General features: G+C 32.2%; 1 protein-coding gene across 3 annotated transcripts; it reads right to left on the minus strand.

Annotated features, from left to right (window-relative positions):
• Positions 1–12,736: 12,736 nt before the first annotated feature.
• On the minus strand, positions 12,737–42,579 carry LOC127719515 (metalloreductase STEAP4-like). 3 transcript variants are annotated; one of them, XM_052225668.1, is made up of 4 exons: positions 42,548–42,579; positions 30,403–30,503; positions 23,290–23,332; positions 12,737–14,364 (listed from the first exon to the last, which is right to left on the minus strand). In XM_052225668.1, the coding sequence occupies exon 4, from the start codon at positions 14,356–14,358 to the stop codon at positions 12,844–12,846; it is 1,515 nt and encodes a 504-aa protein (XP_052081628.1). In that variant the 5' UTR covers positions 14,359–14,364; positions 23,290–23,332; positions 30,403–30,503; positions 42,548–42,579; the 3' UTR covers positions 12,737–12,843. The 3 variants fall into 3 exon arrangements, with proteins under 3 accessions (XP_052081628.1, XP_052081629.1, XP_052081627.1); XM_052225669.1 differs by lacking the exon at positions 23,290–23,332 and having other exon boundaries at positions 42,548–42,575; XM_052225667.1 differs by lacking the exons at positions 23,290–23,332; positions 30,403–30,503; positions 42,548–42,579 and adding an exon at positions 17,685–17,989.
• Positions 42,580–60,050: the final 17,471 nt, after the last annotated feature.

Consider the following 60,050-nt stretch of genomic DNA (forward strand, 5'->3'; position numbering starts at 1 on the left):
CATCCTATTTCGACTCTTTCAAAATTCAAGAGTCTATCCTAAATTAAGGTAAATTATATGGCCTTACAAATACCGTTTCGATTCCTAACATCACTGAAGAGACATTAATTGTCGAAATCCGGATATGGTGTACAAATTTTTGCACCTCATGTTTGTGGTATACCATCTTTTCCGCAAGTTTATTGTTTTCTGTTTGGTAAAACATTAAGTATAAGATCCATTTTGTTACATATTGTGATCCGTTTATTTGGCAATCGCCAATGGCAGTCAGCAGGGTTTAAGAACATTAGTTGTTCAACCTGCTAGTCAAATGCGTTTTGTTAAAATATACTTTTTCACTTTTTTGGTCTTTCGGAAAATGTTGTTTGTGCTGTATTTAGACCCCTCTACCAAGAAATTTGTTTTGCATGCACACGTATAAAAATTGCGGTTTTTATCCAACGCAATCATAGGTTTGAACGTTGTTTTCAATTTAGACTTTCTTATATTTTTTCGTTTGAGCTTGTATTTATTTGCCTTCGGGTTTATATAATCCGTTTATCCTATTTCGACTCTTTCAAAATTCAAGAGTCTATCCTAAATTAAGGTAAATTATATGGCCTTCCAAATACCGTTTCGATTCCTAACCGAGATCACTGAAGAGACATTAATTGTCGAAATCCGGATATGGTGTACAAATTTTTGCACCTCATGTTTGCGGTATACCATCTTTTCCGCAAGTTTATTGTTTTCTGTTTGGTAATACATTAAGTATAAGATCCATTTTGTTACATATTGTGATCCGTTTATTTGGCAATCGCCAATGACAGTCAGCAGGGTTTAAGAACATCAGTTGTTCAACCTGCTAGTCAAATACGTTTTGTTAAAATATACTTTTTCACTTTTTTGGCATTTCGGAAAATGTTGTTTGTGCTGTATTTAGACCCCTCTACCAAGAAATTTGTTGTGCATGCACACGTATAAAAATTGCGGTTTTTATCCAACGCAATCATAGGTTTGAACGTTGTTTTCAATTTAGACTTTTTTATATTTTTTCGTTTGAGCTTGTATCATATTTGCCTTCGGATTTATATGATCCGTTCATCCTATTTCGACTTTTTCAAAATTAAAGAGTCTATCCTAAATTAAGGTAAATTATATGGCCTCCCAAATACCGTTTCGATTCCTAACATCACTGAAGAGACATTAATTGTAGCAATCCGGATATGGTGTACAAATTTTTGCACCTCATGTTTGCGGTATACCATCTTTTCCGCGAGTTGATTGTTTTCTGTTTGGTACGTAATACATTAAGTATAAGATCCATTTTGTTACATATTGTGATCCGTTTATTTGGCAATCGCCAATGGCAGTCAGCAGGGTTTAAGAACATCAGTTGTTCAACCTGCTAGTCAAATGCGTTTTGTTAAAATATACTTTTTCACTTTTTTGGTCTTTCGGAAAATGTTGTTTGTGCTGTATTTAGACCCCTCTACCAAGAGATTTGTTTTGCATGCACACGTATAAAAATTGCGGTTTTTATCCAACGCAATCATAGGTTTGAACGTTGTTTTCAATTTAGACTTTCTTATATTTTTTCGTTTGAGCTTGTTTTATATTTGCCTTCGGGTTTATACGATCCGTTCATCCTATTTCGACTCTTTTAAAATTCAAGAGTCTATCCTAAATTAAGGTAAATTATATGGCCTTCCAAATACCGTTTCGATTCCTAACATCACTGAAGAGACATTAATTGTCGAAATCCGGATATGGTGTACAAATTTTTGCACCTCATGTTTGTGGTATACCATCTTTTCCGCAAGTTTATTGTTTTCTGTTTGGTAATACATTAAGTATAAGATCCATTTTGTTACATATTGTGATCCGTTTATTTGGCAATCGCCAATGGCAGTCAGCAGGGTTTAAGAACATTAGTTGTTCAACCTGCTAGTCAAATGCGTTTTGTTAAAATATACTTTTTCACTTTTTTGGTCTTTCGGAAAATGTTGTTTGTGCTGTATTTAGACCCCTCTACCAAGAAATTTGTTTTGCATGCACACGTATAAAAATTGCGGTTTTTATCCAACGCAATCATAGGTTTGAACGTTGTTTTCAATTTAGACTTTCTTATATTTTTTCGTTTGAGCTTGTTTTATATTTGCCTTCGGGAAAAATTTATACGATCCGTTCATCCTATTTCGACTCTTTTAAAATTCAAGAGTCTATCCTAAATTAAGGTAAATTATATGGCCTTCCAAATACCGTTTCGATTCCTAACATCACTGAAGAGACATTAATTGTCGAAATCCGGATATGGTGTACAAATTTTTGCACCTCATGTTTGTGGTATACCATCTTTTCCGCAAGTTTATTGTTTTCTGTTTGGTAATACATTAAGTATAAGATCCATTTTGTTAAATATTGTGATCCGTTTATTTGGCAATCGCCAATGACAGTCAGCAGGGTTTAAGAACATTAGTTGTTCAACCTGCTAGTCAAATGCGTTTTGTTAAAATATACTTTTTCACTTTTTTGGTCTTTCGGAAAATGTTGTTTGTGCTGTATTTAGACCCCTCTACCAAGAAATTTGTTTTGCATGCACACGTTTAATTCTTCGCTATTATACTGTTAGCTCTGCAACTCATTTTTAATTAGTTTATTATTATACTGCGTTCCATATTTATTTATTAACTCAAATGTTTAGCTTAAATAAATTGCTTCTTTTTTTTAAATCTAGCGCTTATTAACCGCTGCTGACTTGCTGTCAGATGACTACTAGAGGCGCTTGCCACATGAGCTGCTGATATTTTTTTTGTCAAACAGTACTAGTTCTATTTAATTTTTTTATATAAGATTGCTAGAAATCTGAAATTTTGATTGTTGCTTGGCTTTATTCTATTGTATGCTTTATATGTGCCTGATGCTTTGTTTTATTTGTTTTGTATACGTTTTATATTCGGTGAAAAGCTTACCAGACCTTATTTTTGTATGTTTTATGCTATGCCGAATCAAAATAAAGATTTCTATTCTATATATTCTATTCTAAAGGGGATAGCTCCTAAGTAATTTATTCATTAGTCCATCTCTTTCTTGGGGAATGCAGTAGCTTCGACAATTTGTGGAATAAAAATATGATATATCTGTGTCTTCATTGCTTAAACACGTTAAAAGCCTTTTTTTCATCTGAAAGTTTACTTCAATTCTTCTTCTTATCATTTATTTGGTCAAAGTATGGTTTCATACTGATTGGACGTTGAATAAAAAAATGGATTTCATATTCAAAATAGAATTCCTACATATTCTAGCTTCTCAGACAGATTGCAAGTACCATACTCAATCCAAATATTATATTAACATATTTTTAAAGCAAACTTGATAATCTGATGGATAAACTAGACATATGTATAAGCATTATTGGTTATATCAGAAGTCCATTACTAGAGCCCTAGTAATGGACTTCTGGTTATATTGAATGAACTCGCCCCTTTATCTTTGAGAAACTGATGTAGACAATGAAATTAAAGCTTTCTGTTTACCATCACGTACAACTTATTGGACACAGCCGTAATATTGTATTAAATTTGGTCAACTGAAAAAAGCTTACAACAAATCTAACACAAAATTCAGGAAGACATGCTTTAAAAAATGAATATTATATACATCATAAGTTATTTCAGAGCTACAGAAATATATCCTTTTTATCCTAATGCTATTCGAAAAGAAGCTTATGGTCCATCAAAAACATCTGAATGTGCAGAGGATGATAACACATCGTCTTAGTGCGAAGAGAATTAAACTGAATCTGAAGACGTCAAATAAACGATTGACGGGAAGGAGTGCAACATTCAAGAACACAGCTGTTGAGCTGCTGCAGCATTTACAGGAATTAGTTAAGGTCTGTAAGCGAAGCGTGGACACATAATCTGTAATTTGATCAGATTGCCCAAAGTGAATATTATTGTTCAGACTATGATGACGATTTTAGTGATTATGAATCTGATAATGAGGACTGGATCAAGTGCATAAAATATGGTTATTGGTACCATGAATCATGTACTTGAAATTTTGACGTAAACAAGGAAATAAAAAGAAGAAAATGCATACGTATATGTCGTATATATAAAAACTATATATATATATATGTTTTATCCAACGCAACCATAGGTTTGAACGTTGTTTTCAATTTAGACTTTTATATATTTTTTCGTTTGGGCTTGTATTATATTTTCCTTCGGGTTTATATGATCCGTTCATCCTATTTCGACTCTTTAAAATTCAAGAGTCTTTCCTAAATTGAGGTAAATTATATGGCCTTCCGTTTCTATCCCTAACATCACTGAAGAGACATTAATTGTCGAAATCCGGATATGGTGTACAAATTTTTGCACCTCATGTTTGTGGTATACCATCTTTTCCACAAGTTTATTGTTTTCTGTTTGGTATTAAATTACTATTAAGATCCATTTTGTTAGATCTGGTGATCAATTTATTTGGCAATCGCCAATGGCAGTCAGCAGGGTTTAAGAACATCAGTTGTTCGACCTGTTAGTCAAATGCGTTTTGTTAAAATAGACTTTTTCACTTTTTTGGTCTTTTGGAAATTGTTGTTTGTGCTGTATTTAGACCCCTCTACCAATTAATTTGTTTTGCATGCACACGTATAAAAATTGCGGTTTTTATCCAACGCAACCATAGGTTTGAACGTTGTTTTCAATTTAGACTTTTATATATTTTTTCGTTTGGGCTTGTATTATATTTTCCTTCGGGTTTATATGATCCGTTCATCCTATTTCGACTCATTAAAATTCAAGAGTCTTTCCTAAATTGAGGTAAATTATATGGCCTTCCAAATACCGTTTCGATCCCTAACATCACTGAAGAGACATTAATTGTCGAAATCCGGATATGGTGTACAAATTTTTGCACCTCATGTTTGTGGTAAACCATCTTTTCCACAAGTTTATTGTTTTCTGTTTGGTATTAAATTACTATTAAGATCCATTTTGTTAGATCTGGTGATCAATTTATTTGGCAATCGCCAATGGCAGTCAGCAGGGTTCAAGAACATCAGTTGTTCGACCTGTTAGTCAAATGCGTTTTGTTAAAATAGACTTTTTCACTTTTTTGGTCTTTTGGAAATTGTTGTTTGTGCTGTATTTAGACCCCTCTACCAATTAATTTGTTTTACATGCACACGTATACAAATTGCGGTTTTTATCCAACGCAACCATAGGTTTGAACGTTGTTTTCAATTTAGACTTTTATATATATATATATATATATATATATAGAGAGAGAGAGAGAGAGAGAGAGAGATTTCTTTTGTGACAAGCATGCACATACGGAAAATTCATTTTGTATTTCTTATTTTTAATCTGTTCTGTATTAAATATAATTAAAGTACTGAAGTAATGAACATATCGGATGACTGCAAGTTCTTGTGGATGGTCACAAGCACTTGTCTCAGAAAAAAAAATCATATCTCTATACCTGAAAGTGAGGTTAATGTACAGATATAATTTTTTTTCTAAGACAAGTTCGTGCGTGGATGATAAATAAATGACAGGGAATTCAATCTCACCGTAATAAATATGATATTGAAGTGATACAAATCAGTAGACTCTGATTTGTTGTTATATATTATATTGATATTTGTAGATTACAGTTACATGTATATATAATTTTCATCCATTTGTATATCATTCTATTCTACTATATTAAAAATAGTGCAGCGCAAGTGCATGGTGTACACTCTTCTGTAATAATTCGATTTTTCTAATAAATTTGATTTGAGTAGGCATTCATATTTTCCCGCCAAACTTTCAATCTCCCATGCAGAGTTATCGGTCCTTGAGAGAGAGCGAGGACCGGTAACTCTGGATGGGAGATTGCAAACGTTCTTGAGATATTCTTCCGCATGCGTTAACACACATTTTATTTTTAGGAGTATCCCATTGAAAAAATGAATTTATAACAAGCGATAAGGAATGTTATTTTGCACTCGATAATGTCCGCGTATTTATCATATTGATAGATCGGTTATAATCCCAACACGAAAGTTACGTAATGGAAATCTAGGCGACAGCAATACAACAGAATGCCCTCACGGTCGTCCGATGTAAAAATAAGATGATGTGTTATAATTGCCAATGAGACAGACCAAATGACATAGAAGTTAAATGTATGGTTGATTCAAATTGTCATTAATATTTTATATTCCTCCTAATCACTTCATTGCAAATATAGTCAGAAAGTATAAAATTTACTAAACAAATTTAATTGAATAGATGTTGTGCTAGTTAATGAAAATTGGTTTTAGTAAATTAAATCATCAAAAAAAATAATATGTATAATAAAACCTTGAAAGTTTTAAGGTAAACATATTTTGTACTTCAAAGTTTTTGTTTTCCCAACAAGAAGTCCATGTGTGCAGACGAACTAAGACTTGTACTTTAGGCTGTCAATGCACTAATCGTTTAAGAAGTTGCTTTTTTATTAAGATTTGTCATTTAAAAAGCTTTAAGTGAGCGATTAGTTCTGAAATAAAATTAAAATAAAAAATATATGAATTGCATTAGTTTAAAAAAAAATGGAAACACGTCACAACATATCTAATCAACCCACTCGAACTCATGAAATATAAGATAAAATAAATGTCCCTTTATTTGTAAGATATATTATAGTATGAATAAATTTGTTTGTTTGGAGTGCTAAAAAAACATTTATTCTGAAAAAAAGGTAGAAAAATAAATTTTAATGGTTGTTTAAAAATGAACCATAAAATAGAAATCACAAAATATCTTCCCACTCATATCTATAAAATGTCTTATGAACTTTTAAAGTACAACGAAGTCCCTTGTACTTTAAAATGACATATATAGGATTCCTCCTAAATGTACATACATAGGGAGCATGGATTGCTGAAAATTATTGGTGATATATATAATTACCTATTTTTGATGTCAGACAAGATTCAAGATTTCAAGATTTTATTGTACACTCTGACAGTTTACACTGTTATAAGAGGCAGATATACATGATAATATACAGCTTGGCAGAAGTGGTATAATAACAGAACACAATTGAAATAAACATATATATATAGGTCAATTTAATATAAGCCATCAAACACACCGTATCAATTTAATATAAGCCATCAAACACACCGTATCAATTTAGTATAAGCCATCAAACACGCCGTCACATGATTATTTTGTGTTCTTATTCCGTATTGTATTGTTCATGAAAACTTAGCGGTAGCAATGTCTTTTGGTGCTAATGTTAATATTAAACATGCATACGAAATAAACAAACTGTCAAAGAGAGAGAGAGAGAGAGAGAGAGAGAGAGAGAGAGAGAGAGAGAGAGAAATTCTACACCACGACCAAACAGGAAACAAAACACTACAAGACATACAAGAATAACTTAACTACACAGAAAACTAAAGATTAAGACCCACGTGTTGCTCATTGCAATTAAAAAAAAAACGATGATAAGTCGAGTTCAATAATGTTATTATATGGGAGAAAAGGCAACTATTTTCTTCCATTCTTCTTCAGTGAAAAGATAGAAATAAATTGATTTTTCCTAAAGAAAAAGATACAAAAAGGTTAGAAGCTATTTTATACAAGTGTGATCATAATCATATTGTCTGGATGTATTATTCACGAAGCATAGTAACAAAGTGCATCAAGGAATGCCCATATACAATAATTCATGTAAATAGCTCATTTCAAATACATGTTGTACTCCGACCAATGATATCTCCTTGTTTTATTAGCTTTAATTGTTGTAACCACAACCCCGTCCTCTATTCCAAGAATGTGACTTAACGAATTAGACTTATCACCGGGTTTATACTTACATGAGCAACACGACGGGTGCCACATGTGGAGCAGGATCTGCTTAACCTTCCGACAACCTGATATCACCACCCGGTCAGTCTTTAGTTTTCCATGTTGTGTTTTGTATGCTGTTGTTTGTCTCTTCGTGTTTTTGTCATGGCGTTGTCAGTTTGTTTTCAACTTATGAGTTTGGATATCCCTTTGGTATCTTCCGCCTCTATTTTACAAATTTTTGACCCAAGATATATTCCACGTATTTTCCGTAAAAGCTACCTTCTCACAGTGACTGGAAATCATTCAATATGTGTTGCTCAATAATAAATAAAATATATTTCTTTGAATTAATAATTAGATATAAGAAGATGTGCCAATGAGACAACTCTCCATCCAAGTCACAATTTGTAAAAGTAAACCATTAATAGGTCAAAGTACGGCCTTCAACACGAAGCCTTGGCTCACACCGAACAAGCAAGATATAAAGGCCCCAAAAATGGCTAGTGTAAAACCATCCAAACAAGAAACTCTACAAACTAAAAGAATAAAACTGAACACTTGTCACGGGTAGATCATCTCTATCTATGATTTATAAATGACCTTTACTTTTTATAAATACCAATGCTATGGGTAAAGATATAATTGGTTCCCTAAAATAATTGGCATTTATTAATAATTCTAACTAATTTGCAAAAAGATGTTCAGTTCATACATTCATTTATTAATTTGGCGAATAAATATTTACATGCGCCTAGACTCGGTAATTCGGTTTTCATACATATATATCTTTCGATTTCCCGCCTTTTCTCTTGTCGAGAAAAATTCACTGATCAGATCGACACGTATATTTTGCATTCATGATATGTTATTAAATAGAGTTATCTCTTTTTCTGATTGAACATTTTTGTATTTGTAGATTTCCTACCATTTATTCGGAGATTTAGAGACCATGATGTACAGAATTGTCACAATTTATTATTAAACTGATCAGTTCAATTTCTCATCCCACATTGCTTTTTGTTTTATTTACGCATTATTAAGACACTATTTATGTTCGTATGAGCATAGCGAAGGAGAACATAAAGACTGTTGCTCTTCATATGATCTTGAAAATTTGCTGAAAGTGGCGTTAAACACCAAAATCAACCAACCAATTAATCAAAGGCATCATTGAAAGTTGCAATATATATCTAACAAATATATGACAATTTTTCGGAAAAAAGACAAGGAAAATATAAAAAGAATGTCTATAAATAGATAAAAAAATTAAACAAAAAATACAGGATCTATGCTCTGTACAGTTGTGTTTGACATAATGTACAATTGTTATGTTGCATTAAATAAACAAATAACTAATCAATTTTGACTTTGTTAAAATGTATTGCATTTCGTGTTCCTGCTGGAAATTATTGTCATCAGATTTCAAAAGACGTTTCATGTTATTGCAAGTCTTCGGTTTTCAGTCATGATGAGTTTGGCGCGTTTTTCTTATTGTTCGCTAGCTCGATACATCTTACTGTTCGCTAGCTTGATACATTTTCAACCAATAAATAAATTACCAAGACACTAAAAAATATACAGGTTTCATGTATATTAATTATGAAATTTCACTTGCTGAAGAATACTTTTCAATTCATATTATGAAACTTTAATATATCAATAGTAGTAGTACAGAGACAGTGACCAGATGGGGAGAAATTTGTATTTTAGAAGTCAAAATTACGTACAATGAGTATACTAATAACTAATTACACAACTATGTTTTAAACACAGTTTAATCTATTTTGAAAGAAAGGAAACATTTCCTTGTATTGATATTTGTACAATAGCACTTGTATTCCAATCATTTAAGTTGACTCTGGCCATTCAATGGTGTTTATCACGGCCCTAGAAATTTATGAATTGTTTATGTAAAACTACCAATACCAATTATTTGTCATCAGTATTTTAACCCATATACGTGTATTCATACTGTAAAACTGAGAACTCATTCAATGTGTTTACATGTAACACCTGTGGTATGCAGTACGTGGGAGAAACAAGGGGCAAATTTAACATTCGGTTGATTAACCATAATGATCGATCATGGTACAAATAAAATTTTCCCTTCACAAGACATCTTCGCTTAAAGAAACATGATGATTTGTGAATATTTTATATATTTGTATACCAAATAGAGTTCTACACAACAATAATAAAATTGAGAATGGAAACTGGGATTGTGTCAAAGAGACAACAACCCGACCAAATAGCAGAAAACAGCCCAATGCCACCAATGGGTCTTCATCACAGCGAGAAAATTTCGCACACGGAGGCGGGCTTCAGCTGGCCCTAAGCAAACATGTCACACTAAACTCCGAAACATATAAATGAGCCAATATTAAAAAAATATTAAAAAAATACTAGACTAACAAAGGCCAGAGGTTCATGGCTTGGGACAGGCGCAAAATGCGGCGGGGTTAAATATGTTTTGTGAGATCTCAACCCTATCAAAAAGATGATTTCAATGAAAGGAGAATACGTTAATTTAACTTATATTATGGTTGTGTTGCGGTCTCTTTGGCGTATATCTAAAATCTAAAAATGCATAGATTATATCCATTTGTATAATATTTTGAAGGTCTTCAATTAACCCTTACGATGATCGTTTATATCAAGACTGGTTAATTCATTCAAACTGAAATTCAGTAAAACAAAAGCTTGACATCCATATTTCTTCAACAACAAGCAACCTCGTCTCCATAATTGTGATGTCGTCGTACTCTAAATCTTAATATGCGCGCTTGCGTCAGTTACTTTCTAGTATTTTCAATTTTTGCATACTAAATACTGTGTTGAAATTGCATTGTTGTAGGCAATAAATGTTTCTATAACTGCTCCCCTATCTCTCTCTCTCTCTATTTAATATATTTCAAATAGATCTATATCATTTTACCGTAAAGCCAGGACATAAGGTAGATTGTAGGAAAGTCAACAAAAGTCAAATGCGTCTATTGTGCTATCTCATGGCTGACATCTCAAATCGATAAATATAACCCAAAGAATAATATATTTTTAGATATCAGAAGACCATCTTGTTTTTTGAAATCGTTCACCTTCAAAAAAGATATTATCTCAATACTACAATTTCACTAAAGAGGCTCCTCATGGGGGTGTCCAAGTAATCACATAATCACATTTTTTTTTGCCAATATACTCACATAATCATTAATTATTTTTTTAAACAAGATAATCAAATAATCAAAAATACAGTCCAAGATTATCAAATAGTCAAATAATCATGAAATATTTAGTCTGATAATCAAATAATCACTATAAAAACGGCCAAGTAATTACATAGTAAAAAAACCCATGAGGAGGCTCACTAAAACAGAAAATACAGTAACCATTTATAAAAGAACTACATCTAACCAATAGTAATAAAGTAAATTAAGCTATGTGTATAAAAATGAGGCGTACGGTATATCCAAAAGAAGATTTATAACTCACAAGTCGAAGAGAAACCGACAAAATCATAGAAAAACGAAAAAACGTCGAAAAGACAAACAGCAGTATACAAAATACGTCACAAAAACTAAGGACAGAGCAACACACGAACCCCACCAAAACAGGTTAAGTAAATCCTGTTCTACATGTGGCACCTGTCGTTTTACTCATGGTAGTACAAATTCGAAGTTTAGTCTCATTTGGCTACGGCAGTTGAGATATATCCGTGTTCATCAGTGACACAGACATTCCATAAAATCTACGACAGGCAAATAACGGATAACACTATGGCAGTATACAATGAGAGTACAACACTTTAATCCCAACCATTTAAAAAAAATAAGGTTTAAATAATATTTTAGAAACACGAAGCTAATATCGAAAAAAGTAGCACATTATATCAGTGGAGTGAGTTATAGATTAAAAAAAAAACTGTCTCAACATTTTCATCTTTTTAATTCATTTCGTTAACCATGATATTTTACCTAGACGTTTTACCATGAAATTTTGAAGAACAAAATATTTTCAAGCAGACTATAATTGGAATAAATAGATATAAGAAGATGTGGTATGAGTGCCAATGAGACAACTCTCCATCCAAGTAAAGTTTATTTAGATTACCGATATATATTCCCAACATAAAACCAAATCCCCCTCTCCAAACTGCAAAACTAAATGTTAAGTACAGAAGGAAATTAAGTATCCGGTAGCTTTTATGTAGAAATAAAATATTGTATTTTTTCGATATACATTTACCATATTGTTTCGTAAATTATTTTTATTGTGTAATCATTATTATTTGGTTTTTCATTTCAATGCCGCTGTCAATTTTAAAACCATGCAATAAAGCTACCGGATGATGTATTTAACTACTAGTACATCGTTATTTTGTTAAGTTGAATTTCGGGTATATACTCACTTTCATAAGCTATGGCTCTAGGATATTATTTCTTAATAGTCGAATGGCCGGTCATGGGGGTCAGCGGTCTTACCTAATACAATTTCTTCACATTTTAAAGTTCGAAATTAACCAGACCAAATTGAACTGGTTGTGTGCCCTGTTTGGGTGCTTCCAATATATAACTATTCATTTAGCTATGCAAAGTTCCTTCAATAAGAGTAATAAAGGGTGCTTCATATATATATGATTAACCCACATCTCCATTTATATATATATACGTCCATTATCACTGAACTAGTATACATATTTGTTTAGGGGCCAGCTGAAGGACGCCTCCGGGTGCGGGAGTTTCTCGCTGCATTGAAGACCCATTGGTGGCCTTCGGTTGTTGTCTGCTCTATGGTCGGGTTGTTGTCTCTTTGACACATTCCCCATTTCCATTCTCAATTTTAACTTTATATATATAAATGGAGATGTGGGGTAATCGTCAATGAGTCGGAAACCTAACAACACAAAAAGACACCAACAGACATAGGATCCAATTATTTAATTAAGTAGATAATTGAAAGAATGAGATTTACAATATTTAGTTAGCGAAAGGATGTACGATTTAGAACTGTCTTATATTTATTGTCATCTTCAAACGAAATTGGTAGCATCATTACATTGACAATTGTCGATGTCAGTATCTTCCAATGAAGCTTCGAAAGTTCGGAAATCACTTAGTTCTTTCTTTCCGTTTACGATCGGTCGGTATTTAGTACCAAGTACTGTTCCTTCAAATCCAGAACATTTAGCTTTACATCTTTTACTTTTTCGCTCCCATCCATGTCGTATTCTTTTCACATAACCACTTAAAATAGGCAAACTAAAACACAGTTTTAGAAATAAAGTTATTATAGGTAAAACTGAACTGAGAAATGTTATTGAGCGAACAGTTTTAAGTGGGCCAGCTTTCATCCAGTAGGGAGATCCCATGACAATCACATGACAAAGTGACAATAAAAGTACAACATGACCTAGTTTCGATTGAATGCATCTCCATTCTCTCCAATTTAACTGGTCACCTACTGATTTAATGGATGTTACGGCTAAAATGCAAAGTCCCAAAAAAGCGATAATTCCAGTTAAACAAGCGGCTTCTCCTTTCCACGTCATCCATGTCCTAAGGGGAAAATGTAGTTCAGCCGTAATATTTTTCGGAATAACTATCTCTGTTTCATGATACCAAGACTTCAAATATGTTGGGCTCATGATAAGAACGGACATGATAACGTGCACAAAAGCGAGAGTGAAAGCAATAAGGCCTAACTGTTTTCGCGTACGAAGCCATGTATCCAACCAACCTGGAAATCTAACATGTTTTGATCCATTATAAATCTGAAACATTGCCGCGATTGAGCTGGGTAAATAAGTACAAGCCAGAACTGTCAAGGCTGTCATACACAAAGGTTTGTTTGTTACTTTCACAAATATCTGCTCCCAGCTATAGCTGGTTTTTTCAACAAAATAAATGAATATGACATAAAGATACCATATGATAAATACTAGAAACGTAAAGCCGATTGGAAATTTCCAATCAGGAAATAGTTGTAATGGCATTTTTTCGATTTTTCTTGCATTCCACAAAACACCGTAATCTTTTGGCGAAAATCCTAAATCTCGTGCCAAATCAGCAACTGTATTCCTTGCAACAAAGTCATCACTAGCAATGTATACATTATGACTTCCGCCGGAAGTTTGACTTTCCATGTCGTATGCTGAAACTACATTGAAAGCTTTAACAACTGACGAGTGCAAAAGTAATTTCTGAAGTTGTTCCGCATAAGAAGGACCATTAGTGAGGCATTTTTTGTTGGACACATCAATGATTATTTTGTCTTTTAACATCTCTACAAATGGAGACAGCGTATCTCTCGTATGTTTGTTGTGAATTGCTACAACTACCGTATTTGTATTTTTAATACATTCATCCACAGTTGTTATACTTATATTGCACCAACAGTCATGTGTATTAGAAATCATGCGTTCTGTTGGAATTCTACTGCCAAGAATGACGTCATATCCAGACTGTAGAAGACGACATGCAAATGCTTGTGCAAAATTTCCAGTACCAATAATACCTATGGGTCGGTGTTTATTTTCTTTATTCATCGTTCGCTGAAAAATAAAATAAAAAACGTCTCAACGATATATTAAAATAAAGTTTTGTAATCCACCTTTGACAACTGAGGGCACAGAAAAAGTATACACATTTTCAAAAACACAACACCAAAAGTAATTGTTGAAAAAAATGAACTCTATAAACCTTAACTCTATCTTGCAGATATCAATATTTTTCAAAATATTTTAATCAAGTAAAAATACATGACAAAAATGTCCGCTTTCATGTTTAACACTCAAACCACCCAAAAATTACACCCGGCAGATGATTCTGACAAATCTTGGACTGGTGCTTTAAAAGAAGATTGTTTTGGGAAAAAATGTACGACAGTGGACGACGGGTGATTAGGAACTCCCGCTGATAGCAATAGCAAACATGAGCCTAGGTCCAGGTGAGCAAAAACATACAATCCAAATTATTTTTAACCCTAAAATAGAAGCAAACAACAAAAGGAGTAGGTCCGGTAAGGGCCGATTTTGGCCTCAAAATTCAGGTTCATCTGATGAAAGATTTTGAACACTTTTTGAACACTTAAGTGTCTACTTCAGTCGGTTCAATTAGTTTATGTGAAAGATTTGAACTGATTTAGTCATTAAAGACGCTCAAATTCAAGCTTAAATATGAAAAATCTATCAAATATGCCATAATATGTCACTTTTCAGATGGTTTTTGTCAAAAATGAAAGTGGCCGCATCCGTGTTCATTCTCAACCTTTATATATGTTATGTATTATCATCAAATACAACTTACATTTAAATATTAAGAATGAACACAAATGCGGCCACTTCCATTTCAGACGGAAACCGTCTAAAAATTAACCATAATGCTAAATTTTCGAAGATTTCAGTAATTAAGCATGACCTAATGATGCTAGTACCCGATACATGTGCATTGTATTGTCAAAAACAGCCTATATTTATGTAACAGAAGTATTCTTTTTTCCAATAAATAACTAAAAATTTACATTTTAACAATTTGGTAAAACTGCTATATTTTGTGGCCAAAAAGGGGTCTTACTGGGCCTACTCCTTTAAACACCCAAATATAGCACTAGACTGACATAGTAAACATCCAAATTAACACTAGACAAAGTAAACATCCAAATTAATACTAGAAAGACAAAGTAAACACCCTAATATAGTACTGGGCAAAGTAAATACCCAAATATAGCACAAGGCACATTAAACATCAAGATATAACACTAGAGACAAAGTTAACTCTCAATTATAGTAATAGTCAAAACAAACGCCCTCATATAAAACTAGGCAAAACCAACACCCAAATATAGCACTAGGCAAATTGAACGCCCAAATATAGCACTAGGCCAAGTGAACGCCCAAATATAGCACTAGGCAAATTGAACGCCCAAATATAGCACTAGGCCAAGTAAACACCCAAATATAGCACTAGGCTAGGTAAACGCCTACATATAGCACTAGACCGAGTTACACCCAAATATAGCACTAAGCCAACACTCAAAAATAGCATTAGACAAAGTAAACACTCAAATATATCACTAGGCAAAGTAAACAACAACAAGGAATGATTGAAACAGGATGCTGTTACTAAGTCTCCCAAACAAAGTCCCCATAATTATAACCCCTATTGAATAATTTGAAAAAAAGTTCAAGATCAAAGATCAAGGTCAAAATTGACCTCTTAAAAATTTCAGTAGGCCATATGTTCCCATGGTCATTCCTGAAGACACAATGTGTCTAACACTAACAGTTATAATCATTTGAAAATTTAAAAAAAATAAAATCCCATAGGGTTCTATAGTTAACCCATCCTTTCTTTTGGCCCCTCAAAGTACCCCTTTATAAACCACATTGCACGAACAAAACTTGATTGCACCACTAGACATGTTAGTCTAATATATTGTGGAACCCTAAGGTAATCTGACTAGTGGTTTTGGAGAACGGGTGCGGACAAGTTCAAATTTAAAAGCGGCGGAAGAGGAAGAGGAAGAGGAAGAATAAGAGGAAGAGGAAGAGAAAGAGGCAGAAGAAGAGGAAGAGGAATAATAATAATAAGAAGAAGACCTGAGCAAAATCAATAATTCTCCAAACTTTATTTGGGAGACTTAAATATAGGACCAGGCAAAGTAAACCCTCAAATAAATCACTAGACAATGAAATCACTTAAATATAGAACTAGACAAAGTTAAAGCGTGAGATATGATATATGCACAAAAGTATATTTCTTGAGACAATCCACAAGAGAACAATTGACTGGTGCGGTGGTCCGAGACAAATTGACGATACTTGAAATCTTGTTTCCAAATAGATGGAAATTTAAAGATTATCAAACGACATAAAATATAAGAAAATAAATGGGGAATGTGTCCATGTGACACAGATGATGCACCCGCTTGCATATATAACGTTATAAAGGTACATAACTCAAGAACGGTAAAAGTGACGCTACTCAAATTCGTACTTGATCTGAGTTTTGTGATAATAAGCATTGTGTATAACATTCATAACATTTGGTTGAGGCAAACTTAAGTTAGAGAGCGGAAACGAAAAATTCAGCATGTTTTCCATTTGTAATAGGGCAAAACTTTAGAACGGTAAACGTGACGCCACCAAAATTCAAATTTGATATGTGTTTTGTGGTAACAAGCATTGTTAGGAGCTTGTAGTCCAGTGATTGTCGTTGGTTCATGTCTGTCATATTTGTTTTTCGTAAATTGTTTTGTTATAAATAAGGCCGTTAGTTTTTTCACTTGAATTGTTTCATATTTTTCATTATCGGGGCCTTTTATAGCCGACTATACGGTATGGGTTTTTCTCATTGTTGAAGGCCGCACGGTTGCCAATAATTGCTTACATCCACTTCATTTGAACTTTGGTGGATAGTTGTCTCATTGTCAATCATACCACATCTTCTTATTTTGATATTGTGTATAAGATTCATAACATTTGGTTGAGGCAAATTAAGTTAGAGAACGAAAACGAACAATTCAGCAATTTTTCCATTTGTAAAGGGGCATAACTCTAGAAAGGTAAAATTGACGACACCCAAATTCAAGCTTGATATGTTTTTTTTGTGGTAATAAGCATTGTGTATAAGTTTCATTACATTTTGTTGAGGCAAACTAAAGTTGGAGAACGGAAACCAATTTCGAGACGTACATACGTGCAGATAGACAAGGGTAAAGCTTTACAAATATAAAGAAGAAACAAAAGAATACATAGACGGTTCAATTTAAAATAGGCCTGAGGTTTGGGTTATGGCGGGCTGTGTTCTAAAGTTACTATATTAAAAAAACAAACAATCAAGAGTTTTAAAAGTAAAAAAAATATAACTGTACCTCATGAACTTGTTTCTTTAAATCCCAAAACATAAACAATCAATTATAGCTTGTCATTCGAAACACTCTTTATATGTAGTTTGACGGTAAACGTTTCGTCGTTTTAACACTCGTTATATCAAACTACAGTAATTTTACAGAAAATATGATTATTTATTGTGTACAGGCTTGATATTCATATTAGCCCAGATGTTAACATGTACTGAAAACTTTGATTGACATTTATGACGATATTAAGAAATACCACATTACACGGCTGTAATCTACATTTCATATCACACGTAAACCCATTCGTCAATACTATATTGAATCGTGTGGCCTGAAGGACTGGTATATACATTTAAAATACGTACATTAAATTTGAATTTTATTATGGATGAAGGACTTGAGCTAACTCATAATTATAAAATAAATGACTAACGAATTAATGAAAAAACAGGTAGACCGAAAATAACATATGTTTCAAATTAAGAGAGATTACTATTTTAACTTGTTATCATATTATGTAAATTGATCGTATTTGTAATAATGTTAATATTTTACATTGTTTTCTTTACCTGGAAACAAAAGAATTTTTTCTGATCATTTCTGAATAAGGGATAATTTCCGCTGAATGTATTTACACAGCAGGGCCCTTTTGGAAAATGTTTTTCAGTCATTATTCGTTGTATCACAGAAGTCTATACCCTAAGGTTCTAACAATATAATGTCTTATTTCTGATTATATCACCAAGTTATAACGCCTGAAGATAACACAAAACTACAATTTTGTCAAAGTTTTGAAAATTTTGATTATTTATTTTAATAAGAATGTATAAGCAGTACATCTTTAAACAAAACTAAAATTTTGATGCAGGTAAAAGTTTTGTAAATTTGAGAACATCGTGTAAAATTTTGTATCGAAACGCCTTCAACGCAAATATATTCATTTTGAGTTTATGGAATATGTTAAAAAAATATTTAAAATATTTAAGTACATGTATAAGATATGGACGCTTTCAAAGTCAATTTGCATTACGTTTTGACAACTTTAAGATTTTGACTCTGTGAGGGAAACAAATACAGGGGAAATTAGTCTTACCTGTTGATTTCACTAGTATGTGAGGGAAACAAATACAGGGGAAATTGGTCTTACCTGTTGATTTCACTAGTATGTGAGGGAAACAAATACAGGGGAAATTGGCCTTACCTGTTGATTTCACTAGTATGTGAAGGAAACAAATACAGGGGAAATTGGTCTTACCTGTTGATTTCACTAGTATGTGAGGGAAACAAATACAGGGGAAATTGGTCTATCCTGTTGATTTCACTAGTATGTGAGGGAAACAAATACAGGGGAAATTGGTCTTACCTGTTGATTTCACTAGTATGTGAGGGAAACAAATACAGGGGAAATTGGCCTTACCTGTTGATTTCACTAGTATGTGAGAGAAACAAATACAGGGGAAATTGGTCTTACCTGTTGATTTCACTAGTATGTGAGGGAAACAAATACAGGGGAAATTGGTCTTTCCTGTTGATTTCACTAGTATGTGAGGGAAACAAATACAGGGGAAATTGGTCTTTCCTGTTGATTTCACTAGTATGTGAGGGAAACAAATAAGGGGAAATTGGTCTTACCTGTTGATTTCACTAGTATGTGAGGGAAACAAATACAGGGGAAATTGGTCTTTCCTGTTGATTTCACTAGTATGTGAGGGAAACAAATACAGGGGGTTTGGCCTTACCTGTTGATTTCAATAGTATGTGAAGGAAACAAATACAGGGGAAATTGGTCTTACCTGTTGATTATACTAGTATGTGAGGGAAACAAATACAGGGGAAATTGGTCTTTCCTGTTGATTTCACTAGTATGTGAGGGAAACAAATACAGGGGAAATTGGTCTTACCTGTTGATTTTACTAGAATGTGAGGGAAACAAATACAGGGGAAATTGGTCTTTCCTGTTGATTTCACTAGTATGTGAGGGAAACAAATACAGGGGGTTTGGCCTTACCTGTTGATTTCACTAGTGTGTGAGGGAAACAAATACAGGGGAAATTGGTCTTACCTGTTGATTTCACTAGTATGTGAGGGAAACAAATACAGGGGAAATTGGTCTTACCTGTTGATTTCACTAGTATGTGAGGGAAACAAATACAGGGGAAATTGGTCTTTCCTGTTGATTTCACTAGTATGTGAGGGAAACAAATACAGGGGAAATTGGTCTTTCCTGTTGATTTCACTAGTATGTGAGGGAAACAAATACAGGGGAAATTGGTCTTACCTGTTGATTTCACTAGTATGTGAGGGAAACAAATACAGGGGAAATTGGTCTTTCCTGTTGATTTCAATAGTATGTGAGGGAAACAAATACAGGGGGTTTGGCCTTAACTGTTGATTTCACTAGTATGTGAGGGAAACAAATACAGGGGAAATTGGTCTTACCTGTTGATTTCACTAGTATGTGAGGGAAACAAATACAGGGGAAATTGGTCTTTCCTGTTGATTTCACTAGTATGTGAGGGAAACAAATACAGGGGAAATTGGTCTTACCTGTTGATTTCACTAGAATGTGAGGGAAACAAATACAGGGGAAATTGGTCTTACCTGTTGATTTCACTAGTATGTGAGGGAAACAAATACAGGGGGTTTGGCCTTACCTGTTGATTTCACTAGTGTGTGAGGGAAACAAATACAGGGGAAATTGGTCTTACCTGTTGATTTCACTAGTATGTGAGGGAAACAAATACAGGGGAAATTGGTCTTACCTGTTGATTTCACTAGTATGTGAGGGAAACAAATACAGGGGAAATTGGTCTTACCTGTTGATTTCACTAGTATGTGAGGGAAACAAATACAGGGGAAATTGGCCTTACCTGTTGATTTCACTAGTATGTGAGGGAAACAAATACAGGGGAAATTGGTCTTACCTGTTGATTTCACTAGCATGTGAGGGAATCAAATACAGGGAAAATTGGCCTTACCTGTTGATTTCACTAGTATGTGAGGGAAACAAATACAGGGGGTTTGGCCTTACCTGTTGATTTCACTAGTATGTGAAGGAAACAAATACAGGGGAAATTGGTCTTACCTGTTGATTTCACTAGTATATGAGGGAAACAAATACAGGGGAAATTGGCCTTACCTGTTGATTTCAGTAGTATGTGAGGGAAACAAATACAGGGGAAATTGGTCTTACCTGTTGATTTCACTAGTATGTGAGGGAAACAAATACAGGGGAAATTGGTCTTACCTGTTGATTTCACTAGTATGTGAGGGAAACAAATACAGGGGAAATTGGTCTTTCCTGTTGATTTCACTAGTATGTGAGGGAAACAAATACAGGGGAAATTGGTCTTTCCTGTTGATTTCACTAGTATGTGAGGGAAACAAATACAGGGGAAATTGGTCTTACCTGTTGATTTCACTAGTATGTGAGGGAAACAAATACAGGGGAAATTGGTCTTTCCTGTTGATTTCAATAGTATGTGAGGGAAACAAATACAGGGGGTTTGGCCTTAACTGTTGATTTCACTAGTATGTGAGGGAAACAAATACAGGGGAAATTGGTCTTACCTGTTGATTTCACTAGTATGTGAGGGAAACAAATACAGGGGAAATTGGTCTTTCCTGTTGATTTCACTAGTATGTGAGGGAAACAAATACAGGGGAAATTGGTCTTACCTGTTGATTTCACTAGAATGTGAGGGAAACAAATACAGGGGAAATTGGTCTTACCTGTTGATTTCACTAGTATGTGAGGGAAACAAATACAGGGGGTTTGGCCTTACCTGTTGATTTCACTAGTGTGTGAGGGAAACAAATACAGGGGAAATTGGTCTTACCTGTTGATTTCACTAGTATGTGAGGGAAACAAATACAGGGGAAATTGGTCTTACCTGTTGATTTCACTAGTATGTGAGGGAAACAAATACAGGGGAAATTGGTCTTACCTGTTGATTTCACTAGTATGTGAGGGAAACAAATACAGGGGAAATTGGCCTTACCTGTTGATTTCACTAGTATGTGAGGGAAACAAATACAGGGGAAATTGGTCTTACCTGTTGATTTCACTAGCATGTGAGGGAATCAAATACAGGGAAAATTGGCCTTACCTGTTGATTTCACTAGTATGTGAGGGAAACAAATACAGGGGGTTTGGCCTTACCTGTTGATTTCACTAGTATGTGAAGGAAACAAATACAGGGGAAATTGGTCTTACCTGTTGATTTCACTAGTATATGAGGGAAACAAATACAGGGGAAATTGGCCTTACCTGTTGATTTCAGTAGTATGTGAGGGAAACAAATACAGGGGAAATTAGCCTTACCTGTTGATTTTACTAGAATGTGAGGGAAACAAATACAGGGGAAATTGGTCTTTCCTGTTGATTTCACTAGTATGTGAGGGAAACAAATACAGGGGAAATTGGCCTTACCTGTTGATTTCACTAGTGTGTGAGGGAAACAAATACAGGGGAAATTGATCTTACCTGTTGATTTCACTAGTATGTGAGGGAAACAAATACAGGGGAAATTGGTCTTACCTGTTGATTTCACTAGTATGTGAGGGAAACAAATACAGGGGAAATTGGTCTTTCCTGTTGATTTCACTAGTATGTGAGGGAAACAAATACAGGGGAAATTGGTCTTTCCTGTTGATTTCACTAGTATGTGAGGGAAACAAATACAGGGGAAATTGGTCTTACCTGTTGATTTCACTAGTATGTGAGGGAAACAAATACAGGGGAAATTGGTCTTTCCTGTTGATTTCAATAGTATGTGAGGGAAACAAATACAGGGGGTTTGGCCTTAACTGTTGATTTCACTAGTATGTGAGGGAAACAAATACAGGGGAAATTGGTCTTACCTGTTGATTTCACTAGTATGTGAGGGAAACAAATACAGGGGAAATTGGTCTTTCCTGTTGATTTCACTAGTATGTGAGGGAAACAAATACAGGGGAAATTGGTCTTACCTGTTGATTTCACTAGAATATGAGGGAAACAAATACAGGGGAAATTGGTCTTACCTGTTGATTTCACTAGTATGTGAGGGAAACAAATACAGGGGGTTTGGCCTTACCTGTTGATTTCACTAGTGTGTGAGGGAAACAAATACAGGGGAAATTGGTCTTACCTGTTGATTTCACTAGTATGTGAGGGAAACAAATACAGGGGAAATTGGTCTTACCTGTTGATTTCACTAGTATGTGAGGGAAACAAATACAGGGGAAATTGGTCTTACCTGTTGATTTCACTAGTATGTGAGGGAAACAAATACAGGGGAAATTGGCCTTACCTGTTGATTTCACTAGTATGTGAGGGAAACAAATACAGGGGAAATTGGTCTTACCTGTTGATTTCACTAGCATGTGAGGGAATCAAATACAGGGAAAATTGGTCTACCTGTTGATGTCACTAGTATGTGAGGAAAACAAATACAGGGGAAATTGGCCTTACCTGTTGATTTCACTAGTATGTGAGGGAAGCAAATACAGGGGAAATTGGTCTTACCTGTTGATTTCACTAGTATATGAGGGAAACAAATACAGGGGAAATTGGCCTTACCTGTTGATTTCAGTAGTATGTGAGGGAAACAAATACAGGGGAAATTAGCCTTACCTGTTGATTTCACTAGTATGTACAGTCCTTTTATGATATAAATCTGTAAAAAATGAATTATCAAAATCAATTTTTATTTTTTTTATACGGTTTATTTATCTATGTTCTACACACGCTTCTGATTCCTTCTCATGTAAAACGATTAAACGTTATCTAACCATGTAAAGAAAAGGTACTAGGGGGAATGAAATGATTTTGACAGTTACTGGTGGTAAATTCAGTAATGTTTAGAGAAATTCGAAAATCAGTACATATCAACTATTCTTACAGGATGCTCCTTGGAAATATAATGTATAATTACAAATGTCAGCAATGTGTTGCCGTTACTTTTTGTATATAAGATATTTGTAAAAAAAAAGTTTAAACGACCCAACAAATATATATTAGAGTTATTGCTCTTGGACAAATGAAATACGTGCAACGGTGAAAAAGGGGTAAAGTAGCATACTTTTATTAATTATCAGATATATGACTATGTTAATTCTAATGCAGAATTATCTCTAATTCCACACACGGTAACACTTTTGTCTTAAAAATATAGCGATTTCGATATCGTTTTGAAAGTCAGATAACTTCCAACCTGGCTATATGTACGAACTTTAAGACAATTATATCTAGTGATATAATATGTCCTTTTATTCACATATGTACTATACTAAGTGAGACAGAATTGAACAGATGGGCTACAATTTCTTTCGTTTTTCCTACATTCATATTTGTGCTATTTATTCCATGAAACACCTGTATACCATTGTATTGATAGGTTTACCATAAGAGGGATATATAAATGTATAAACAAATTTTTACAAAGTCAGGAGCATGTAGTCCATTATAATATTTGTAGAGTTTGGTTGATAGTAATTCCAACATACAGTCGGTACTCTAATAGGTTCTAATCGTGCACACACACACTTGCCGACTTGTTTTTTGTACTCATGTTAAGCAGAAATCATACAGAACCTTCTCAGAGGAAAAAAGATAAAAAAAACCTTCAAAGTAGAATCTGTAACAAACTTTAGGATTTCAACTTTCCAATTGTCAAATTCCTTATTTTCAGCAGTAAAAGAGAGGTGAAAGATACCAAAGGGATATTCAAACTCAAAGTCGAAAACAAACTGACAATGCCATAGCAAAAAAATATTTGTTTTTCTTTCATTATTTTGTACATAAATTATGCCGTTAGTTTTCTCGTTTGAATTGTTTTACATTTGTCATTTTTGGGCCTTTTATAGCTGACTATGGGATATGGGCTTTGCTCATTGTTGAAGGCCATACGGTGACCTATAGTTGTTAATTTCTGTGTCATTTGGTCTCTTGTGGAGAGTTGTCTTATTGGCAATCATACCACATCTTCTTTTTATATCCACTGTGGGTATAGAATATTTGTTCCAAGAGGAACAGATAACTATGGCATTGTCTATAACAAAGTTTCCAGTGGAACTTCTGTGAGGCGGAACAAATATAAGTTGACACCATCATATGGTGTAAATATGTATCAATTGATACGATATGCGCAGGTATATTCACAGTAAAGTACGGACTTCATTTACAGGTGTGTGCACCTTACACAAAAACTGCTCCAGCAGAGAAAGAACCACTGAAATCGACACTACATAAGTTTTTCGGTCACCATTACGAATTTGTTACCTGGTACGCTCAGCTGTTTCTATATCTTAACTGACTAGCGATATGTTTTCGCGGCCTTAGATCTTTATATATCAGAATAGTCGTCTGATCTGTAATTTTACCGATTATGTCATATTCCCGATTGTGATATTTTGACTTAGTAAGGATTTTCATTACTGATAATGCATGCAGATCAGAAGATGTGTAACCTGTCGACACAGCCGGTCTCGCTCTTTTTGGAGTTCGTTCGATTCCCGCAGGTGTTTTGTTTAAGTAACTGTCAGGTGGCGTGTAGTTGTGAACATCTTTGTCGTTTCAAGTGTTCATATTCTACCGTATACAAAAATATTGGAACAATCGACGAGATTGTGACCGGTTTGTACCTCAAGAATAACCATTGAGTGTGTGAATCACCAGTTTCGAAAATATTATCATAAACTACTGTCTACTCATTATAAGGACATTGGTATAAATAACAGTCATTACTTTACCTTCATTTGTTAGAAATTCAGGTGAATTAAAAATTATGAGGATCAATTTGTCTTTCCCAAATCTTTGTGTATTGCTGCATGGAATTTACAGGATATTTATGTTTATATTATCACATATAATGTGAACACATGTAAGTTATTACGTCTAAGAATATGATAAATATTTATTTATCCAGGGGATGTGTTAATTAAACTGTGACACATTTTTCTCCCGGAGATGTTTTTATTATAGCACAGTAAGTTGACTATTATATGTCAACAAGGACGGATACATCATGTAAGAAAGTTATGCTCATCTAATCGCATCCGTTGTGCTAAGTAAAAAACCTGAATGATATTAGAAAAGCGGAATAGACAAACGGTGAAATGGAACATATCTATAATCATTTGTCAACAAAGTCTTAATGGTTACAGTAAACCTTTTGAAGTTGGGATTTCACCTTGATTCATTTATAGTTTTTTGTATAATATAAACATTACTCACATTTAATTTACTAACCAAGGAATCAAAAAGCCACTTGGCAAAAAAGTATTTTCATGGAAGTTAAAAAACGACTTTACAGCTGCCTGGGTAATAAATTAATCAAACATGTAATACCACGGTATATAGATATATAATTGATCTGGTGTCTGTACACCTACTGCTTTATAAATGTAAATAAACTTTATCTGACCTTAAAACATGAAAAATATATATAAACATTTAGTGATCCATCTTAAATGTTTGAAAGTAGTGTATTTTATAAATTTTAAACATAGAGTTTAATAGTTAAAATACGCACAATATCTTCTCATTTTTCTGTTAAAAAATATTGTACACCTCCTTTATTCATATACATATAAGTGAAATTAATCGTAATCGCATGCGCTACAAAAACAGAGTGCGTCGACAAGGTGAGCATCTAGTGATACATGTGTGCATGTATCCAATTCAAAAGTAACGTTGAGAATGCAACAGTACGTGCCAATGCAATGACCATGGTCAAACGGCCGGAAATAACGTCAGATTGATATTTATAGATATTTTTGGATCTCACTTTGATTCCCTTAGATTTTGTTTGTTACCTTGATTTGTATCTTATTTAATCGATTGATGAGCTCTGAGCATCGGTAATTTTTTTTAGCCCTTATATATTTTTTTGATTTCATCTTATCATGCTTACCGAATGCTCAACCTGAATCCATACCGTTTACATAGTTGTTATGGTAATTCGTACTAAAATATCTATATGTATTTGAAAACAATTTCTTCATCAAATAGTTTATGTGGGAAACAAAAATATGACGTATCAAGGGGTGCGATAACTGAAATTAACGTATTAAAATGTCTTTTCACATTTTAATAAACCTTTTATGCGTCAAATACTTCGTGTGAAATAAAGATATGACGTATGAATGTAGAGTTTTAAAGGATCATATCTGAAATTACAATAATATTTGTTTTTGAATTAACAATTTAATTTATAAAGTATTTAAAGAAATTTTGTTATCAGTGATATTACAAATAATTGCTGTACTAAGGTTTAAAATTTTGTTTGGATGAAAACGTGTGAAAACACTGATACATTTCGAACTTAAATATTCATTTATCGGTAAATAATGGTATTATAACTAAATCAAATGATTTATTTAATGGATCCATAAATATATATTTCTTAAAACAAACAAAAAATATATTACAATCATTTTTGGTAACATCATTCAAGTTTCAAACTTCACTTTTTTAACGAATAATCATGTGTTTAAATGCTTTTTGTTTTATTTTATTGAATCGACCCCTACAATTATTGAACTTTTAAACGTTCTATCTTAAAATGTAAATGATGAAAATGATATAAAAATACATTATAAAACTCATATTATTTCCAATCATTCTATTGTATTTTCTCAATATTATTATATGTGTAGACAGGTGTAGTATGTACAAAAAGAGAAATTTTGAAACAGAAATTGTTTTGTCAGTTTTTGAAAAAAGGCTCTTATTTTTCTTAAAAAATAATATATAAAGCTATGTATACTATAGGCAAGCACAAAAAGAAGATGGTCATGGTGACATTTGAAAACAATTTCTAAAACAGAAAAAAAAATGTGCTTGTATCACACATACAATTTTTGTCTTGTTTTTTTTTTAAATTATAAATTATAGCAAATATTGCAAATTCTGGAAAAGCCAGTTTCAAATTGGAAAATATTCAACCGTTTTCCCCAAACACTTCACCTTAAAAACCTTGTACAATCAATTTTTACATTAGAACTGTACCGATAAAATGCAGAATTTGTCAATCAATTATTGTTAATAAATAATACGGAAAACAAATGAATCTAGACAAGAGAAGTTTGTAAACTATATGAAGGAGTTGAACATATGAAATGCGAATTTGATATCAAATTTAAGTAATAATGACCAGTAGGATGGATTTAAATAATATGTACAGATTTTCTTATATTGTTGCTAGTAAATTCAAGTTTAGTACTCACGGACTTACACAGCGATATCATAAATATGATCCGATTGATAGTTTTTTTTACAGATTGAATAATATTTACCATTGCTGTTGTTTTATGCTAATAATGAATAACCAAAGACAACATGCTTAAATCTAAGGACGACCAGTGTGAGTTTGGCTTTCGTCAGGCCGTTCAATGACAATCGAATCAGAACAGCTGGCAGGTCAAATCAATAAAAACTTTGGAGAGCATTAAAAACAAAAAGTTGCAAAATGTCGTGCCAAATCGGGATAAGGGCATAAATTTCCAGGGGGCAGAAAACTTTAGTGGCATTAAACTGTCACTATACTATAATATTTTTTTCGAACTTTACGACGAAAACATGTCACAAAATTATTATAATATTGTCAACGCAATGACATAACTAAATACATTACGATAAACTAGTATTGATAACTTTATGGCATAAAACTCTCATATTATATAGTTATATTATTTTTTAATTTATGACATAAAACTGTCATTTTTTTTGCTAGCTTGATGGGGGCCCTTTTTCTTGCAATTTCTCTTGTTTGGATTTCAATATGATTTTTCACAGTTGTACAGACTGCACGATATCTTAAAATCTTATACATAGAAAGGACACTTAAATCAAGAGTGAGTCTTTGTTATAGAAGAAAGACAGAAGATACAAAAGGTATATTCAAACTCATATGTCCACCACAAACTGACAACGCCGTAACAAAAATAAAAACCCCAAAAAACAAAAAATAACCAAAAGATGAACAACAGTCTCCAAAACACAACATAGAAAACTATAGGCTGACCAAAACCAACCCCACTAAAAACTATGGGAGGGGGGATGTCATGTGCCCCGGAAGATAAGAAGATCCTGTTCACATATGGCACCCATCGTGTTGCTATTGTAAGTACAATTTGTGAAGTCTAATTCGGTATATCAGATTCGAGGAAAAGAAGACCGATATTCTAATTCTTTCGTTTAAATAGGTATTCTGCCTGTACATTGTTTGTAGTGACTAATGATTAACACATACAAATTGAGAAGACAAATTTCTCATTTGTGAAATTTATTGGCTAATCAGGATAAAGACGAATTCAAACGGATAAATGCGCTTCTACCGTATATCATTTTAGTTATCGAGCACTTGCCTACACCAAATCACAATAAAGAGATCATGACTGAAATGGAACTTTTATTTTAGAAAATAGACGACGATAAATCATTCATAGAACTGATATTCGTTATATATACCAAATCGATTTGAAAGATATTTATTTAGAAATATATTGTTGTTAAGTATTCATTACTAGTAAGTACATTGACTAATTTGCAATGGTTCTTGAAATAAACATGGGTAGACTTCTTGTGAAAGTCATTTGGTGTAACTTATTTGATAAATGTTAAGATGCCCATCAAATGGAACTTACGAATGATAACCATGACAGTTCAATTCTTAATTGGGCATTAGCTATGAATTCGACATAACAAATGTTTGAAACATTTATAAAAACGGAATAAAGAAATAAAATTTCGCAATGAGCAGTCAGTTTGGTCCAATTTGGTCATGACAAGCTAAAAACACCACTGGCATATTATTGACTAGCAAGTTATCTATTCTTCTCATTTGAACCCGTATTCATGCAACCTTTTAATTTGACCGTTAGAGGAAATTGGTTCGCAATAGTTCATCCTGTGGTTCACTCATTAAAAAGAAAAGAATGTCAACATTGAAAAGCGAAAAAAGGAACCACAAGGAATAACCATTTCGTTGACTGATCCGAACCATAAAAATCATTCTTAAACATGTAAAACGATGGTTTACATACATTTTAACCTATCACATGAAATCAAACAGGCCTAGAAAAATCCGACTGCACGTGCTCGCTATATATTTATATTTATATTTATGTTTATATCTGGTTATGTGACTGTCGACAGTCTTCGGAGGTCATCTTGATGGATGATTAGATGGCGCCTGTTCTAAAACACGTACGAACTGCTGATACATTTAGCGACCCCATGCATTATCAATTGTTTCTTTTGAACTTTCTGTAATTTGGATAATAGTTTTAAAATGCTATCAATAGAATATGAGAATTTTGGTCAAATCGGTGAACATTGATTTGACAGCTTTAACAAGAATGATAATGTTAATTGTATTTTGTAAGATTAAAAACACAATTAAGAATTGTAAGAGTAAGCAAATAACTTATTTATCAGCAAAGGTACACCACCGTTCTTTGGATATCATGCTGAGTCAAGTATTATCCCTCAAAGTAAAAATCATGATTTTATACAGCATAGCTTTGACAATGTATTAATCATATTTTGAATTATTTTAATTAAGACAACTAATCATTGATATCAATTTAAAATATACTGAGGTATTTTTCTGGTTATATAGTATAGTTCCATTTCTGTCGCATCGACATATAACACACAGATTGTTTATTAATACAAAAATATTTTCTTGTTATCTAAATTAACTATGTTCTAACGAATTTAACACTTAAATAGCAAACTGACCTGTATAAGTAACACCTTTTACTTTCTTCCGTTTATAGATGAGAAAGATCTGTTAACCGAATTCGAAATGTCAATCAAAATTCAATTACTGTCTTTTCAACCTGTAATTTAAACAGCTTGATATCAGACATAACATTTAACACAGTAATGATTGTGTCAACATTCATTTGTTGTCATATCAAAGCAGATCATGGATTTATATTTGGAATCATACATGCTTGTTTAAAATAAATTGACATTAATTTGATTACGAAGAGAAAGGTGTGATACAGATGGCTATATTACGTTGCTATATTTCGTCTTTAAGCGATAGACCATACACTCAGAATAAATATTTAGGACTTTCCACTTTCTCGTAGTAGTTATTGAGAAAATTGATGTGAAAAGACCTTTTGTTGTCTGATCATTTTGTTTTAATTTAGTAAGCGTTCCTTCGTGCCAGTCACAACAAAAAGGAAAAGGAAATTCATAATATCAAGCAAATGAGATCAATTCAATGTTTTACAGCTGAATATGAATCAACTTCCAAAGCAAGGTTGTCGGCTCTCCGAACATTCCCGAATTAATTCAATAAATGACTAAGTATAGCGATGACTGCAGTAAATCTTCTATCTAATGAATGCTTCGTTAAATGAAGTCCCGGAAGGTTTTCAATATGAATAAAAGAGACTTCCTTCATTGCAACAACTACCGTCGGAAAACGTATCCAATTAGGTCTTTACAAATTGTCAAGTGTATCAATGCTATATCAAGATCTAAATCTACCTAGGTCGGAGAAGTTGTATGAATATCATTGAAATTTGGCAGAGCTCCAACGATCTATTATCAAGATCAAATTCTTTGAAGAATGGGAAGATTACGAAGAACAAACAAAATGATTTACTTAAACATCTACTTACGAAGTTCCTGTTTTTGAAAAGAAGCATTTACATTTGGCGGAGTTTTCGAGCCATCAACCTTTCCCTTTTCATCTCGATAAGTTTCAGACTAGGAAAGATTGCTATATAATAGAAAAACACCTGGCTATTGTTGGTGGTTGTATGTTGAACTTAAATTTCGTTCCACATTTTGTTGTTGAGTTGGGCTATTGTTTCATTAACGTTTACTCAATAAATCTGTTGATTCTTATTCAGTCCGAAAGAAGAATGTAAAGATCAACTATATAACCAATGAATAAAACTTCAAGAAAACACCGGCAGTGATATACTTATTTTAATTAATTTCTTAACGTGGAATCATATTCCCACCATAGTTTCCTAAATTATCAACGATAACACTTATTATACAATTGACAATTCATGATATCAATTTATCAAATGATATAGAGGTTTAGGTAAACGATTTGTCTTATTTTAGAATATATTGGTTTTAGTAGCAAAAGTAACTAGTTCGATTACCTAATAAAAACACGGAACTTACAGCTTATCTGGAAATCTATCTTATAAAGATACACCAATTACGACAGAGATGATTTAAAAGAATCACAAATCTGCCTTTCTCTCCTTTGATCGAAAAACTAAGGATCTTCTACCCCAGGAATAGATTACCTTAGCTGTATCAGGCAAAACATTTAGGGTCCTCAATGCTCTTCAACTTCATTCGGCATTTTTAACTCTTTTGATTCGAACGTCACTGAGGAGTCTTTTGTAAACGATACGGGCGTCTGGCGTACAAAGTTTTAATCCTGGTATCTATGATGAGTTTATTGATATTAACAGACAAGAGAACCCTCTGAATTACACAGAATCGAATGAAAGACTGTGGTATGATACTACAACCGAATCAGAATTATTATGGTGTTATTTGTAAAATTTCTGTGAAAAAGAATATAATTTGAACTGTCGTATTTCAGTTAAAATGCAACAATAATTCTTAAAACATATATACTGTTAATTCAGAAATTATTGCGTGCAATTATTATTGCGAATCCATGACCTCTGCCAAAAATGAGATATTTATTTAACGCGTTTGCAAACATTTTCTGAAGGATAATTACTAATCATTTAATTTTGGATGTAACACGTCTTTAGACTGGCTGAAAGTGTTTTGTCTATCAGCTCATAGACATAATTTTGTCATGTGACCCTGACGTCATCAAGGTTTTCTTCATGATTTACTCCTTAAAACTGGAATTTAGAATTGAATTATAAGGAGTGACTGTGATATTTTTTCTGTCTATTCGAAATAACCTCAAAAATGTGGTGCACACTTTTAAATAACCCGCCACGCGAGTTATTCAGTGTGCAACACATTTTTTATCTTATTTCTTCATAGACAGAAAAAATGTTACAGTCATACCTTAACTAAAATTATGAATGCAAGTTTTTATTATTGCAAACCTGATACTGTCGCATTTTTCGTACTTTAAAAAATTGAATCTTTTCTTTTTTTCTTTTTCATATGTACATTTAACGATCCCAATTTTTATTGTTATTACATTTGTCAAGCGTAGCAGCTAAACCTATTCAAGTAAAATGCACGGGAATATTGATATCAAACCCTTTTGTTTTATTTATTTCAGATGTAATCTAATCGTGCTGACTAAATTTATCGTAAAAAATGTTTTATTATGTAACACGCTTATGCACTTAAATAAATTTATGAATCAAAATAAGCCCAAGGTTTGTATTACGTTTTTCTGACACCGACATACGTTAATCATAAAAGAACGTCATTTATCAGCATTAACTTATAATGAATAACATTATATTTCATGAACTCTTTCTCTTATTCAGAAAGAACCGATTAATTTAGTTAGTAATCTCGGTTGTTTGAAATATAACCGTGCTTCTGGGGAGTAAAACTGAAATATAACCGTTCTTCTGGGGAATTAAACAGAATTTAACAAAAAGCCTAACTACCGGGCTACATAGGGGATGTCCATTCTACCAATACAGACAAAATAAACAATTATCAATATTTACTATGCAACAGAGTATGATTTTAAGATATTATCGTATTTTTTTAATGATTAATTTTAAAACAAGTTTAAAACTGGAAGTCTTGGAAACATGTATGTCCCACTTATGCTAATCTATCCGTATATCTCTTATCAGTTTAAAGGTTTTGTTTATCGTAGGTTAACTTTTGGTTTAATGTAAAGGAGATGTGGTATGATTGCCAATGAGACAACTATCCACCAAAGTTTAAATAAGTGGATGTAAGCAATTATAGGCAACAGTACGGCCTTCAACAATGAGAAAAACCAATACCGTATGGTCGGCTATACGAGGCCGCGACATGAAAAATATGAAACAATTCAATTGAGAAAATTACTACCATTAGGGTAAATTTTAGTTCAAATAATTTTGTTCCCGATTAAGAGTCAATGATTCGGTACTAAAAGAAAAGAAGAGATATACAATGCCTTAGGGGCATAAAAATTCATAAGACGAAGATAAACAGACAAAACCATAGCAAAAATGAAAAACTGCGAATAGAATAACGATAGTTTACAAAACACTACATACAATACTATACACTGAACAAAACAAACTCCACAAAAAAACGGAGGCGATATTGGGTCTCCTAGAAGGATGTGTAGATCCTGTTCTACCAGTGGCATCAGTCGTGTTGCTAATGGTAAGCACAAGTTCGTTAATAAGTTTAATTAGATGATGTCACAATCGAAGAGAAGAGGACTGAATTGTGGCTACGACAATTGGAACATAATATCCGTAGTCATCTGTGTCACAGATCAACCAAATAATGATTGTAGCCGTAAAACATCGAAGGGATGACTTAAACTTAACCCATAGGAACCCTTGGTTCAATAGCTTACTTGTAAACAGCAACCCTACATCAACCCTATATTTAGGAAATATTAAAACACGCATGCTCTGGTATATCGTATCAACTTTGAGATATTAACTCAAAATAGAAAACTTGCATTTTGTTGAAAACAGAACTAAAACTTAAGAATGCATGACAGTAATACAATTCATTATTCGTAGTTAAACTGTAAATTTGAGGTAGTAACTGTGTAGTGTTATATGTTCGTTTAGTTAAAGTTACAATATTTTACCGATGTTCAAATCGCATAAACCGATTAAGAATCAAAATGACAAATAAAGGTACCAAACAAAACTTGAGGGAATTGCATGAACCCCAAAATCAGCTACACAGAGTGCGTCGATAGGGAAGGCATCTCCTATTATGCATGAATCATTCACCATGCAAATCAACATTCAGTCAAACAGGACTGTACATCATGTAAGTGCGTACATTAATCCTTTTTCAACTTGATTGCGTACTTAAGTTTTAGTTCTGTTTTCAACAAAATGCAAGTTTTCTATTTTTCAAAAGAGAGGCGGAAGATACCAAAGGGATATTCAAACTCATTTTATCCTCAGGATTTTAATTTTTTTATCAAGAGACGCGTACCCTGTCGACGCAACAGGTGTAGCAGGTTTTGGAGGTCATGATGTTAAAGATCCCTTTTTAAAGATTCCATAACATCTAACTTATGTTCTTGTTATAAGCGTATTTCGAGTGTTGTTCTTTTTGTACAGCTTACAAAAATTGGGTATAATATAATGAATATTCCTTATGCCGAGAAGAGTTGGACATTACACCAGTGATATTTACACATGCCTCCATATTGTGGGCGTTTTTATACAAAGCTTAGTCAGATTGTAAAAAATATTTAAACCACTTTTAGGTTTACAATAAATGTTCTTCACAATTAACCAGTTATTTCATTTGCTGCGAGTGGTAGCTACTCATTCATTATGATGTCACATAATTGGTAGTTTCATTTACAATAAAATCATTGTACTACAAACAAACAAATGATCCTTCTACTTACTTATCAGCTGTACTCTCTTCCCGATTGTTAGATTTCAAAACATGTATAAAACATTTAAAGTTTCCCTAGGTGCTTTTTTATATAGACGTATAGCATGGTGGTTTTACCAACATATTTACTGTTTAGTTTGATAACACTAAAGTGTTTATAATTGTAGAATGATAACAAGGAAGTATTTTGTTATAGCCAGGATATCATGAATCACATACTTGTAATGTAATGTAAATGCTTTAAACTTTACATGTCAATTTATTTTGACTGCCACATCTTATGTTAACAAATATTACACATAGACTATACTGACATGAATATCAAACAGTGCATTATTTCCCACTAAGATTTTATTTGGTTTATGTAATCGAAAGAAAAATATTTGATTCAACTAATTCCAATTGGGAATGATTGAAGTGGTAGATTTAAATTATCAGTTTTCAGTATAAAGATTAACGAATTGTACTATTGTCAAGGCTGGGACTTCCTTTATCAAAGCATGATATTTATCTAAACGCACTCAAGAACATCTGTATCGTTTTAAAAGACCCAATAAATTCAAAAGTATCATTTATCAACACCTTAAGAAGCACAATCATCCTATTAAATATTTAGCAGTTCAACCTTTAGAAGTAGTAAATAAGCAGCCTGGTGGATCTCATTCAAAGTTTGTACGATCGTGGAAAATGATTGAATTAAATTGGATTAAAAAATTACAGACAGTCTACCCTCTCGGTCTTAATGATAATATCATGGGAATTGGTAATATATCAAGAACCGATTCTGTTAACATTTTGGATATAGTTTCTAAAACTGTTCGTAAAAACCGTTCTCATGGTCGTAGAAAAAATCGCAATCAAAGAAAATTTCGGACCAATCATACCAATATTTCGGACCTAATTTCTATTTCAAAAAACAACGGCAGACATTATCTGTTAACAAAGCTCTGTTCATTACCGGTTAATAAGTTAAATAAAATTTTAGAGGATTGCAACACAATTTCATATAGCAGTCCTAAGTATGAAATCGTTCAAATTATAATGGCATATTGTTATTCTAAACTGTTTCCCAAAATTGATCGCCCTGAAGATCATAAAAAACAGTTTATTAAAATAAAGTATGTCAATAAAGGTTTTGATTTTGTAAAATTGCCAGTATTTTTAACGACCATTCTGTTAAAGAACAAATTCCGGGATATTTTGATAATACTGAGCTCCCTCTTATATGTTATATTTACAAGAAATCTACCCGGAAATTTGTGTTTAATTATAGCCAATTGTGTAAAGATGTTAATATCAGTGAAAATACACCTACTTCATGTAATTGCAGTAATTCCGAATACATTTATGGACCCATTTCCCATGTTATAACAGGATATCTTAACATCGTTCAAGACCGAGAGTTAAAATCATTCCTCAGTAAAGGACCTAAATATCGTCCCCCGTCAATTATTAATTGGAATGAGTGTCGTAATATCATCCACGACTCACTCCATACTTACTGTTTGAAATGGATAAAACGGGAAAAAGCTGACAAAAAATCTTTGGACTCTTTTTTTAAATCAGTAATGAACATAGTTGATATACGTATTCAACATTTTAAAGAACATTTTACTCTTAACAATAACCACAATAAACCTATTTCTCGTATCAAACATAAACTAAAAGAACTAGCCAAGGAATTTGTTTTTGTCCCGGCCGATAAAGCTGCTAATAATATTATTATTGTTTGACTTAAATTTTACATTGAGGTTCTGAAAAAAGAAATCACCAATTCACCAACATTCCAACTGACTCCATTTTCAGAAAACGACATCTGTAACAAACATAAACTTTTAGCTACCGCTTTACAAGCAGAACCAAATACAATGAAAGTCCCAACTATGTACTGGCTTCCGAAGCTACACAAAACACCTTTCAAATATAGATTCATTTCGTCTTCAAGCCATTGTTCCACTACTAAATTGTCTATTCTTCTTACCAGTACACTTGGTACAATCAAAAACCTGATAATAAATTGTTCAAATAAGGCCTTCGAAAATAGTGGAATTAATTACTTTTGGAGTGTCAAGAACTCGTTGGAAGTACTTGATAAATTGCATGCATATATTGGTGATTTTGAATCTGTTCAAAGTTTTGATTTTTCTACACTATATACCACATTGCCTCACATTCTCATTAAGAAAAAATTCACACACCTAATTAAATGGGCATTTAAAAAGTCAGAATGTGAATATATATGTTCAAACTCTTTTAGGTTATTTTTTAGTAGCAATAAACAAAAAAACTATGTCAATTGGACATGCTTTGATACTATATATGCCCTTGAATTTTTACTAGATAACATTTTTGTTCGCTTTGCAGATTCCGTATATCGTCAGGTTATCGGAATTCCAATGGGGACTAACTGTGCACCACTTATTGCGGACCTTTTTTTGTATTGCTATGAGTTACAATTTATGACAAAAAACAGCAAAGACCAATCGAAACAACATCTGATACACAAATTTAATAATACTTTTAGATATTTGGATGATATTTTGGCTCTCAATAATGACGACTTTAGAATGTATACTAAAGATATTTATCCTGTTGAACTTACTTTAAATAAAGCTAATACTAACAATGACCACTGCCCTTTCCTCGATCTTGACATCTATATCATTAACGGAAAGCTTAATACTAAAATATATGATAAAAGAGATGATTTTTCATTTCCTATCGTTAATTATCCATTTTTAGATGGTGACGTTCCATTGTCACCATCTTACGGTGTTTATATATCTCAACTTGTACGATTCGCTCGTGTATGTAACAATGTTTTAGATTTTAACGAGAGAAATTTATGTATTACTGAAAAATTATTACACCAGGGTTTTCGATATCACAAACTAGTCAAAACATTTACTAAATTTTATCATCGGTATAAGGACATCATTCGTAAATATAGCTCAACATGCAGACTTCTTATACGTTCATGTATTTCACATCCAATTGTTTATGGAAATATTCTTTATAAAGCACAAAAATGTCAGTATTCACCTCTGAAGCTAACAAAACCTTTAAATAGACTTATTAAGAAGGGATATAGTTACGATACTGTTGTCAGGTCATTAAAGATTGCATATTTTGGCGTTAATATTGATTCACTTATAGGGTCTTTGCATCGGCACTAAACACATTTATTTAAAAACCTGTTGTTGGCATGACACGGGTTATGTTCTTCTCATTAATATTATGATGGTATGATACTAAACCCCTAACGGGAAGGATTGTGCCTGATATTCATATGATGAAGACATAATCTTTCAATCAGTTTAATTGAAGTCTGGAGCTGGCATGTCAGTTAACTGCTAGTAGTCTGTTGTTATTTATGTATTATTGTCATTTTGTTTATTTTCTTTGGTTACATCTTCTGACATCAGACTCGGACTTCTCTTGAACTGAATTTTAATGTGCGTATTGTTATGCGTTTACTTTTCTACATTGGCTAGAGGTATAGGGGGAGGGTTGAGATCTCATAAACATGTTTAACCCCGCCGCATTTTTGCGCCTGTCCCAAGTCAGGAGCCTCTAGCCTTTGTCAGTCTTGTATTATTTTTAATTTTAGTTTCTTGTGTACAATTTGGAGTTTAGTAAGGCGTTCATTATCACTGAACTAGTATATATATTTGTTTAGGGGCCAGCTGAAGGACGCCTCCGGGTGCGGGAATTTCTCGCTGCATTGAAGACCTGTTGGTGACCTTCTGCTGTTGTCTGTTCTATGGTCGGGTTGTTGTCTCTTTGACACATTCCCCATTTCCATTCTTAATCTTATTATGCAGATTTGTTATTTAAAAGTTTTAAAAGAAGGTGTTCAAATACGTTTTGAATATTTACCTGCCTAAACATTTGTAATCGAGCTTACTTGCTGGAAGTTATTCAAGAAGCCCGATTAAAGTAGATATCACACATTTGATATATATTGTGATATTCATTAGAAGGATCGTTCAGATAAAAAAAAAATATAACCGAAAAACGATATTCGCTGCTGAAATTAAAAATGACTCATATCTTTCTTGATATTTGAGGTTTGTTCATGAAAAGTAAAAAGCCATAGTAAAGAAATTTTTTTCTAGAAAATCTAGATTTTAAAGAATTTTATACATAGTATAGCTGTCCATTTTTCATCCTAGTACCTTCAAATTTGACCTACTGACCTCGAAATCCACAAGCCTTGTACTCCTTTCCTGGTTTTTATAAAAATCCAACTAACGTAATCACTATGAGAAAGTAAGTTGAACATAAATGTCTGGTTTTCTGTCTATTCGTAGCAATTGTGACCTTGACCTTTATCTTTAACAATGATGAGAACATTTGCATTCCTTATATAACCATCTTCACATGTTCATTTTAATAATAAAAATAATCTGGAACCACTGTTTAAAAAAATTATATTCATCGTCACATTGATCATGACTATTGATCTATTGACCAGAAAATTGAAAGGCGTCTTACCCTCCTCTTTATTTCCTAAAATCTAAAAAATCAGTTAAGCAAGGGAAACTCAAGATCTCATCGCATTGCATTTCTTTAGTTTTTTTCTATTATAAGTTATAGTGAACTTGAACTCAAAAACATTTACCCCTAAATCAGAAGACGTATTCTCTTTCTCCATATTGTTTGGTTTTTGATGGGATTTTTTTTGCTCAGTCTTTATAACTAGTTTTCTATGTTGTGTTTTAAATATTATTATTGTCTTTTGGTCATTTATCGTTTTTTTGTCATGGCGTTGTCAATTTGTCATCTTGGTATCTTCCGTCTCTCTTTTCCATCAAAATAAATGTCGTTTTAATTAAATCAAGGAAACTCGAGATTTTGATTGGACCATGGACATATGGAAATACGAATGAACGGACTCCTGACTTTTTTCGAGGAGCTTAATAAAATTTGTTTAATAATATAAAGTCGTTAAAATAAAATATTATAGAATAAGCAACTTCTACGATACATATCAAATATTTTAAAGATCATTTAAAATAAAATCAGTAACTTACCTTCTTAAACCACAAATGTAAAAATGCTATTTACAGTTGCAGTTAGTTTTAGTTTAGATTTCATAAACATCCACTCGAAACAGTCATTTTGTTTGACAGTATTCCATAATTTATTTGAAGTTTTTAAATGAAGTTACCATCATTTGATTTAAAATAATTATTTAGAGTTATGATCTGCATTTTTGTTTTATTAAAATGTATAAAGATAGGACACTCAAGTCTATTTTTTTTACCAATACAATGGATATGGTTTATCTTGAAATCATGAAGATGTTTCAGTTATCGACAATTAGTTTACTCACTGTCAATAAAAATAAATATTACAAGTATAGTATTATAGTAAGATAAGCCATTAATAAAATATAAAAAAAAATTTATACGACATTAAAAACAAAACATCATATTTATCATTATACAGTTCAGTTATACAGTGATAAAGTTAACTGAACTTAAAGTAAACTCAGAATGTTCTTGCACACCAATGCGTTAACATTGAAATGTTACTTTTAGTCATTAAAAATGTCTCTTAGGGATCATTAACAATGCAACATAAAAATTTATCGAAACATCTTTAAGTAAGAACTTAATGTCAATATGAGTAAAAGAGAGGCGAAAGATACCAAAGGGACATTTAAACTAATACGCAGAAAATATACTGACAACGCCATGGCTAAAAAAAGAAAAAGACAGAGACAAACAACAGTAGAAATAAAACAACATAGAAAACTAAAGACTGAGCAACACGAACCACACCAAAAACTGGTAGTAATATATTAATACATTAAAATTAGAATATGGCAAATAGTCGATACCCATTATGTATCTTTGATCAGCTTTACATTCTCTTTTAGTTAAAAACATAATGTATCCGCCTTTTTTTTAGGGAAAAAATAGACATCACTTTGTTTTGAGTGGCTATATTTATTGATGATCAGAATTTGTGTTGAAATTTCACTTTGAAAATAGATGTTCAATAAAATCACCCCAATGCAAGTACATAGGCAGATTGAGGTTGGGTTAGTAGACAGGGTATGCCTCTAATGCTATGCATATACCCCATTCACATTATTGTCAAGTCAAATACTGGCATGTTAAAGACAGGAAAATGGTAAAAAAGTATAATAACACAATTAGTGAACTCCAAGGAAAATTCAAAACGGAAAATCCTTAATCATATGGCAAAATCAAATGAAAAAAAAAACCAAAAAAAAAAAAAAAAAACCATCAAACGAATAGAAAACAACTGTCATATTACTGACATGTTACAGGCATTTCCTTATTTAAAATTTACAAAAATAGTCATTTTGGTTCGAACTTTATGAATATTCTAAAATGGCATGGATGTATCGGTACTAAATACCTAAGCTCAACTCTATTATAATGTAGTTTGTATGGTCATTTTTTTCTGATAACTATGTTGAGTAAGAATTTAAATTAAAGTGAGTTAAGAATCATATCCAAAATTGAAACATTATTTATTTTGGTATTTTAACTATGTTTTATCAACATAAGACATTTTGATACTGGACACTTATATTTATGGTTGGAGTTATGCTTTTACCACCTTTAGATAATGGACTGAGATAAATGTTTATTTGTAGAAAATACTATTAAAACTAAACCGGATAACCTTTCAATTAAAATATAAATGTCTTACAAAAAAAGAATGTTGATTTATAGTCAAAGATGTGGTATCATTATTCAATTTTTAAACTTCAATTAATCCATCGACTATTTCTGATTTTATAGGTGTGATATGTCGTTTGTTACATTAAATTCAATGGTCCTATTTTGTCCCATGCTGGTTTTATAATAAAAAAAAGTATGAAAGCTAGATTTGTAATGCATAGCATAAAAAGGAGCTGACAGTTGGCACACAGCGTCTAGGTCTAGTAACACAGTTATCTTTACATCATATATGCATGTTTTCTCTCCGAAACTCTATGTAATTTAGCCACTAGATGTTGTATGAGCATCTATTTATAAATCAATCGTACTGACCTTAAATTTCAATCAAATGCTATTCCATAAATGTAAAACATTCGTTGTTTTATATCCATGAGATTGTACCATATCCTCGTCATTTGCATTGGTTTACTAGATATTTGTCTAATTGGCAATCATACCACACCTTTTATTTTTATATTTTTTCATATCTATTATAAGAATTTTGAATTAAACAAGTTCAAATTTTAAATACACTTATATGTCTGTTTTAAGTCGCATCAATGTTTAACTAGTATATATCTCGTTATTTTACATTAGTATGTTAAAATGAATATAACATTAACATGATTAACAAAACCACTTACCTTGATGTACAACACCTGTATCTTTCTTCCGTTAATAGCTATAGATGTGAAAGTTCTTTTAACGTATTTCCCCTGTCAATCAAAATTCAATTCCTGGGCTTTTAATCTGTAATTTAAACAACTATACATCAGTCAGGTTAGAGTGACATACAACCACTTATTAAATTTAAATTGATGAGGCAACATGTATGTTTATAATTCTAACTTGTTGATATACCAAAGACGATACCAAACTTATGTTTTGAGTTTAAATATGTTTTTTATGACATTGACAATAGACACGAACTTAGATCACTATATTATTAAAATATAAATTTTCACTTTCAACAAACGTTTTGAATATATGTAACAGCGACTACCAAAGATATGACATCAACACCAAATATATCGAAATGCTAAGAGAAAAAACCCTTATGACAACTTTTTTCATGTATTAATGTTTGAATATGTATACCAGTTCAGGTGATACCGTACAATTGATTAGACTCGGAGCGATTTAAAGCTTAACCTATTGTATTTATAACTGACTTGTTTTTAATATTGAAAGTTGGCCTCTCGTTTAGAAATGTTTTGGAAATGTTTGAACTTATTTATTTAATAAATATTTGTAGAAATAATTTAACTTTTTGTGTTACAAAACGCTAGATTGAAAAGAGTGAAAAAAGAATTCGTTTAGTAAAACTTGTAACTGAAAAAAGGTAATGTACACCAATTAAGGTTTCATACTACTATTATTTGGTTTTGAAATGGAAGCATGTTGATGGTTTTGATTTATTGTTTCTGTTGTTTTGATGTGACTATTTCCTACATGATCTATTCGATCGTACTGTGAAGTACGTTTATGGAAAAGATTGTCTTCAAACCTGATTTTCCCCCACATTTCTAAGCATTCTACCAAAAGTAATCCACAGTTTATAGTAAGCTATTGTTTAAGCATTTTCTATACAGATTTCTGTCACATATATATTTTTAGACATAAAAGGACGTGATCTATCATTTTAAAATAAAAATGAATTACTAACAGGTTATGGTCTATTTATCTTTTTTTTTAGAAATACTTTAATTTCTTTGTTCATAGACTGTATATTCCTAAAACTATATCATTATTCTAATTTTAGTATACCTTTACTTTCTTGTAGCCTTACTTATGTGATTCCGGAATGATTGGTAGGCCTACAATGACATCTGCAAACATGTGTTTAGTCTTTATCGTCTAAAGCGTGCAATAATATTTCACTTTAATTACATTAAATAGATGTTTCACGCGATTTCATAATAATGCTATCATTTCTATTTTGTAAATACGAAATAAAACAATTATGAATGTACGATAGTAATATCAAGACAATTTGATCCTCAGTGCTCTTCAGTTTTATTTGGTCTTTTTACCGTTTTTGATTCGAGCGTCACCGATGAGTCTTTTGTATACAAAACGTGCGTCCGGCGTACACAAATTTAATCCTGGTATCTAGGTTGAGTTTTACACATCAAAATTATATTTCTATTTTCGGATAAAATGCCAGATTAATAACTTTCCGTGCTCTCCATGACGCAACTACAGCAATACCAATTTAAGTAACGAAACGAAAAGTTTGATTCAAATCTTAATTGCATGGTTAAAACATAAAATTGTTATAAGATTTAAATTTCAAAGTTCTATAGGGTTGTTAAAGAGTTGATCGTGGGCCAACGTGTAGAATGTTCCGCGCTTCATAAAACAAGTATATCAGTTAACGCTTTTACACACCAATAAAACAACAAAAAGAAGCATTAAATTCTTAATCCACTTCTTCTTTTTTTCCATCTTTCTCCTGCTAATGAGGAACACATTCAAAAGGATTAAAAAGTCACTTGTAAAAGTAAATAATCAACAAGATTGAAATTGTAAAAATATTAATGTCTCAGTCAATCGCAGAAGACATATGCAGTGAAGTATCAATTTATGCTTTTTTACGTTTAACTAAATCACGAGTTAGTTGACCGTTATAGAATTTTTCAGAGGTGACGATGAAAATGTTTTAGTTGTCTTAATCACAATCTAGTCCTCTTTTCTTCAAAATCGACATCACTGAATGAGACCTATCATCAAATATATTCCAACATGATCTACACGACGGGTGCCACATGTGGAACAAGACCTTTCGGCGCCTGAGATCACCTTCACCTTTTAGTTGGGTTTGTGTCGTCCAGTCTTTTGTTTTCTATGTTGTTTTTTGTAGACTATTGTTTGTTTGTCTTTCCGTTGTTTCGTTGTAATTTGCCATAGCGTTGACAGTTCGTCTTCGACTCAAGAGTTTGCATATCCGTTTGGTAACCTCTTTTTACTAGTATATAAGGTATTGCGTTTGGGATTGTTCTCTCAAATAGAAGTCCTCTTAAACTGAAATAAGAATGCTGTATCCACAAGAAAATGAAAAATGAACAATAAAATACAGCAGAATTAAACCAAGATAACTTGCTAATTTAGTAGATAAGTATGATAATTTGGTCATGTATAAGACTGATAAAATAGATATGTACCAATGTTTATAAATGTTATTGTCTTGCTGTTAACAAATGTGCTACTGTATGATATCATGTCAATGGCTATGTTCATCAATAGATTTCAACAAGAGTAGCAAGTGTGTAAGTAGTGGAGATGGAACTGCTTTCAGTTTTAAATTTTCTGTAGAGTGTTTTGTAGGCCTTATTGGTCTAATTGTTTTTTTGTTTCTTTTAAAAAATAAGTGATGTTTGTATATTCGGCGTTTTGGTTTTGAGTAACTCCTTGTGTGTAATATGATACACTTGGGTAAGAAAAGACGTCAATATTTTGAGGGGATACACGTTAATCTTTCAAATCAACGCACAGTCTAGTTAAAAAAAGAAACCCGTATTTGGTTTTAATTGTCTCGTGCGGGTATTTTCTAGCAATGTGATTGGTAGCTTTATCAATATGCCGTCAAGTTTTCTGCTTCTTCGTTGGTTGTAAAAAGTAATGAAATAACAAAAATACCGAACTGCAAGGAAAATTCAAAATGGAAATTCCTTTATAAAATGGCAATATCAAAAACTTCAAAAGAATGGAAAACAACTGTCATATTCCAGACTTGGTACAGGCATTTCCTTATGTAGAAAATGTTGGATTAAACCTGGTTTTAAAGCTAGCTAAACCTTTCACTTGTATGACAGTCGCATAGAATTCCATTATATTGACAACAATGTGTTAGCAAAACAAATAGACAAAATAAGTAAAAATGTCAAAAATAAGGGTGCAGCAGTAAACATTGTGTTATAATCTTAATCACTATAAAAACAAATAACTATTTCAACAAATGAAATCTAAATGACATATAGACACTCTAAAGACAAACTACATCAGAAAAAATGAAAGACAAGAATACAGAATTGACCATAGCACAATAACACAATAGCGGGATGTATAACTATACCTAGCCACACCAAAAGTATATTACCAAAAATGGACTAAACAGTAAAGGTTAAAAATGTACATGGACAAATAAAAAGAGCACTATAACACGTAATTAAGATGATAAACAACGTCAATACCTAGAATCTTATTCTATACTTCAAGACTATCATGTATTATTTGTGAAGGTGATACGGAATATTTATCAAGAAGGTCATGGTATCTTCCAATGCATTTTTTTTTAGAAAAAGGACGAGACGTTCTTTGACATAACCCTGGTTCATCAACTTTCTGCATACATTGAAGTTTTATTTTCCTATTGTGTGATTTCACACACATATATTAAGGTGAAAACATATAAAAAATACTCAACGTCTGTTTGCTTATGATTTGATTATACATTAAAAGAATACCAGGAAATGCTTGTACCAAGTCAGGAATATGACAGTTGTTTTTTCACTGGTTACGTTGGTTGATACGGTTTCATTTTTTTTTAGATTGTATGCACTTTCCCTCTTTGAATTTACCTTGGTAATTTTGTTATACTTTTTATCATATGTCAGTTTTATCTCACATTATATCAATAACGATGAAAAATCAACATTTGAAATCTAATTCCATTATTCGTTTGCTATCAACGTGTAAGCAAAATAAGATACATTTGATAAAGCGCACCTTCAAATGAACATGCGTCACCTTGAGGGTAAAATACTGAAAAAGCATTTTGTATAATGCATAGTATAAAAAACATTTTAAACTATACAATTATGTCCTAGTTTTGCTTTAAGCTTTGTCCTTTTTAGTTTTTAATCAACACTTCGACGTTTGTATTTGGGTTTGTATCTTTAATCCAATATTTTAGGCCTCGCACGTTCGCTAACAAGACGTATTAAGTTGTCGAAATGCGCATCAGGTGGCAACAAATTGGTACCGTTAATGTTGTTATACACTTTTAAAAACATGATATTTGTATCATCAAATGTCTCTTATGTTATCTTACATTTAATGCAACTCAAAACGGCTTTCTTCGCTTAAACTGAAAAATCGATAACAACATACTAATAGTCTTTAATGTTTCCAATGTACACAGTATTAACAAAACATTATAGCTAAAAATTCCCTCAGATTAAGCTTCTTTTCACAAACAACTGTAGTCCAAATGCCATTATTTTATATTTGACACTTTTTGGCGAATGAAATTATCTGATTTAAACAAATAATGAGTTAATACTTGCAAAAAGTACAAAAGATACATATTTGAATAAAAGAAGAATGTGTCTGAGGACACGACTGCCCCCGCTCAAGCTTCAAACAAACGAAAATGGGACGGACAGACGGACGGAAAGATGGAGAGACGAAAGGACGGAAAGACGGAAGGATGGACGGTCAAGGGTAACACTTAATGCCCCCTCGCCTTCTGCGGAGGCATAACAATGTATAGTTGTGTAGATAAAAGAATTATTTTTACCTTACCACAATGAATTCAGAATTTATAGCGTGCATTTATTATTGCGAATTTACCACAACACCTGACTCTTCCGAAAATGACGTAAAAACAAAGACTAACACGGCCAATAATAATAATGGGTCATATAAAAAAACATGTAAAATTTCTACGTTCTCTTCTAGATTTACCTTCAGCAGGAACGCTCAAACCCATTCATTTGAAAGCTAGGAAGGTATATATTTGAATGTTTCTTATATCTTTATGTACTAAATAATTGTATGAGAAAAAAGAATCCAATGACCTATTTCGATATGATTCTTTTCAATAGTAAGCTTTCAGTTTATGAATATTTTAATGGATGGAAATGAAGATTGAAACTGCATCACGTAGAAATGCCATCTGTCCGAAAACTGTCAACTTTTATTATCAGCTCAATAATCAGAGCATTTCAAGTTACATGATTATTTGAAAGTGTTATTTACATTGACAGTGTTGTGTTGCGATGCTTTAGTACGTTTAAGATGTTTAAATCCTTAACATTGGCACTCGAACAAAACTGATCAAATCACACAAATAAGAAGATGTGACGTGATTGCCTGGGAGACAACGTTATACCAGAGACCAAACCAACTGACTCAAAAAGATTTCCGTGTCAAGTGTTAGGCGCATTGTAATTGATATCTCACATTTACATTTATATTTTGTGATTTTCACCGCTATGATCGTTCACATAAAAAGCATAATGTATAATTAACGACTTGCATTTGTTCATAAACGAGACAGTTTAATAATTTTAAAAAGTTACTTTGTTACTTAAACATTAAAAAAATACGAATGATTAATATAGTATATGTTGAAGATCATTTAGAATACAGGCAATCAAGGATATCTTCTTCTTTAAGTGCATGTTTACAATAAGTTCTTCTCGTTTAGTAAACAGTTTGAAAGTGAACTAATTGTTCGTAAAAGTTCTAAACATGTTGTTTCGGATTTAAACACTATGATTATAATATTTGATTTAACGCTATATATTTTTTATGTATTCCTTTTATTGTGAATTTACATAAAATTTCGTTTTCAGTTAACAGATATAATGATCAACTCTTTATAGTTACTTTATATTCGTTTATTCAACAACTGACTGTATGCATACATTGATTGCGTGTTATAAAGAGACAAAACAAATGTCTGTAGTTTTGATACATTTTGCGCTTGTCAGTGAAATATTTCTGCTTGAATATAAAAAAATAACAACGTTAATCTATAACATTTGTATAATTGACTACTGTTCGATACACCAACAAATGAATCCATAAAGCAAGATATGTGCATGACATCAAAATATCCAATTTGCTTTAATACCACATTATTTTAAGAATGAGTAAACTTTGTTGTGTAATTGTTTTATGGTTTATAGTAGTTTATACGGTTTGTTTTATATTTTATCATTTTCAACATTTTTTCTTCTTCTTATATTACGTTGTTTTTATATGCATGTTCCGCCTTTGAATTAGATAGCATCTTTGTTAGAACTTATATGTTTGCAATTAATGTGTTATTTTTGCATTACCCCCTGGAAATTATTTGTATATTATATGTTTGCTATTCATAGTTCTTTGCATGAAGAAAATAACAAGCCTAGATAAATATTAAGATTTAATAAAAGCTAGTCATATGTTTTCTGAACCTCTTCATTGTTCATTCAATTGTATATACGAAATGAACATTAGATAATATATCATAATAATAATGTACTTTTAACATTTTGAAATATTTTTCTTTTATATAGAATAGTACTAACGGTACCAATTTTATTGCATCTGATGCGCATTTCTACAATTGATGTTTGTTCAATGATGCACGAGTCCAACATACTTAAAAATCTAATATGAAACATCGGTAACATAATGTTGTCTCAGTTAGGTTGTGTATATAAAAGAACCCAAAAGAAAATTTAGTTAACTGAGGTTCAAATCTCATAAATCAATTAAGAGAATGCAAATTAAGGTAACAAACCAATTGAGGAAATCGACACAGCCATATCGTATCGGTCAATCAATTCGTGATAGTGATCGTAAAACTTATTTTGTGTCGATCAAATGCGTTCCTTCTCATATCTCTGTTGGAACATGCTTTGTGTAACGATCATACTCCTGTTAATAGGGTCTGTGTAAATAGTAATATGAAATAACCAACATTATAAATGATAACGCATTGCAATATAGATTGAAATACAAATAAGCAACTTTGTCAAATAAAACTATCGCAATCTACACTGAAACACAAAAACAACGCATCTCAGTCTATACCGAAAAGAGCAACATCGTCTTATACAACGGATATCAGATTACACTGAAACACATATAAGTAGTATCATCAGAAAAAATGCATCTCTATCTACACCATAAAAAAACATCATCAAATTAAACACATCGCAATCTACACCTCAACAAATATAAGCAATATACGCAAATTAAACACATCGCAATCTACACCTCAACAAATATAAGCAATATACGCATATTAAACGCATTGCAATCTACACTGAAACAAAAAAAGCAACATCATCAAAAACAATCATAATGCAACAAACATGTTAAGCCAGATATGCTTAATATATCATATGTATGATACTATCAAGCTTTTTATTGTGAGCAGTTATCGTGTGTTTATGGTATTATATCTTATTCTGTGATGATTTTTGTAATCTGTTTCATGTTTCGTCAGATTATTGACGTGTTCCTAAATTGTGAAATGTTTTGTTTGTTTTCGTTTTCGAGGAAGAACATAAAAAAAAACAGTTGGAGAAACTGTTAGGAAAAGTATGCACATAAAAGGAAGTATAAAAGGAAAATTTAGAAAGAAAAAGAAGGAAAAGTACATTAATGCAACCAAACAAATACTCCTGAGGAGGTGATTCTTTTCTAGATGATTTATTTAGCAGACGTGTTGATTGGATTGGGCTTCCTTTTTTATATGAATAAAAGGAGACGAGTGGTATACGTAAACAATACAGCATCCAACAAAAAAACCAAAAAAATAGACTGTCAAGAAATGAAACCTTATCAGGAAATTCCTCAACAAGATGGGTAACTGAAATTATAATATAATAAAACATTCCTTTCTTAAGAGTCAATCGTTAAAGTATGTGTTTGATTTAATTCTTTTCCACAAATAATTAAGAAAATAAATCAACAATCCTGTGATCAAAATTCAAGGTACAAATAACAATGAGTCGGTATGTTTGGATATTGAAAATTGCACTGAAGTATTTCGAATGTATGGCATGTGCATTTCTACGCGCTTATAATAATTGATTCCATCTTAACTCCAACATTACAGTATCTCAACGACGCATACCGGGAAGATAAAGCACATCTATAGAAGTAAACATATGGTATTAAAACACTGTTTTTGTTATTTAACCATTTTGTTCCGATCTGCTGAGCTTGAACGCTTGTGAAATGGAACATCGAGAGTTTCAGGTACCTGGTGCACAATTCTTGTGTATAAATACAAACGTATTATATTTCAGTAGTTGTCGGTATGAAGAATTAAAGAGGAATGCAGATAAAAAAAATCATTTCAAAGAGTTTATTTGAAAGAAAAGAACCAAGTGAAAGAAACGAATCAAGTGCCCATGAAATTAATTTCACTCTATAGTCATTAAAAAAAATATCGAATATTAACTGATATTCATAGTATGACCGCTGAATGTGTGGATTTAGACTGAGGCTCTAGCATTATGCAGCATATTTTTTTAACATGCAATCAATTTATAAATGCCTATAGATGACCTAAAATGGAAATTATGTTACATTTCGGTTAATTCTAAGTAAGCATTGTCAAAATGAAAAAAGGACAATCTAACCCAAAATTAAGAGTATATTGAGAGCAAAGTTCTGTCTTGTTTTCCAGATATATTATCTATGAAGGACAATTCTACAAAAACATGTTGAATTTGCAATATTGAACACACTCAAAACCTGTTATGTTCAAGAATTTTATTACCAATAGTGTATTTGTAAATTGCCTGGCACATTTCAAAGAAAATGCTGGCAAAATTGGTCAAAAATAAACATATCAATTTCCGATACGACGTAAGCATAATAACTAGATACCAGACATGTTACAAGTAATTCAGCATAATACAAAGTCTTAGACATTCTTGATCTCCTTTCACTTTACTTTTCAGTAGTCAATAGTCGATACCATTGCTGGTAGACTGTTGTTCCTGAAGGTATCAAAAGCTTCGGTAGTGACATGATTTATAATATTTTTTTCTCTCCTTTCATAAAAAAAAAAGAAATGCTTAAGCAGCTACGGTTCCATCCAACTTCTTCAGGCAAAATTGACCATACATTAATTTGGTAATTCTTTTTGTGTTCTTTTTGGATACATTGCTACTCCCGTTTCTTTGTATTTAATCATCCTCGGTTTTCAAATGTTTAAGCTTGAGCGTTCATCGTGAAGATAAATTATGAAAAGCATTTATGACGCACCTTCTTTATAAAGTATTAATGTCTTTTAATCTCAGGCACACTAATATTGAAGTCAGTATCTGCGTCTTCATTTGTACCTTTTGTATGAATTGTCAGGCATGATTCTCAAAAGAATACGTTTAAATTTAAGATTTAAGATAACACCCCATCTATCTTTGCGCACGATGTATCGACCTTTGTTTAGTGCTTTTATTAGATTCAGAAGCATTGTGGACAATATTAAGACCAACAGTTACAATGTGGACAACCGGATTAGATATAAACTTGAAACTTGTACATGTGCAATCAGGAGATTCAGCATTGACGTTTTCAATGGTGAGTTACAGCAGTTGAAAATCTTTGCTGCAATGGGTATGGCAAAGATAAAGATATAATTGGAACAAGCTGGTCTTCAAAATAGAGAGGAATTTTGTGATGAAGGAACTTTTAGTGATAATTACATATCATAGAACAGGATTTCTAAAAGTCAAATTTTGTAACTGTTTGTGATATATTTTCCACATATTTGAATAAACGTTACAGTATTTCAGAAAATAATGTAAATGCATAACACTTTTTTGACATTCGTATGTAGTATAAAAGCGTAACAAAACTACTGAACTCAAAGGTAAATTTAAAAAGTGGAACGTCCATAAAATCTGACGAAATCAGACTTTAGACTATGTCAAAGTAAAGTGTACTTTCGTTACAAACAAAGTTGATAAAAATCCATAAAATAGTTCAGTAACGTACCTTTACCTCAAATATCTAATATTGGTGTTCAAATGTTTTAACAATGTTATTTTCATTATTATTATTGTTATCAATAATTTTATGAAAATGGTTAAATTGAATGACTTTTCGAAGTTTTCGAGATCTTGTTTTACCGGTTCATTGTTAGGACAACCAATACTGTTAATCTGGTTGTCTCATTAAACGTTTTGTTGTGATGGTTTGTTAGCAGGAAATATTTTGATGGCAGTCATTTCCATAAATGGCTACGAAACGCGGTCAATTTTCTGAATAACTATCTATTTGATTCTGTTTTGAATTTTTTGTGTGTTTGTGTACATTGTTGATCCCTTGCTGTTCATTGATTATTTATGAGACTTTTGATTTTGATGAATAATGAAGGTTAACACAACCGTAAAAATATAAAAACAACAATACCGAACTCCAACAAGAATTCAAAAAAGGGAAGTCTAAAATTATCAAACGCTCTGCTATATCAACCAACGGAATGACTGGTCATTTTCAGTCGAAGACTTTTGTTTTAACCCACACTTATATGGACCTTGTATCACCCATGTAGATTGTTTTCTTTATTTTCTAACAGACGGAAAAGAGCTAACGTTGCTCAATTTCACTAATCGGAAAACCTAATGAAGTTACAATATATAGATCCATATCTCTTATCTCTTTTAAGTGTAAATCTAATGACGTTGTAACATCTGATCAGTATGGTTTCACTTGTGTTGATTCAGCAATCAATCACACATAGGCAATGATTTCATGAGTGCCCTTCTTTTTGATTTAAACCGTGTGAACTGTAGAATAAAGTAAAATAACAAAAATACCAAACTCCAAGGAAAATTAAATGCGGAAAATTCCTCATCAAATGGCAAAATCAAAAGCTCAAACACATCAAATGAATGGAAAACAATTGTCATATTCCTGACTTGAAATGTTAAAAAACAAAATTGTCCAAATATCATCAACAAGGGTAAGAGTACACTTCTCTTCCCGATCATTAATCTTGACCACACCTGAAATAAAGTTATTGACTCTTCCATATATAGAAGTTTTCCGTGGTGATATAAACATGTTGTTTAGTATGTCAACGAGTTCTTTAAGGGAAGACTCCTTTTCCTAATTATATGCAATGCCGTATCATATACAATTTATTGACTTTTCTATATATAGATGTCTTCCTTGATGACATAAATATGCTGGTTATTAGGCCAACGAGTCCTTGAAGGGTAGACTCCTCTTCCTCCTTATATACAATGCCATATAGTATATTATTCTATGTATAGTTATTTTCCTTGGTGATACTATCAACATGCTGTCATTAGTATTGATAAATTATAATAATAGGGTATTAATAATATAATGGTTTACTTTTATAAATTTTGACTTGGATGGAGTGTGTCTCATTGGCACTCATACCACATCTTCTTATATCTATATATACATTTACATAAGTGACTATTCATATGTTTTCCGATTCATGCACTATATCACTGTCCATGCAATTTTTTAGGCTAAATATTGCTAATAAAAAGCATTGTTTTCGGTTACAAGTTCTCTGTGTTTTACGTGATACAGTATTAAAATGCCACATACAATGACTACAACTTAGAATGTAAGTAAAAAAACAATCAGAACAAGCCGATGCCCGATAAAATAATTATTTTGCTACATCGATAATTGATTAGTCATAACTTTTTTCCTGTGGTGTGATTGATTGACAGATTGATTGATTGATTGGTGTTTAACGCCACTTCAGTACTTTTGTAATGTTTCGTAGTTATAAAATCGGATAAAATCAATATCTATTCCTCCATAAAGGATCGATAAATCATCGTTTTTAATGTAATCAATTCCATTTCATAGATTTTTTTTTATACAGGAACCCCAAGCAGAAAATTGTGAAAAAAACACCGGTACTTGTTAAATTAATAGGGACCAAAAAGACAAACAGAATATGCATGCATAGAAGGATGTAAATTATCTTGTTTTGCTAAATTCTGAATTTATTGAATTTACGAGATTTGAAGATGGGTAAACTACTGTTGCCACTAATTTATATAAGAGACGTGTTTTTGTTAAGTGGATTTGATTAAAGTTAGATTAAAATAAAACTAGAAATTAAGACATGTGTCTCATTTGAGCTGTTATTGTATGTTTTGTCTTTTCTGTGTGTGATTAAGTTATCTGGATTTTTTTTCTTCATTTTACATGTGAACATAACTGTTATTTTTCTCGTATTTCTCTGATGAATGGGTACATATTATTTTCTATCTAGTCGTCGTGTTTTTCGATCGTAAGGGGTTCCCACCACTTTGACTATAAAAGACTTTGCTCGTTTAATTTTCATAAAATTTTGACAAAATATTAACTTCGACCTGTTGAAAAAAATATAAAAATTTCAAGAAATTTGAACCACACAATTTACAGGAATAATTTCATTGGATATATAGCAATTTGAAAAAAACAATTATTTTGTTCATTGAGAAGCTAGATGTCTCTTTTTGTATTTTTTAAATTTAATCAGTATGACCTTTACACGATATGCTGCTAGCAATGACATCTCTGAATGAATGATTCTTGAAACTAATTTTGCCGTCGACTTGCTCCTTTATTCTTTCGAGGCATACAATTCCAAGCTTCTCAAAAAAAAAAGACGGAATATACTTCGACTTCATATTTCTCTATATATGTAATATCCGTTCAGGGAAATATGCAAAGTTTAGGGGAATATGTTGACTGCATCTATATCCGAATGAACTTGAAATAAAGGATACTACATATACAATTAAGTCTGCTTCTTACATGGAGAGTTTTAATTGACAATGAAGGTCAGACGAAAATTAATTTTACGACATTTGATTTCTTGTCAAATTTCCAATTTTGAACTTTTAATTTCTGTGTGACAACATTCGAGCAGAACCAGCTTATGGAGTATATATCTCCAAGTTGATACGATAATAAAGTTCAAAACACCTACGTTTCCAATCATGATAAAAAATAATACATTTTGTCTGTATATTTTCAGTTCATTAGATTCATACCTGAAATATAACTAAGGTTGCAACTCTCTCAGATAGAGTTTACCTTAGACAATGTTGCTGTTCTGTTAAAATAGACCGTATCAGTATTCATGCTCTTTTGGTTTTCTAAACTGTTGATATCGCCTGTTATAATATACTTTTGTATGGCGGTTTATATTTTAGGTGTGATAAAATCAAATTCAAACTTAGTGCATATGTTCATTATGATACGAAATTGTTGCAATATAGCTAAATTAGTGTTTGAAACCACATTTCGCGGTTAACTGAGTCTGGAAAGATTAAAAGGTGGAATGAGCATGGTGTCTAATTAAAACATTTTCTGGTATATCATTTAAATGAATTAATGAATAGAGACCAACTGCATGTCTAAGGTCAGGTTATAAATCCATCTATCGACTGATATTGTAAAACATGCATTATTGTTTTTATGTAATGATTGTATTTCATTGCTATTTTATCTTAACAAAGTTCATGAAATTTGTAGAAAAATATAAAATTTTAGTTTCTATGTTCTCATATTGTCATGTCACTGTTTCAAATCACTATTTATCAAACTTGCACATGTTCAATGCTTATCATTACAATTTGCTCGTTTTATCATGTTGAAAATACTAGCCTGGCTTTCAAATGTAAGGAGATGAAGTTAAATCCAGAAAAGCGCTTCGGACGCACAAAATCTACAAAATATATTATATTCATTTGCGTACATCTTTGGTAATTTATGCATTTTAACATTTATCTTGTTTTATAGGATATGGGCAATCTGGTTTAACATTATTTGTTTTTACGTTAAATCAACGTTGAATTATATTGTTGAAATTTGAATTCTACAAATGGTGTCTTCTGCTTCTGTCGTATGTTGGCCGCCATCATTTCTAATTATTCTACCAATTTTGGTCAAACAACAGTGTGTGCATACGCTTCATTACAAGAAATTTAAATAATAATAAACAAACAAAAACGGTGATGGTCAGATCAAAATGTGCAATACCAGCGGGCAGGGCATTTCAGCTCAAATGCTCCTTGAATAGAATGATTCCCACCTAGACACAGTACTGCATGATAGGTTGGAAGGAACTTATATGCATAATTCGACTAAATGGTAGAGATGTCTATCAATCGCATCTATGTGGGTTAGTCCATTTATGATTCTCTACATTACTAATAATCTTTATGTTTCTGTGCTCTTCGAGTGATGCCGATTATACTAGCATTTCTGTGACAGATAAATTGTTTTTGGTATTTTTTTTCCACCCATCTAAAACCGATGAATGTCCTCATCCTCCTTCGGATATGGATCACAAGGTGTACATACATAGTCTACAGTAGGTCGAACGAGTGCTTATTTATTATTTCTTTAACTGTTGTGTTTCTTATATATTTAGATTTCTCTTTAAGAAGCTCAGTTTGTTGTTCGTCTTTCTACAATTGATTATAATGTGTCCACTCCCCCTCATATCTAATTTTATAGAAACACCTAGATATTTGGTTACATATTGTAGTTCATTGCAACGGCGGAGTACATACTTGTTAAACGTTGGCCTCTATATCTTCTGATGGTACGGACATAAACATTTTTCTTGATAGAACATCATTGTTTCATGTTTTTCTCAGAGTGACAGTTTATTAAAGTCGTCTTAAAGGGGAATTCTGTCTGCATCAGATGGTATCGTAAATTAATGCGACAGTAGTTTACAGATGTGCAAATCGTGAGATATACAATGGTGTCGTATAATAGTTTTACAGCCTATTTAATGTTTTCTGGGATATCATTAATATAGTATAAGAATAAGCTGGGGTATTATATTGATCCATATCGCATCTTAATATTCTGATAAGTCTTATTCGACGACTAAAACTTGTTTCCGGTCTCCCAGGAAGTTTTTATGTTCTCCTTCTATCCCATGTTGTCAAATTTGCGTGTTAATATGTTGTTAGATAGTTTGTCGAATGCTTTGCTGAAATCCATTATGAAACAATGTGTCTGTTGTTCTAAGTCCAGGTGTTTTAGGTACCGTCTATAAACTCCACTAGCTGGGACTTACATGACAGTCCGATCGAAAACAATGGTTCAGTTGATTTAAGATGGTGTGTTGATCAGGATAAGCTTAAAGCTAAATAACTTATTGTTTACAATGTGTGTACAGGCAATACAAGTCAGCGACGATCTCTATAATGCTTCAAATTTCTTGTCGTTCTTAAAGAAGAGAAATACATTTGCTGAGTACTTCTCCAGTGTTGTATGACTCTTCGAATATCAATATCAGAGGAATGAGTGATATTTCAGGGAATACTATTATTTCCTCAAAATTCTAGTCTTCTGCTAGAGAGAATCCAGCCTATATTTTTAATCTTCAAGTTTATTTGTAAATTATTATGACTGGTAACCAGTATTATTGTAGGGTGATAGTCTTTTGGTATTGTAAATTAAGGGTACTTTTACAGCTATATGACCTAGGTTGATAGGTAAATTGGTTTTGACGTCCAGTGGCAAATAAAACATGCGTATCAAAACAGTAACATGGTAATATGATATGACTATGAACCATGCAGTGTTTTCAAACCACAAGCTGTGTCAGAATGTTTACATGCTAGTTTTAAAGGTTGTAGTGCTCTGGAAGACATATCTTCATCACAATTTCAAGACGACCAATCGTTGCCACGTGCTTGGCGGAGAAGCATCATATTTCAATGAATGATACCACGATAGCAGCTGGATGATCACCTGATTAAAAGTTAAAGTAAATAGAAACATCATGATACAGAATTTAATCTTATACATTATATAAACATTTCGAAAAAAAATTTCTCAACGGTGATGCTCAAACCAAATGTTAGAAATCAAAAATAGCCTAATTGATTAAAAAAAATTGTTGAATACACCCAAATCCGTAACAAATAAGTTAGTCCTGCACGTCTGAATGATTGCATTAATATTTAGAAAATTTGTAAGTTTCTTTCACTTTGAATTATTTCACCGATTTGTTTAACTATCATAATGTGACTTGCTTTTTGAATATATCTTCTAGTTGTATATAAATCAGTATGATCGACATTATAGTACTTTGTAACATTACAATTATGCTCAACTTCAAAAACAGATTTTTAACGAAGATTTTACGGTTTGACGAGACAAACTTTGTAATTCATTGTAGAAGATGTTTTTTTTTTATGAGGACTAGTAGAATTTACAAGCTTAACGAATGTTTATATATACAAATTGTTAAACTATGAAAAAAAATTCAAATTATATACTAGTAGTATACGATAATATAAAAAATGAAAGATGCCCGATTTGCTTTAATGATAGCTTACTTTAAATCAGAAAGTGGCACAACCAAATTTACTGCAATAAATGAAGGTTTTTATAGTAATGAACTTTATGTAATGAAAAAATAATATTTACTTCAAACTATAATATCCTGTTTTGTGAACAAACAATCAGTAACAAACTCAATGATAAGCTACATATAAAAATCAAGGAAAATATTGAATATTGATAATTGTTTTTTTAAGAGATATGTTTCCGTGTACGCTGAACGCATGATGTCACAATCCATCTTCTTCATAGTCGTTAAACCGAATGACTTCAAACTATAATATCCTGTTATAATAGAATAGATGTAAAACATTACTGATGTTTCCGTGTACGCTGAACGCATGATGTTACAATCCATATTCTTCATAGTCGTTAAACCGAATGACTTCAAAATGGTCATTTGTGTTTATAACTTAGAAAATATTTATTCACAGTATTAGACGGTTGTAATGATACACATTTTAGTCTTGAAACTACTAAACATTGCTTTCGGGTAAAGGGCAAGAGTTTTAGTTTATTCTTTGGCATTTTGTTACCTTACATCTTTGTTCCTGATCATGTCTAGACAAAACATATTGTATAAAAAGACTTTTATGTTCTAAAGTACCATATAGGTTGTTTTAATTTGTAACATTTGTAGGTACGGAGGCAGAGGTTGAGCCGTGACGTCACATAATTGGAACGTCATCCACCGGAAGTGTATAACGTCATCCATTTAGAGATAGGAAACAAAGTCTTGGCAAGAATTACGGAAAGGCATATGATCAAAAAGGTGTACTAGGAATGCATAACGACAAATAATGGGACCTGCAGACAGAAATAGAGTTCGCCATAATGGATGCTCGTATTGCGAGACCGGAATTCAAGCTTTATGTCCAATCATTTTTAGGTAAACTTTGGTTGTGCAGCTCATGTATATATATATTTCGGTGTTTACCTTATGGTTTTCAATGGTACGATTTCATGAAAAATCATTTATGAAATGTTGATAGAAGATGTACACAAATTGAACCAATTGAAACGTAGGGTATTCCATCAATGAAAAGGCGTGCC

This window comes from Mytilus californianus, unplaced genomic scaffold, assembly GCF_021869535.1.
Source record: "Mytilus californianus isolate M0D057914Y unplaced genomic scaffold, xbMytCali1.0.p SCAF_11, whole genome shotgun sequence".
Taxonomy (NCBI): Eukaryota; Metazoa; Mollusca; class Bivalvia; order Mytilida; family Mytilidae; genus Mytilus; species Mytilus californianus.

Bases quoted from the DNA above. Each gene is read 5' to 3' on its own strand.
- LOC127719515 (XM_052225667.1), bottom strand. From the start codon at position 17,717: ATGTTTTGGGATTTAAAGAAACAAGTTCATGAG. The intron at 14,365-17,684 runs GTACAGTTATAT...TTTATTTTTCAG, and splicing joins TAAAGAAACAAGTTCATGAG to CGAACGATGAATAAAGAAAA.